General features: G+C 42.5%; 2 protein-coding genes across 2 annotated transcripts; one reads left to right on the forward strand and one right to left on the reverse strand.

Moving 5' to 3' along the window:
• The first annotated feature begins 13522 nt into the window (after positions 1–13522).
• Positions 13523–17351, forward strand: LOC131253646 (receptor-like protein kinase FERONIA). The gene is made up of 2 exons (XM_058254733.1): positions 13523–13656; positions 14128–17351. The coding sequence occupies exon 2, from the start codon at positions 14402–14404 to the stop codon at positions 17093–17095; it is 2694 nt and encodes an 897-aa protein (XP_058110716.1). The 5' UTR covers positions 13523–13656; positions 14128–14401; the 3' UTR covers positions 17096–17351.
• Positions 17352–26713: 9362 nt separating this feature from the next.
• Positions 26714–42405, reverse strand: LOC131253647 (thioredoxin H4-1). The gene is made up of 5 exons (XM_058254735.1): positions 42249–42405; positions 35580–35645; positions 32472–32594; positions 28041–28163; positions 26714–27151 (listed from the first exon to the last, which is right to left on the reverse strand). The coding sequence occupies exons 2-5, from the start codon at positions 35598–35600 to the stop codon at positions 26981–26983; spliced, it is 438 nt and encodes a 145-aa protein (XP_058110718.1). The 5' UTR covers positions 35601–35645; positions 42249–42405; the 3' UTR covers positions 26714–26980.
• Positions 42406–51264: the final 8859 nt, after the last annotated feature.

Below are 51264 nucleotides of genomic sequence, written 5' to 3' on the forward strand. Positions count from 1 at the left end.
TGGTGGTATGGGACACTATATTCGTCTTTGTCGGCTACTTGATTGGTGACGAGCCCTTTGTAGTGACCTCGAGCATACCTGGATACCGCAAGGAGGTGACGAGCCGATCTGTGGTAGTAAGGGCATGAAAGGCGTGCATTGATTGGTGACGAGCCCTTTGCTACGACCTCAACTATATGATCGTATGAGATATCTAGGATTGACGACCCTAGTATGGATCACTGTTTGGATGGTGATATGAGGAAGGTATCTTAGCTTCCCAATCCTGTTGTGTGAAATGGACTAATAACAACTTGGTAATCATATCCATGCACCGCATTTGCATGTGCTTTGTAGATGTGGCGCACTTTGAGGCGATGTCATGCGTAACGTAAGATGAAGACGCTGAGGGTGTACGCGTGAGGGCACGCATCATATTGCATTCATACTTGCATTAACAAGAGTACTTAGGATTTAATTACTTATCCTGCTTTATCATTACTGTTTGATTGAACTGATAACATGTTAACCAGTGCCTTATTGTTCCATTGAGTTGATCACTCACTCCCACGTTTCTGGGGCGGTGTTACCACCCACCAGACTCTGTCTTAGGCCCTGATGTTGCAGATGTGGATGCGACGTCTGAGGCAGAGCGGGAGCTGGATGACGACGAGGCTGCCTTCTCCTATATGCAGTTTTCAGACGGGTTCTAGCGAGCCTCGGTCTGATGCGCGGGATCTCTGGGATTGTATTTTTAGGGACTGAAATGATGTAACTTGATATTTAAATTTTGATAAATAACACTTTTACACGATCTGGTTGTATATGTTATTTAGGGATTTACACTTGTACACATTTTACTATAAGTCTTCCGCTTGCTTTATTCACTTGTCCCTGAATCATATCTGTGTTTTGGCTCAATCTATTCCATGTTTTATGTACTAATACAGTCAACATACATTCATCCTTAACTATGTTGGACTCGGATGACATAGCCGGGACGTACATGATAAAGTCGCCCATTGACGGGTGCAGGGCGCCCATAAATGATGTAAGGGTTGTCACCCAAGCGTAATTACGAAGTGGTTGCGACATCATTACAGTTTGATGTACGAGACTCATAATCTCCTTGATTGTTCATTGGTCACTACGGAGAGGCTCGTTACCCTAGCGTAAGCCAACGACACGGACACAATGTCTCATACCACCATGCCCGACTATTGAGATTCGGGAATCGTAGTCTAGGTCTATCAATGACACTAATAAATCAACTACGCAGCTACGATGAAGGACACAAACAATAAATCGAAAAATTCTACTATATTGAGCCTTTCATCAAACATGCAGGCCATGTTATGACTAACATAACAATTCATGGGCGGTAAGGTAAATCGAGTGTATAGGCGAGTAGTATAAATCATGTGCAATAAAATTAGCAAATTCAACATATTATAACAACCAATCGACCATACAGGCTTCATTACACATAGATAGCAATTCATGAAAAGTAAACGGGCCATACGAGTATGCACATGTTAGCATGCATTCATCCATTCATGACACAAATCATTAATCGTGACATAGGGTTTGATAAACGGCAACCTAGGGGTAATGGTCCACACATTGGGTTGGCATGTCGAATTCAGACTTGCTCTTAGGGACAAGGTTCTGTGGGTCGACTTACTGGCGCCCTACACCAACACGGTTAGCTCGCAAGGGGTATGTGCAATCGGCCTTGAAGGACCAAATCTCAAGAAAGGCTCAATAGTTACCTTTAATTGTCGTCGGGGCAATTCCGGTAGTGCGGCATGGTCGCAGCTACGTCATGGGCTAGTGGGGATGGGGCGAATGCTCCATTCAACCCCCTCCTATACCTCCTCCCCCTCTTCTCCTCTCTAGTCTCTCCCCTTTATTGTAGCTAAAATTTTGTATGGGAGTGATAGAGTGAGAATTAGGGGCTATTTATAGTATGAGAATGTGCGCAAATAGCCCCGATGCTCCCTTTTCCAATAAACTTTCCCTGACAGAGGTTGTTTTCAACTTACAGGGCCTTTCGGGGGCTCACTGGGTTATCTGCATAATGGGGCAGCTGTCTCGCAATGGGATCTATGTTTCATCACAACTGGGGTAGCAATTGGATGTTTTGATTACGATTGACAGTCATTGGTGATCGATCAAGGTCGTGACTATACGAATATGAGTAGGGAAATACCTTTAACTCGCACCTTGAGTTTGGTTATGATATAACGGTCGGAAAGCTACAACTTCTCGAAAGAGCAAAAAGTCTATTTCACTTAAGTTTCATGTTTCAGCTTACGGCATTCGCATATTCCAAGCACTAAGCCTCTGGCCCAATTTGAATAGTTTTAGGTACTTTCTTAGTTCACCACTTATGATGGGCATCGAGCCCAGTGAAATGGATGACATTTTATAGTTTCAGGACTAGCGGCCCACTAATGAGCGTTTTAAAGCTTGTTTGGATAATAATGACATTTATGTAATGAATTAGGTATGGAGATTTCTTGTTTGCAATTATTAGTGCATGGATTAGCTAAGTTCATAGTGCGACCCATTCGCAGTTAGTAAAAATGGTGATTCGGTCGTAATCACTTTAAACAATTGGTTCTTAGGTTAAAAGAATAATTAGGTCACTTTGATTTATTTTTAAAATTGAAATCCGACTCTTGGTTGTTTCGGTTGTAGATAGATCTTTATTTAGTTGAGGTTGTCTTGATTAGTCAGTGATAAGTTGACTATATTTGGACCATATGTGAACAAATCACGAGGCTAAACTTGATGTTTAAGTGATCGGGCGGATTCATTAGCTTTTTACGGTTGATCAATTGAATTTGAGTAGTTCTATATTGGTACCACCCACATATATGCTCACTTCGATCGTCAATGGTCAGTAAGTGACAATGTGAACTATTTATATCGAAAATTTTCAAGGATTTTTGAAAATCTAAAATAGTGAAAATTTAGGACGTTACACCTGATGTATGAGACACGTGACAAAAGATCATCAAGGCAGACTCTTTAAAACTATCGAAGTGCTTACATCAAGGGAAGTTGGGCTGAGCAAGGAGACTCGATGATCGAGCTAAAACAGTTAACCCCGCTTAGAGATAAGGCTCATCAACAGACCTCGACCTCAAACGTCGATCTTGACTCTCCTATTATGATATTGACCTCGGATGTTGATCTTAAACTTCGAATAGAAACATCCGAATAGGGGTGCAAATTTAACTGGTAGAACCGTGGAACCGGATCAGAACCGTTGGATCGGTCCGGTTTGGTCCGGTTCTAAACAGCACCGGTTCCGGTTCCGGTTCCAAAATTGCAAGAACCATTGGATACGGTTCGGTTCCAGTTTAGGGGCATGTAGAACCGACCCGAACTGTGGAACTGATCCGTTGAACTGTGGCCCAGAACCATGGATCTGAACCTTGGATCCAAACCGTTGATCCAGAACCATTCCATTTTTTATTTTTTATACCTTGCTTCCTCAACTCATTTACAGCCCTACTAATCCCATCGTTCATATATGACTATCTTTGATGAGGCCCACCAGGCCAATAATATGTGAGATTTTTAGTGTGGTGATTCAAGTGTGGGAAAAGGAGTCACTTGAACACGTGGAGCCACTTCAGCATCTCCTTTTCCCCGTCATTCATGAGATACGTGTAGGCTCAAGGGTGTCAGGCTTATGTTGGGCCAGACTCAGGCCTTATCCATCCATAATCATCACAGGCCGGGCCAAGTCAGTGTCATATCTAGATTTTACATTGCATTCTGGGCTTAGCCCATTGACAACCCTACTGTAAACCAAGTCATGCTTGGGTCCAGGATCCACTATTGTCCAAGACAAGGCCATGGCCAGGCCCATATATCTGTAGGACTTAAAGATTAGGCCCAAGCTTCACCATGTGGTAGGCCTAGATGTGCCCGTTAAAAGCTGAGATGTGAAAGGAAGACATGGCATACCAGATACATGTACTCGTCGTGGCCCCATGACATGGTGATTTTGTGGAGTCTGCATACCAGATACATGTACTCATCGTGGCCCCGTGACATGGTGTTTTTTTTTTCACCTTTTTTTCTTTTATTAAATTTTCTAAAAACCCAGAACTATGGAACCGAACCGGTTTTCACGGTCTAGTTCTGGTTCGGTTCTAGTGTGCTAATGGTTCGGTTCTAGTTCCGAAAATCCCAGAACCGTTAGGAACGGTTCGGTTCCGGTTTTACCCTAGAACCGAACCGAATCGATCCATGTGCACCCCTACATTCGGAGAGAATCTTGCGCCATGTATGAGTAGAACTGCCCAGCGAGATCCTAATAAAAAATCACGACAATCGAGGTATAATCAAAGGAATACTCGAGAATATATCCATATTCCAATATGGATCCTTCCAACGTATCTTACAGATATACTCAAATACGCAAGTCGCCTGACAACACTTATAAATACATCATCCCGCTCAAAGGGAAGGTACACACAATCATCCCAATTATAGCTACGCCTATTTTGAGTCCTTTTACCTGACTTAGGCATCAACGAGTTTCTAGCCACAACTGGCGCCCCCAATGTCTTATTGTTCTCTATTAAAGTGCAGGTACCTAGCGAATCATAAAAGAATGAACACGATTGATGAAATTTGATCCATAACACGGGTCTGATTGAGATTTAGTGTTGTACCTGTTGCATACAACTGCTGCTGTAGAGGTTCCCTATTGACAAGAAGCAGGTTGCTAAGAACCCGGGCATAAAGATAACCACGACATGACATGATTCTAAAATTAAGGCAGATCCAAAACTCGTATAGGCCATACCCACATAAAACACTAGGGATTGAACGCATGGGGTGATAGTAGAGCTGGGCATCGGTCCGAATCAGATCGGATTGGGTCCAACTCGACCCAATCCGAAGTCTAAATGGCCTGACCCGAACTCGATCTGATCCGGGACCGAGTCTAAGTCACCTGACTCGGACCGATCCGATACATGGTTGGCCTGACCCGAACCGAGTCGGATCGAATTCAGTAGGATTCAAATCGTTTGAATTTAATCCAACTGTTTTCATGTGACGTGGTCCATTTCAGCCTTTAATATACTTCTTTTTTGTGCTCACGACCTAAAATGACATGTCAAAATGGATGAACAACTTAGATAAAACATATACATCAAGGTGGGCCCCACATGGCTCTGAAAGAACTCTCCGTTACTGTATCCATGCTTTTATCGGATATGTGTTGACGTGCACTACAGAAAAGCGTAGTGAGTGCTTTTCATGCAAGTCAGTAATGACGTTAACAAGTTCTGTGGGTCTTATAATGGGGTATGTGTTATATCCAAACCGTCCATCCATTTGGTGAGCTCGTCATAAGGCTTGAGACGAAAAATAAGACAGATCTAACTATCAAGTGGACCACACGAGATGTTTAACGGTGAAAATCATTCTCTGCTGCTATTTGTAGTCCAAATGATCTTTGGATATTATTCATTTTTTGGATAATACTCTACAATGATCTCTAAAAGTATATGAACGGTGTAGATATAATAAATACATCACTGTGGGGCCCATATAACTTTAGTTTCCTTTGAACCGTTCGTACAACTCGGAGCACGAGGAGCGTCAGTCTCGTCTTCGCACGCCACGTACCCAACCAGCAGCTGCCAGCTAGCCTAGGCTACAGAAGTAGATTGCGTACTGAATAAACTCTGTGGGGTCCACAGTGATTTGCATATTTTATCTACTTCGTCCATCCATTCTAATAGATAATTTTATGGTTTCATCCCAAAAGTGAGATATATCCAAATCTCAAGTGGACCTCACCACGAGAAATAGTGTGAATTGAAATTCTACCGTTGAAAGTTTCTTGGGGCCCACAGAAGTTTTGGATCAAGCTAATATTTGTTTTTTACCTTCATCCATGTCTGCGTAATCTTATGAACATGTTAGATGACAAATAGAAATCACTGTGGGCCCTAGCAAGGTTTCAACGGTTGAAGTCATTATTCGCATTGTTTCTTATAGTGTGGTCCACTTGGGCTATGGGAATACTTCTATTTTAGACTCGACCACTAAAATGATCTTGAAAAACAGATGGATAGCGTGGATAACCCACATACATTCATAGTAGGCCCAACTGAGTTTACTCAGTATGATAAAAGCTTACTGAGTAACTTAGTATGCAATCCTATTTTCCTATTCCCTAAGCTACGACTAACTGGTGCGCGGTACTGACACTGATGGATTGCTACTCCTGTGTTCAGTGATCTGTGGGCCCCATCATAATATTAGAGGGATAAAAATCTCAGGTGGACCACACCACTGGAAAATAACAATGATTGGATATCCTTCATTAAAATCCTCCTAAGGCTCTGGATCGGGTCGGATCCATTCGAATCGGGTTTCGGATCAGATCGGTTCGGATTGCTTGATCCGAAAATCATTCGGATCTAAAATACCTAACTTGATCCGCACCGATTCAGACTGTCAGTTCGGTTCGGATCGAGTCGGATCCACCGGATCGGATCTGTTTTGCCCAGCTCTAGGTGATAGAAATTTTGTATATGAGGATATTTGTTCTTGCAAATGATTCAAGTGGTTATAACCATATGAATGGTTTGGATGGCATATAAACATCATGTTTAACTTAAGTAAGGTTTCAACCAACATTTCCATTCCCACGGTTTCATTTGTGTGGCCCAGTTAAATTTTATATCTGCCTTATTTGTAGGCTCATGTCCTATTTTGGTCTTTCAAAACATATGGTAAAAGTGGATTTGTCATGTAAATCCATGTGAGCCGCTCGGATACCTTGGCACGTGCATATTTCAGTGCCTGGGGTCACAGGCAATTCACATCCGGCTGGATATGGATATGCATGTGGCACAACGTTGCCCGAGCTCTGTAAGGCCCATCACGTGTGTTTTATCCCTACTGTTCATCTACTTTGCCAATTCATTTTAAAATATGATAATGCTGATCCAAAACTCAAGTAAGCCAAACCACTTAAAATAGTGTTGAAAACCTCTAGGAGCCACATAAGTTTTGTATCAAACTTATATTTATGTTTCGCTTCATCCATGTCTACGTGACTATATAAATAGGTTGGATGGTGATTTAAGTGGTTATAACCCACCTATAAAGTTTTCAACGGTGGGGGTTCAATCTCCACTGCCTTATCTTTGATCTGCATCATTGCATCATTTTTTTAGATCATGCGTAAAAATGATATGCCAAAACACATCCATATCATAGTAAGCCGAACAGAACTTAGGAATATTCCCTTGGCCGGTGCGGCAGGCAATCACTTCCTCATTTGAACATGTTTTTCCATTTTTTAAAGGTACATTTGACCGTACGTTGGGCCCACGGCTTATATCAGAACCACTCATTCTATGGACTATTATAATTGGCTATATGGGGCATGTTGGTTCCAACAATCTTATGGGCCCCACCATGGAATGCAAATGAGTGGTTGAAACTAAAAGGACCACTCCAAAGGATGGTTAAAGAATTTTCCATTAGCTAAATTGCAATATGAGCCGTCCACGATGGATTGCATCAGATGAATGGTTCGGATCACCAAGGTGGTTCTATTAGCGGCGGTCTGCCTGCAGGCTGCAGTTTCCAGCGGTCCGTCGGACTACTAAACCAGTCCACATCTCATCGTCTTTTATCGAAACAGTCGTTATCATGAGAGCGGCTGATTGGGTGAGGCTGGGAAACACCGACTTCCGTGAAGCCATTAACGTGGCCTCCCTTGATGTATCTTTGGTATATCCACGCCGTTCATCCGTATTATGTTAAAAAATGAAGCAGGTATAAGTCTCAGGTGGACCACAACATAGTAAACAGTGTCTATTGAACACTCATACGGCCCACCGTAATGTTTAATTTCCATCTAACCTGTTGATAGGGCCAAAAAGACCTCGATGAATGGAAAAAAAAAAATCAGATTGATTCAAAAACAATTTGGCCCACAAGAAGCTTGTAATTGCGGGCATTCATTTCCCACTCTTTCCTGTGGTGTGGTCCACCTGAGATTTAGATCTGCTTCGCTTTGGGCATCCTCCCCAAAGTAATCTGGAAAAACGGATGAACAGCATGGATTTACAATAAATACGTCGAGGTGGGCCCCACCGTCACTGCCTCACCGAAGTCGGGTGTCTCCCCGGCCTGACCGACTCCGCCATCCGTTACCGTTCGCCCAGCTGTTGCCGCGTGTTAACTTCTAGCCGTGCATGCCACCCACTGCATAACTGTAATCACATGGTCTGAGGACGTACTACGGGAATAGTGGACGCGGATTCCCTGCAATTCCTGCAGCCCAAAGCTCAGTGGGGTCCACTGTGATGCATGTGTTATATCCACTACGTCCATTCGTTTTGCCGGATCATTTTAGGGCATAGAACCTAAAATGAGTCAGATCTAAAGCTCAGGTAGACTACACCATATGAAAAAGTAGGAATTAAATGGCCACCGTTGAAGACATCCTGAGGGCTACAGAAGTTTTGGATCAAGCTGATATTTACCATTTCCCTTCATCCAGATTGGATCCACCTTACGAACGGATTGGATGGAATATCAAAATCATTGTAGAATCTAGGAACGTTTCAATGGTGGGCATCTTTATCTCCACTGTTTCCTAATGGTGTCGTCCACTTCAGCTTTGGATCAGCGATTGAATTCGTGGCCTAAAATGATTTGGAAAAACAAAGGGACGGAGTAGATACAGCACGTGTATCAGGGTGGCCCACACGGAGCTTAGGGGGTGCTGGAGGCAATCCTCGTCTGGGAGGTGGGCCACTCGCTAACGCGGAGAATCGCAACCTCGCATACAGGCTTTATCCACGCATTACACATTTAGAAGGAGTACATGCCGTGACGTACTACATGTGCTGGTCTGACATGCAGAAGCAAGATCTGAGCCGTCCATCGGATGGGTCTCATCACGTAGATGATTAGCCCAAAAATCAAGCTGGTCAGGAACAACCATGCCAACCCTCGTCAGCCATTCTTTTTTTATAGCTCCAGATGACCCGACCGAACTGGGCTGATCTTTTGAACAATCTCGATTGTGGGACCCACTTGAGGGACGGCTTGGATCTCGTACTTTTATGGAAGGACGGTGGCGTGTAGGTTGTAGATGAGCTGGTGGAACACGCGTGTGAGGTTTGAGATAGCTCCCACGCGCTGATGGCATGGGCCAAAATCTCGCTGTTTTTTTATTTTTTTATTTTTTTAAATTCCCAAAGTACCCTTGTCATTGGTGGTTGAACGAACGTATTCTACGTCGTACACGCGTTCATGGATTGTGATGGGAGCCATTCATCCGTTGCCCCTGGCTTAGATGGTCAACAGCACAAAATTCGACCAACGAGATGATCAAGGCCGTCCACGTGGACCTTCACCAGTCCACTTTGTTTTAAACAAATGCCTATAAACCACCAATCAGTGTGATATTTCGGTCGTGGCCCACCCATGTTGCCGCCCATGCAACCAAAGGTTCAGATCACCGGAAACGGCCACACGAACGGGTCCGGTGGCGAATCTCCACACAAGTACAGTGATCGGAAGATCTGTAACCGTTCATCTAGCAGTCCTCGTGTCCTAGTATGTTTTTGAAAGGACTGGAATCCTCTACAACACCTGATGTACTTAGCTCGTAAAACCCAAGCACTTTGGGACCCACCATGTTGTATGTGTGAAATCCTTTTGGACCATCAGTTCCAGTGCCCGAGGTTAGGCCTTGGGTAAAAATATCAGCCATATCCACAACTTATCTGGGCCACACCATAGGGAAAGATGGGGATATGACGCAGACCATAGGTTTGTCAGTGGCACCACCATGATGTTTTACATCTTATCAAAGCCGTTAATCAAGAGTGACTCACCATTATGAAAGGAAGTGACCAAAATCTGCCTGATCCAAAACTCAGGTGGGCCACAAAGCATGAACTCAGAGGTTTTGGTAGCAATTTTACATTGTTTCCATTGGTGTGATACATCTGAGCTTTTATTGGGCTGATAATCTTTTGTGGACAGTGATAATAAGGGTTATCACATGATGGACGGAGTAGATTTCACATATACAACATGGTGGGCCCCAAAGAGCAAATGGGTGTTGGAAGAAAAATCTTCCGTAACATCCGTTTGTTCTATACATTGGCCCACTTGATGGAAATCTCAGATCGCTTGGTCTTGGTGGGCCCAGCAAACTCATCCGATAAGAGGGCCAATTAGCAATTAAGAGACGGCGGAAAGGGTCTCTTGGTCATTCACGTTGCAAAATACAAGCAAACTTCGTACACGAGCGGTGTAGAATATACGGTTCGTATTTTATACGGACGGAGCGGTCGAGTAGTATTATTCCCGCCTGTCGTGCCGCGCTCGATGCCAGCCTGATAACATCCAGCTAGGCCGCAAGACATGTGCCTTTCATTGTGAAATTACTAAGCACTCCTTCTTATCGTATAAAATTACTACGAATATGAACTGAGAGCTGCGCTCAAGTAACGGGCTGCTGTGGGGCCCACCTATTCTATGTATCAGATATCCATCGACCCCTTCTGTCGTGATTTCATCCTTGTGTTCATCGAATACACAAAAATATGGCCGATCCAACATTTTGTTTGGCCACATCATGCGTAAAAATATAAAATCATTCTTTAGGCCTCTATATTCACGTGGTGATGTCTATCTGGATATTGAAATGGTTTTATTTTCTGTGTGTCCCTTCAAAATAGTGGGGCCCACATGATGAATGGATTAGATGGCATATAAACCACACTTTGGACCCCAAACAGTGGGGAAGATTTTTTTGCTGGGGCATCCCTTCCCAACTCAGTCGTGCAGCCAACCTAACTTTCGGTGGGCGCGGATTAGATACTGACAAGGTCAGTATCCAAATCGCTACTGAAGTGACGTCACCAAGCTTTGTGGACCCCACCATGATGCGTGTGTTGTATCCATACCGTCCATCTATTTGGAGAGATAGTTTTATGACATGAGAAAATAATGAGATAGATTTAAAGTTCAAGTGGACTCTACCATAGAAAATAGTGGGGAGAGTGACATCCACTGTTCAAAATTTCTTAGGGGCCACAGTAGTTTCCGATCAAGCTTATATATATATATTTTTTTTCACTTCATCTACCTCTATGTTAAGTTATGAATAGGTTGGATATAAAAAATACATAATGGTGGGCCTTATAAATGTTTCAACGGTGGGTGTGACTAATCCTATGGTTTTCTGTGGTGGGCCCACTTAAACTTCAGATCTATATCATTCTTTTTTATCATGCCATGAAACCATCTCAACAAATGGTTGGACGGTATGGATACAAAACACGCATCATGGTGGGCCACATAGCTTGGTGACGTCACTTCAGTAGCAATTTGGCTACTGACCCTGTCAGTATCTAATCCGCGCCCACTTTCGGTTGGGGGCGCAATTTTGGGAAGCGGATTGGGTGCGGCCGGGTCTCACCCAAGACTGTACAGCCCTTAGGGTGGGGCACACCTTCATGTATTTACTGTATATCAGCACCGTCCATCCGTTTTTACAGACCATTTTAGTTCATGAGCCCAAAAACGAAACAGATCTAACTCTCAGGTGGAATATGCTAGAAGAAACGGTGGCTACTGAATGTTCTACCATTAAAAATTTCCTAAAGCCCACCGTGACGTTTCAATAATGTTTATTTTCCATCCAAACTGTTGATAAAGTCACAAAAACCAGTATGAATGGGAAGAACCAACATCAGCTTGATCCAAAACATATGTAACCTATAAAAAGTTATAATGGTCAATCACCACCATTTCCTAAAGTATGGTCCACCTGGGAAACGTAATCTGAAAAAACGGATGAACAGCGTTGATATACTATATATACATCAAGGTGGGCCACACCATATCTAGTGACGCCGGGCCACACCTAATCCGCTCCCGAATTTTGGCCCCATGGTCTCAAAGAGAAGGGTGCATCTAATAGACGGGTGGATCTGATGCACAGTGCCCGTGGGCCCCAAAAGCACGGTAGCATATACGCGTACCTGATGAACTGAAAAGAAGCCAAAGATTAAACGGCTGGGATTGCCAGAGGATGAAGTACAGCCGGGTACCAACGAAGATAAACATGCCTGCCAAGTGAAGGATGGGATCGTCCCTGGAAATATCTCTCGGTCCATGGCATCTAACTACACGGAAGTGGATTGGCTGGTGTATCACACACCGCGACCTCCCTGGTGTGTTGACGTCACCATGGTCGGTGAGCGCCACCGTAAGGTATGTGTTATATCTAAACTGTCCATTTACTCGAATAAATATTACCGTGAGCTGACCTAGTGCTGTACGCGAGTCCAATAAGTTTGACTGGGCTTAGCCACTAGCTGACCCTAGCTTGAACTTAGTTGGGCTTCGTCCACGGGCTTGACTCGGTTCAATGAGCAGCTTGAGCCAATTAGAACCACGATCAAATCTCCGTGACATTTTCTTAAATATATAGAGTGCACCTTCAATTTTACAAGGCATGTAAAATAGCAAAACGGCACAGTACTTCAGAGATATATCATCAAACATTCAACCGGCAACATAAACATCAAGATACAAAGGTATTTCTTTTATATTCATGCCTTTCCCTGCTACTAGCCAACACTTCCTTGAGTCATTTTATCTAACATTTGGTGAGCAACATCAATAAGAAAATAACTGAGCCACCAAACTAGTTCAATTCAAGATAGGATTTGATCTAAGTCTAGTTAAGCTCAGACAAGCATGATTTTAGCTTGATAGTTTTTCAAATTCAAAAAACAGCCCAATTTAAGCTCAGCTTTGAACTGAGCCGAATCAAAGCTGTTTCGAGTCCAGTCCAGCGAGCTAACATTGCTAACTCTGTTCGCGTACCATCAGTCGTTACCGCTATTTGTGGTGTGGTATACTTTTAAGTTTTCTATATTACTCATATTTTGGATCATGCATCTCACTTACATTTCGAGCTCGAGGATCTTCGAGCCACGCACACAAAAGCAAGGAAAGTGGTGTAAGGTACACCGGCCAATCTGCTTCCCAACGCAACCATCTGCACCAAAATTTGAAGGAGGGGCAACAAATCAGTGATCCAGACCGTTGATACAAGGCCCAAGTCCCCTATCAGTGATATAGACCGTTGATCCTAGGCCTATTTTGGAAAGACCATACCTGGATAATCATCGAAAGATCATGACCACCAATTTTAGAATTGAACGCAAACCGTTCTTTCATTCCTCTTCTCAGTCATCTACATGCAGGAAAAAATTCAAGGTTTAAGCTTTTCAAGCAGAGTAAAACTTCTGGGGTCCATACAAAGTGGGCCCCACCACACCAACGTTCCAGATCACCGAGCAATGTGCTCCACTTGTAAAAATGGAGTGAGAATACCGTCCGTAAAGCATGGGTTGTAGAGAATTTCAGTCCGCAGCGAGGTTATTATCGGCATTTAAAAAGTTTTGGGTTGTTTCTGTAATTTTTGGCACATAAGAGGGAGTGATCTGTCATTTTAAATTCAACTTAGACGGGCAGTCTTTAAAGAAGGAAGCCGACGCGTTTCATTGCAGTCGCTCCTTTTTCCAATCAATCCGCAGCTCAAGCCCAAATTTTTCGTCTTCTGAATCTCTTCGGCGATATCAGGTACTCGTTCTCTCCCATTTTCTACTGATTTCTCAACTGAAATCCTCTCGAAAATCAGAAATCGGAGCAGAAATCTCTCATTTTCGTGCGTTTCCCCGTTTGGCCGTCCAAAATCCTATTTCCGCGTTTTTTTGGTCGATCTGAGGAGTTTTTTTTGCTGATTTCACTGAAACCTCGCTCAGGAAGTGGAAAATCCTGTCGTTTCTAGCCCATTTGCTGGATTTGAGCAGTTTCTGCATTGCAATATCAGCGATTAGGGTTTGGTGTTCGATCTGAGAGCAAAACCTTGTTCTCTGCTGCGAAATCTGCTCCCCCATTGCTGATTTACTGGAAATTGGGGTTTTCTTTACTGTTTGAACCCTAATCCAGGGGCTTGAAACTCTAGATCCGAGCCACGATGCATTGATCTTGTCAGTTCAAATATCGGCCGATCTGATTCTCCAGACCCGGTTTTGTTGTTTCATTCTGCAGATTTTAGGGCTTTCGGATTGAAACCTCTCTGGTTGAAAGACGAGTTCGGATCTGGAGCTGATCTTAGGATATTTAGGTGTTTGGATATCCAATCACAGCATGTGAAGATAGTTTCCTTGATGTCCCGGATTTTCCTGATTGATTTCCCAGTCAAAACCCTAGCTCTTGGATCTTAGGGTTTCATCTGAGGTTTTCAGCTGAAATTGGTTAATCTCTGGGAAAAAAAGCCCTCTTTCTGGAGTTTTCAACCCTCCTTTGCCCAGTTTCAGCCTCCATGAAGAAGGCCAACAGAAACCCTCTGCTTGCCATTTCTGCCCCTCTCTTCTTCCATTTTCTCTTCGTCCATCTAATCTCTGCGGCCACCAACAATTCAACGTATGTCCCTCCCGACCAAATCCTCCTGAACTGCGGCGCATCTTCACAGGAAACTGATACAGATGGCCGCAACTGGTTGAGCGATGTAGGGTCGAAATTTGCCCCCTCATCAACGAATACAAACCCCTTCAAAGCCAATTACCAAGACCCATCTGTCCCCACTGTCCCTTACATGACCGCCCGGATTTTCACATCTCAATTCACCTACACCTTTCCTGTTGGGGCGGGCCGCAAATTCATCCGCCTCTATTTCTACCCTGCGAATTACAGCAATTTCAATGCAGCTAACGCCGTCTTCTCTGTCAATTCCGGGCCCTACACTCTCCTAAACAACTTCAGCAGCTACCTTACATCTGAAGCCCTGAACTTTGCTTACCTCACCCGTGAATTCTCCATCAACACGGGGGCTGGATTCTTGAACTTAACCTTCATCCCATCTCCAAACATCTCAAATGCCTACGCCTTCATTAATGGTATTGAGGTTGTCTCGACCCCATACATCTTCTCTTTTGGCAATCTTGTCCTAGCCGGAGACTTGACGTCCACATTCCAGATCGATAATAGCACTGCCCTTCAGACAGTCATCCGGCTGAACGTCGGCGGCAGTGATGTCTCGCCTGTCAAGGATTCTGGCCTGTTCCGGTCCTGGTCTGATGACTCGCCATACATATTTGGTGCCGGGACTGGCGTGGCCTATGTGAAGGACCAGAACATAACCATTGCATACACCCCTGGCGTCCCATCCTACATTGCACCGTTGGATGTCTACTCAACTGCCCGATCAATGGGACCGGACAAGAGCATCAACCAAAACTACAACTTAACGTGGATGTTTCCTGTTGATGCTGGGTTCACGTACCTGGTCAGGCTCCATTTCTGCGAGATCCAATCGGAGATATTCAAGATAAACCAGAGGGTGTTTGATATCTTTATCAATAATCAGACTGCTGAAGCAGGGGCGGATGTGATTGGTTGGAGTGGCGGGGATGGGGTTCCGGTGTATAAAGATTACATTGTGATGGTTCAGAATGGAAATCCATCACCAGATCTGCTGGTTGCACTTCATCCGGATGTGTCATCTGAGACACAGTTCTATGATGCAATCTTAAATGGGCTCGAGATCTTCAAGTTAAACGACACGGTGGGCAATCTTGCAGGGCCCAATCCGACTCCCCTTCCTGAACAAAACGTGAATCCGAGCTTGGTGAACCGTTCACCTCGGTCAGGGAATTCTTCAAAGAATCGGACTCCGGTCATTATCGGAGCGGCAGCGGCGGCCGTTGTTGTAATCTCTCTCATCTGCCTTGCTTTTGTTTTCTTCCGTTGCCGGAGACAAGGAAAGGACTCTGGCACCAGCGATGGGCCATCTGGGTGGCTCCCCCTGTCATTGTATGGCAACTCCCACTCTGCGGGGTCCGCCAAGACGGGCACCACGGGTAGCTACGCATCATCACTCCCATCAAACCTCTGCCGCCACTTTTCCTTCGCTGAGATCAAAGCAGCCACAAACGACTTCGATGAGGCTCTTCTCCTCGGGGTGGGCGGATTCGGTAAGGTCTACAAGGGTGACATTGATGGTGGCACCATGAAGGTTGCCATCAAGCGTGGGAACCCGCTCTCCGAGCAGGGTGTCCATGAGTTCCAAACCGAGATCGAGATGCTCTCTAAGCTCCGCCATCGCCACCTCGTCTCCCTGATTGGCTACTGTGAGGAGAATTGTGAGATGATCCTGGTCTATGATTACATGGCCCACGGGACCCTCCGTGAGCACCTCTACAAGACCCAGAAGCCGCCACTGCCATGGAAGCAGCGGCTAGAGATCTGCATTGGTGCAGCCCGTGGCCTGCATTACCTCCATACTGGGGCCAAACACACCATCATCCACCGCGATGTCAAGACCACAAACATCCTGTTGGATGAGAAATGGGTTGCCAAGGTCTCAGATTTTGGCCTGTCGAAGACGGGCCCTACATTGGATCACACGCATGTGAGCACCGTCGTCAAGGGCAGCTTTGGGTATTTGGATCCAGAGTACTTCCGGCGGCAGCAGTTGACGGAGAAATCCGATGTCTACTCTTTTGGGGTTGTGCTGTTCGAGGCTCTGTGTGCCCGGCCTGCCTTGAATCCCACCCTGGCAAAGGAGCAGGTGAGCTTGGCAGAGTGGGCCCTGCATTGCCAGAACAAGGGTGTGCTTGATCAGATCATCGATCCCTACCTGAACGGTAAGATTGCGCCGGAGTGCTTCAAGAAATTCGCAGAGACTGCAGAGAAGTGTGTGGCTGACCAGGGCATCGACCGCCCAGCGATGGGCGATGTGCTGTGGAACCTGGAGTTTGCACTGCAGCTGCAGGAGAGCGCTGAGGAGAGCGGTGGGGTCCAGGCGGATGCTGAAACCGTTCCGCTTGTCCATGATGGCATCACAATGGGGAAGAAGCATCTCGACGATTCAATGGGATTCGGAGGGAATGTGTCCGATTCGAAGAGCTCTGCCACGACCATGAGCATTGGCGGGCGGAGCTTGGCGAGCGAGGATTCAGATGGGCTGACGCCGAGTGCTGTGTTCTCGCAGATCATGAACCCAAAGGGACGGTGAGATCAACGGTCGGATTTGGAGATATATAGGATGGAGGACAGGTAATATTCATGGTTAGATCGTGGAAAATTTGGGTTTTTTATTTTCTTTTATTCTTTTATTATGGGAGTATATGAGTTTGATGAGTTTTTATGTTGTAATGTATTTTTACACTTGTTTTACTGCATCAGACAATCTCAGTTTCTCACAGACTCAAGAAGAATGCTGTCTTTTGTAATAAGAGTGCTGGATTTTCGCGCGGCGTTTTCTGCCGTTATTTGTGGGCATTTTGGGAATATTGAAGAAAAGTGTGAGAAAGTGCAGCCCTGGAACGGTTGTAAAATCCCTATCCCGTTTGAATTCTGTGTTTAGTATTCTTGTTATTGTTTTGTATAGTGACGGAAATGACCCTCTGCCGCTAATACCGTTTTACCTGCTGAGCTTCTTAGAATTGTTACATGATTTTGACCGTCGATCCAGGCAGAGGCTGTGGGGCCCACTGTGATGTATGGGTTGTTTCCACGTTGCCCATCCATTTTTCCAGATCATTTTAGGCTATGAGCAGGCTCGAGTGGATCCGCACCACAGGAAGCAGCCCACCCTTGAAACCTTACTAAAGCCCATCGCCATGTTTATTTGTCATCCAACGTGTTCATATGGTCAGATAGACATCGATGAAGGGAAAACATAAATTTGAGCTTGATCAAAACTTCTTCGGCTCTTGAGAAGTTTTTAATGGTTGGCGTTCAATCCCCCGGTCCGAGAAGTTTTTAATGGTGGGCGTTCGATCCCCACTGTGGTCTACTTGAGCCTGGGGTCTGCCTCATTTTTGGATTCATACCCTAAAATGATAGGGAAAAGTGGATAAAATGATTGGTGGCTAGGATCTTCCCTCCAGGATTTTGGACACGACAGATGGATGGTCTGGATTACTGGACGATGGGCCCCACTGTAGGAGCTGAGAGTCCTATACTCGTTAATTGCTGTCATTTATGTTTGGTGAGGGAAAAGGGAAAAACGCGTGGCCTGTTGCCGTGTGCTGTTAGATTGGATGCGGGGTCCACCTGATTGAGGAATGGACGTGTCGTTTGTCTCACTACCAAGTGGTGTGTCAGCTCATCATGTTTGCCTGGTGTGGTTGGACGCTACCAATAGCTTGTACACATGTATCACTACTAGAGGGAGATAAAAGGAAGATGCTTGGAACGTTCTTATCAGCGGATCTGTGGAGCCCACCACGATATATACGTTATATATATATATATATATATATATATATATATATATATATATATATATATATATATATATATATACGTTATATGACGTAGAGCGGGCCGCGGACAATTTCATGGCCAAAAGGCCCGGTTGACGATAGAAGTGATCCGAGCCATCGGACATTAGATCAGGCGTATCTCGCAGTCCGGAATGAGTTATTTGATTTAAAATATATGATTTTGGGGTAAAACGAGCTATTTTAGCCAGCCAACGCTGAGTTGTGCAACCTGGAATTGTGAAAAACCCCTGAATCGAAAGTCGTTTTCCTATTTTAATTTCGTTTTTACTATAAATAGTAAGTTTTATGCCTAACGTGAAAAGAGCTTAGAATAATTAGGAGAACGGTTTGGTGAAGCTTGACACTTACTATTTTTGGCCGAAAACCTTGCGCACTAGTAGACATCACGACCATATAGTAAGTCGCGAATTCTAAGAGTTTTAGTTGTAGTTAGATTCTGATTTCTTTCCTATTGCTTGGTACCCCTATTTAAAGGGTTGTGAACTCGTTTTTATTTATTCATTAATCAATTTTGAATTTATTAGAATTTATTTCTGCTCGACCTCACATGCTTCCCTACGTCATTATACATCCATTTTAACATATCATCTTAGAGCATGAACACAAAAAGAAGGCAGATGGAATGTTCAAGTAGACCACACTACCGAAAGCGGTGGGGATTGAATTCCACAGTTAGAAACTTCCGAGGGGCACAGAAGTTTAGGATCAAGATGATATTTACCATAGATAGGCCATCTATCCATTTTTATCCATTTTGACATGTCATTTTATGGCATAAACACAAAAAGAAGGCCGATTGAATGCTCAAGTGGACCACATTCCGGGAAGCAATGTGAATTCCACCGTTGAAAACTTCCTGGGGGAATAGAAGTTTCGGATCAAGATGATAAGAAGACAGACTGAATGCTCAAGTGGACCACATTGCGGGAAGCAATGTGAATTCCACCATTGAAAACTTCCTAGGGGCATAGAAGTTTTGGATTAAGATGATATTTATGTTTTCCCTTGGTACAGGTTTACTACCTGGCTTTACGAATCGTTGGATGGCAAATAAACATCACGGTAGACTCGAGGGAGTTTTCAACTGTAGAAATTCAATCTCATTGCTTCTTGTGTTTTTGGTCTAATTGGGAGTCTTAAATTTACCTCCATTTAAAGATAATTCTATAAAATGATATGTTAAAATGGATGGACGGCATGGATTAAACATATAGATCACAGTGAGACCCACAGATCCGCAACAGAACCATCCGTAACTGGCTAGGTCTGGAGGGAGTCGTACCTAATCCTCTCTGGATACTGAGCTGGACAAGAGCTGTTTACGGGTTGGTCCGTAGAAGGAAAGGAGACAACGATACTCTGGCGGAGTGTCATGGATAATATACGGATACATATAAATTAGTTATAAATTAAATACGTTTCATACAAAATAATTAACCTGAAAATTATGGGTCTCAGGTTAGATGCATCATGAACCAAAATTTCCACTTATTTTAATAATCTGACCGTCTGATTGATGGACATTTATTTTGTGGTTAAAAATAAAAAGATCACAGGCGTCCATTGATCAACGTTTAGATTTTTTTCAATCAATATGATTTTGGTAATGCAACTTAAGACAGCGAGTTTCAAATTTTGGTCCGTTTATTTTAAAGCAGGTGAAGTTTACAATTAATGCGCTGCGTATCAAGTCTCATACTCTAAACTCTGCCAGAGTATTTAACAATCCCTGGAGGCAGATAAAATGTTGAAGTGGACCACAAAGTCAGGATTGAATGCCCACCGTTAAAAACTTATTAGGAGCTGACGGTGGGGCCTACCTTGATGTATGTCGTACGTACATATTCCCAAAAGTATATACATATCTCAAGTGGACCGTACCAGCGGAAACTGTGAGTTCATGCTATCCACGATCAGGGACTCATCCACTAAGCTGGCAAAATGGACGGCTGCGAGCTATGGGGGCTTAATGAGATGTTTTTGGGAAATCCACTCTATCAATCAGTTTTTGCAACTCATTTTACGATATGATATTAAAAATGAGCCAGAAGCAAGACTTAAATGGACCACACTACAAGAAAAAGTAGGGATGAAACGCCTACCGTCGAAACTTATACAGGGATAGAGAAGTTTTAGATCTGGCTAATATTTGTGTTTTCAGTTAATCCCAGTTAGAATGACCTTATGAACGGTTTGGATTGCAAATCCCAGCTATGAATGGGCGGGGATCCACTTGGCAGGGAAAATAACCGTTCGTAGCTGTCCATCTAGTTGGCCCCACTGTGGATGGTAGATGATACAGAACATACATGGATCAGAAAATCCTATCCATCTAATTATCGGCCTACAAAATGACGGTAGGAAACTGATATGGGTGGTGGTAGCTATTCAGTCAGAGAAAGCAATGGATGTGATCGTCTTGTAGATGCGATTCTTCGGATTTCCCACTAGATGGACGGTCCAGATTGATTATTCACCGTTCCAAACGTATTTTGCGTGAGATGCTCTACCATATCCTGTTTCTACTGTTGTACCTGTACTTGATCATCTCCCCGTTTCATGTATTTAACACCGTCTGCCAGATGAACGGCTTGGATCTTCCTAACACGTGCTAGCTTGGCAGATCCCTGAGAACTATGGTTCTTATCAGCCTCTTATTGTCTACTACCAATCTTCTTGTGTTATCTTAACCGTCCATCTTTGTTTCTCAGTGTCCTATGCTGCCCAACGGGTATGATTTCTTCTCTTTTTTTTGTGGCTATTCTCAATCCAGATAGGCTTCGAAATGAACGGTCCTGATATCGAAAATGTGGACCACGTGGTCAAGGATAGAATACCTAATACCCAAATAAACAAGTTCCTACACAACGAAACCCCACCTAATTTCATTTTTCTTTAAATAAGAAAAAAGCTCTCTCCCTCTTCCAACTGTTGCCAAATGACAACTGTCTGTCAAGGGCGGTAGATCCAACGGCTAGGATCTTTTGACTTACAGAATCCATAGATATGTCACATCATTGGTGGGTCCCACCAATAAACGACACCGTCAATCCTCATTTATTATTCGATGGGATCATTCACTAACCATCCATGAATGATACATACACGAGGAAGTTTGCTAATTACATGCGCGCGTGGATGGCCTTTCTATCTAACCGAAGTTACGCGTGCCAAATGAAGCGAGTGTGCGAGATCTGAGATTTGCATCATGTGGGACATACTCTTAGATGTTGTTGAATAAAAATATAGAACGTTTATCTCAGCTTGACCATGGCATACAAATGGACGGCCAGAAAATTGTTTCAACCGTCTAGTTAGTTTGTATCCTATGGCCCACCTGAGCACCAGAACAGCCTTATTTTTTTAATAATGAGATATAAATATGTTTTTCAACCATCTTGAAATCTCAGATTTCATACATGTGTTCCATGGACACACGTGCCTGCGTGTCGATAAGCAGGGATCTACACGCGCGTGGAATTAGGAAACCTCCACGTAATGAGATTACGAGAAAGGAAGAAGATTAGAACATGGTGGCCGCAAATGCCAAACCGACAAGAAAACTGGTCCATTAATTCAGTGAGGGGCGTCTCATGTGAGGAGGTAGAATGCGTGTTAGATATCCACGTGTTCAAAACATAGGGTAGATATCTGGTCTATTAAAAATGTAGGTTTCACCATGAAAATATTATGGACAGAAAATAATTGTTTTTAAGATAAAATGGATGGTCAAAATTGTATGAAAAAATGTGCGGTTATAAAATATTTGAAAAGAAAAAAATCAACACAGATGTATGAATTTCTTCATGAATATAGTATATTGGTTTTCTATTATTGTAATATTCATAGTCTCCACGCCTGATGAGTGGATGAGATCTTTGACACGTGCTTAAACACAGAGATATATGGCACGCGTTTCACCCTCTCACGTGAGGAGCCTTCCACTGAATTGCAATTCAAAAAAAAAAAAAAAGCGGTTGGGAGATTTCTCAGCGCGTCGCTTTATTAACAAGACAAAGACGTGCATAAGAATTCGCTCGCATAAGAATTAGTTGCTTCTTCGCGACGAACGTGCCAACCTGTACTATAAAGAGACATCGCAACCGTTCATCAGGTAGTTTACGTAGGGTGGATAATGGGCTTGGACGGTTCCTAGCCCCAAGTCCATCATGCTGGAACAGGATTTTAGCGTTTTGGCATGTGGGTCTGATTATTAATTGGGCCGGTGGAATCGGTCACTCCATTATATATAATTAACGGTCCATATTCAACATTCGATTTTTTTCCATATAAGCAGTGGACTGCTCTGAATTTTCTTCCTGGGCATGGTAATAGCGGTTCCCACCTAATGAAGGGTCCAGATTTTTTACACTTACGAGACATTGGCACGTGCAGCTCCAATTCAGTTGATAATAAAGGCTCTATTATTTGAAGCAATGAAGAGTGTAGCTTGCAAATATATAAATATATCAGGAACAAAGTGCTTTACAACGAGGCTTGCGAATATGTCCCCACACGCCATACAGGCCGTCCATCAAGTGGGCCCCACCACCTTGATGCGTTGGCAATTGGCATGGGGGTCAATCCACTCGAATCATCAATCACGCCTCGCATGCGGTCGGATGGGACGTGATGTGGGGCCCACCGTGATGTATCTGACTACATCACGCCGTCCATCTGTATTGAAAGCTCATTTTAGGGTAAGATTTAAAAAATGAAACAGATCTAAATCTCAGATGGATCACACTACAGGAAACAATGGCAATTGACGGTTAAAACCTTCTTGCAGGCTACTACAAAAGCTTTGGATGAATATGATATTTGTGTGGTTTCTTCATCTGGGTCTTTGTGAACATGTGACCTTATCAACAGGTTGGATGGCAAATAAACGTTCCGGATGGAATTCAAGAAGTTTTTAACGGTGGGGATTCAATTACAACTTTTTCTTATGGTGTGGTCCACCTAAGATTTGGGTCAGTTTCATTTTTGGGATCATGCCGTAAAATGAGCTGTCAAAATGGTTAGACGGTCTGGATTTAAGGAACATACATCACTGTTAGCCGGGGCAACAAAACAACCCTGTGGAGCCCATTGGAATGTGGAATATCAGTTGCCCCAGGTGATTTTCGGGCGGTGGCCTAAAAAATCAAGCGGATTCAAAACTCAGATGGGCCACACCACAGAAAATAGTACGGATGGAGATATCACCGTTGAAACATTACTGGGTCTATTGATAATGTTTATATGCCATCTTAACCGTTGGAGATGAAGGGAAGAAACAAATATCAGCCTGTTCCAAAATTGAGGCAGGTTCAGTAGGAGAGGATTCAGTCAAAATAAGACTTGGTTCTATCATAGGAATGTGATGTCATTTCATTGAACCGTGATGCTTCCTACCTTTTAAAAAATGGAGACTTGGGTAGTCTGTTTTGAAAATTTATTTTAATGCATGATACAAAATATAAAGCAGATCATATAGAAATTAGTGTTAATAAACCATTAAAAATTTCTTGTGCACCACAAATGTTTTGGATCAAGCTTATATTTGTGTGTGGTCTCTTCATCGAGATCCTTTTGGCCTTATCAAAATAGGTTGGATGGCAAATAAATATTTTGATGGCTACCATAAAGTTTTTAATGGTGAGGATTTAATTATTATTATATTTATTTTTTTTTGTGATATGGTCCACCAAAGATTTAGATCTACATCATTTTTGGGATTGGGCATTAAAATGAGCTTAAAAAATGGATGGACAATGTAGATGTAAGATACATACATCATAGTGGGCCGCACAGTTAAGGATTCACAACACCCTGTCCTTGTAAGTGCATAAATTAGGTGGAGCCACCTACCTATTGTCTAGATCATACTAGGATATGCTCTCAAAACGAGACATTCAAAACTCAAGTGAGCCCAAAGACAAGAAACAGTGAGAATTGAACATTGACTATTGAAACATTTAAGGGGGCACACAAGTTTCATAGCAGGTTAATATATATATATATATATATATATATATATATATATATATATATATATATATATATATATATATATATATATAATCTTTAAAAAAAAATGAAGTGGTAGATACTTATGAATTTCAACATTGCATAAAGGGTTTGAGTATCCATAAAACTAGTTATATATATACACACACACACCTTCACCTCTGCACACGTGTCATCTTAACGATCCACGTGATGTGACACCCCCTTAAAACTCTATGGGCATAAAATCAAATATGCGGCCTCCCTTGAAATTCTATAAACTCAATTTTTGATACAAAATTCTAGTGGGTCATAGCAAAGAGAAATGTAAATTAAGGAAGGAAACTATTTCCTTTTGTCACAGCCTACTAAAGTTTTATATTGGTTAAAAGTTGGGCTCATGAGGTTTCAAGGGGTACTGCATCACATGGGCCATTAAAATTCTGTGCCCATGACACCTATACAAAGGCACGCATAGGTGCTTTGCATTCGTGTGTGTGTGTGTGCGCGCGCGCGCCTGCGTGCGTGCCTTGATAGGAATGACTTTGAATGGCAAATAAATATCAAGAATGAAAGAGAGGTTTCAACCGCAGGTATTTTTTTTAATCCACATTTTATTGTTTTTGATATTGCGCAGTTTGATTGCCCACACGTTTGAAGGGGGAGCGGATTGCGTGTGACCGAGGCACATAGATATATCATTGCCTTGGGGCTTTGTGGGGCCTACAGAGATGTCTGTGATAAATTCACTCCGTCCCTCTGTTTTGAAAGACCACAGTATTACAGGATTATAAAAATCAGGCAGATCCAAAACTCATGTGGGTCATGCCCTACTAAACAACGTGGACTGAATACCCGGCGGTGAAATAAGTTTTGTAACAGGATGATATTTATTCCTACAATTCATATGAGTGGTAATAATTCTATAAACGGTTTGGATGGCATATAAATATCATGGTCAGCATGGAACATTTTATAACAATTAAAATATAACAAAGGGATTTTTCCCCTAAGCCGCCTCTCTTTTATCCTATGGTATAAAAGCACCTACTGTTTCCATATACAGACTTTCCACTGCTACGAGCATGCGACAGCTTTTGACTAAGAGAAAAGGCTCTGTCAAGTGGCAAAATGACAAATTTGACCTCTTGTCAAGTTAAGAACCACACTTTTATCCCATTCGATGTCCAAAGACTCATTTCAACGCGTTTGCATGAGGTTTTAAATGTGTTTGGTAAGCTACGGGTCATTGTTGTATACGCGGGACTAGATTCAAACCATCCATCTATTTGCCGGCTCATGGAAGGATGTATGAGACGATGGTTTGGATCTAGTCCAACATGGTCCACAGTCCATGGTCAATTCAGTGGGGAGGAAGGGATGGTGGACCCACTATTCTCTTCAAAAAATCTGGGCCATCCACCATTTTCCTCATATAAATTTACAATTTGGGCAGAAAATTGATCCATAACAGAAGCTTAGGTGGGCCATATGGCAGGTAACAATGAATATTGAACCCAGGCCTTCCAAACCATCATTGGGTCACAGAATTTTGGATCAAGGGTGGAAACCGGTGGTTAAGGAATGCCATTCTGAACCGTTGAGGAAGTCATTTCATCGGTTTAAATAGCATAAAAATATCAAATTGGACCATTCGGGCCACATCTTTTAGATCAAGCTGATATTTATGTTTTCCCTTAATCCAGGTCCATGTTACCTTAATGAACAGGTTGGATGGAAAACAAACATCATGGCGGGCCTAGAAGGTATCAGAGGTCATTGTCACCACTTCTTTCTGTGGCGTGGTCCACTCAAGCCTACAATCTGCCTACTTTATAGGCTCATTCCCTAAAATGATCTTTCCAAATGGATGGACAGTGTGGGGGAAAAACATATGCATTACGGTGGCCCCCACAGGGGACCGGGTAGTACTCAATAAACAACAACAACTTGACTATTAGCTTGACCCTAGATGAAGGGTCTGAACGGATTGGATTCTCTATATACAACATGGTGTGGCCCCACTATAATCAGCGGTGGGCATTCCCTCCCAACATGTTCCATGTGCTAATGGCCCACCTGAGTTGTAGATCCGACTGATTTTTGGGGGGCTGGTTTTTTTTTTTTCAGGTGAAGCATGATAGGTTGGATTCTGAGAACGCAACACTCACACCACATATGGCCAGTCCCACTGTAGGGTCAAGGTAGTGCTGGTAATCACTGGAGAGCACCGCAGCATCCAAACAACCTTAAAATTGAGCCACATTGGACGGCTAGTTTTTTCATATCACTGATTCTTTTGGAATGCATCTGTCCTCAAGGTGGCCCACCAGATCAACGGTTCCAACAGATGAGTAGCACACCATTTTCTCTAATCTGAACATGAGGTTTAGGAAAATCCATATGCAAGTATTACAGATTCCCAAAGACGACATCACACAACATGGATTACAAAAGCTGATTATGCACACACAAACACAAGCCAATACTACACCAATACATCGTAAAACATGGATTACAAGAGGCAAAAGCAATGAATGACCATTCACACAAGAGCACTCATATTTCACAAAAAGATTACTTCATTACCCTCGGTTGCTGGTGCAGATGAATCCGTGTTATGTGGGTGGTCCTGCTGTGAGGGGGGCTGGGACTGCTGAGTCTCCCCACAAGGTTATCTTCTTCTCAAGCTCTGGTTTGTTCGCACCCACGAGCTTATCCACCTGCTGCCCTTCTTTGAGGAAGAAGAAAGTGGGTGTTGCACGGATATCCCATGAGGAACTGAAGTCCTGCATGCACCACAACATTCATACCGTCAAGAGAAGCACAAATGTATGGCAAACATGGGGGCTGCAACAGCCTACCCGAACTGATTGACCTGACCCAAGTTCGGTCGAACCATCAAGGTCCTCAGGTTGGAAAATGCCAACCTGACTTGAATTTGAGTGGGCTCAGGTTGAGCAAATTCAGGTCAGGTTGAGGTCAGGTTGAAAATAATCACAAGTATCCAAGGTTGGGTTGGGTCAAGTGCACAAGACTCTCAGTTGGGTTCAGGTGGAGCAACTCAGGTTGGAATTTGGTTTGGATCCTTACTCTTGCTCGGGTGGTAGACTCTTAGGAGTTTCAACACCCGGTCAAGGGTTCGAGCATCCATAGGTGGTGAAATCCCACCATGGCGTGAGTGTGTTGGGGTGTGTGCGTGTGTAAAAAAAAAAGAAAAGAAAAAAAAAAGGTTGGAATTTGGGTTGGGTCCTCTTGAGAGAGGAAAGAAAGAGGCGAATCCACTAGAGTCTGATTTTTGAGATGTTAATGGGTGGAGATTAAGAGTTGGGTTGGGTTTGAATCGGAGTCATGCTCGGGTTGACCCCCAACCAGACCCAACCCACCTGAGTTGCACGCTACACAGATGCGCCATGATGACAACCCAAGCAAAACACCTCCACGGAACACATGGCTTGTGTTCATTATGATCAAGGCCGCTGATTTGCTGGGATTTTCTATTTCCACCTCTAGGTTTTCCCCTCTATCTAACCATGCCCCTTATGATTAGGAGCCACTTTCATTTGGGTCAAAAGACAAAAACAATAGGAATCATCAGCTGCAACTCAAAAGTACTGTTTTTTCAGATACAAGTAATCGAAGGGCATAAACAAGTAAGAAGCAGGACATAGTACTTACTGATAATTCATCGACGTCTATTGTTAGGAACATGAGGCTAGGGTATTTCAATGAAAGATCATTGTAAAGCGATGAAATCAATCGGCACGGACCACACCATGATGCACTGAAGTTGACCACAACCTGAAGGATGTCCCCAAAAAAAAAATATTTAAAAGAACAAAATCTCAACCATTAAGAACGGACAATCTCAGTATGTTGAGAAAGAACGGCATGCTGCTGTTGAGAAGAAGAAGATATGCTCATTGGAGTATGAGAATTGCATCTTATAAACATGCTCTCATCTCTTTGGATGAAACATGCAAAACCAGTGGATGCAAACGTTATTTCCTTTTAAAGGAGTAGAAAAGTCTCCCAACTCTTCCTCTGGCTAAATAGCAAATGCAATTATTTATTTACTGAGATGTACAGTGCTCTCAGAGCACAAGTATTACAGTGCTCCTAGTTGCATTGGGAGTTTGGGACACTAAAGCAGTTGTTGATTGATCTAGACTGTCCATTAGGTCCAACACGCATTTCATGAGATACCATGCAAATACACACTGGATCCCACAATCCTGACCATCTAAGCGATGGCCTCTAACATGGACGGTCAAGAATACTTGTACAAAATCAGGTCAAACCAACTATTCAACCTATCTATCTGATCGTTCCAATCATGGAATGCTAATGATTCTAAAGAATGACTTCTGTTTACGAAACTCTAGCCATCCTATCCATGGGTTGGAAAAAGGATGGCTACAAAAAATAAGGCTCGAGTCTTGGATGGATTTGATCATCCAATCAGCCTTACTTTTGCATAATAGCTCATTGAATATGTTCTAGACTTAAATGATGGACAGTTTTGATCGATCTACTAGACTGTCCAAGTTACCCAATGCAACAGCGAGCACTGTAACTTTTAGTGCTCTGAGAGCATTGGAGCAATTCTCATTTATTTATATATTATTTGCACTTAGGTGAGCCCATACGGTCCATACTGTAGGACTATATCATATGTTTAGTAGTTTTAAATATAAAAAAGACTATTTAGCAAATTTTATTTTCATCATTTATTTTTCAAGCCAAAGATCATGTGATTCCTTGAGTTATGACTGATTTGCAGAAGGGTTATAAGGTTGTGATGGGATGGGATGGGATTTATGGATATTTTTAATTGTTATTAATATCTAATTGGACAGTTGGAAATAGGGGTGCGCTTGAGAGGTACCGGTACCACCATATTATGGTGGTACCAAACAGATGGGTGCCCACGTGATGTATGCAAGCTATCTAATCCACAATCAGATGAGTCACCTCATATTAACTCCCAAGTGCCAAAAATCATCATGATCCAACATTCAAGTGGGCCACAAACGGAACAATCTAAGAAGGTATGCTCGCCCTTAATTTACCCAGTAGCCCACTGGAATTTCGAAACAGCCTGTTTTTGGCCTGCTCATTCATCCTGACCAGGTGAAGGGTCTGAATGGCCTCGATTTCATACATACAAGATGGTGGGGGGCCCACCCAAATCAAGAGTGGACATTTCCTCCCAATTTGTTCCCTAAAATGTGGCCACCTGATTAAAGGGTCAAGCAGATTTTAGGGCTGGGGGTACAATGCGTGACGCATCTGACGTACATGTTTGATTTTATTCATGCATCATGTGAGCCCCACATGTCCGGTAATACCGTAAGCTACGGTGATACCGGTACCACCAGAGCACATGCAACGCACGTAAAGAGACAAAGGGAGAGAGATCAGGGGAGGGAGAGGGGAAGAAAGAGTGGCTAGGTGCAGGCTACACGCATAGAGAGGAAGAGAGAAGTCCTGGATTGGTTTAAACGGTCGGCATCCCTATCCCACCATTGCTAGTGATCTAGCCCACTAGAGTTTAAATATGCCTCGGATTTGGGCTGACATCATAAAATGAGACGCCACAACTGGTGGACAGATTGGATGTCACAAAGACATTACAGAACATTTTATTGCACGGTCCACTAAGTACTTGCGTCGTGTGGGATACATGCAAAGAGTAGAGAAAAGGCTGCAGGCTACTCTTATCAAAAAATGGAAATGAAGGAAATACCATGGTTGAAGGGCCATATGCATGAATATTCTGGTCTTTCTTTTTCTTTTTTTCCTTTTTTTTTGGAATCCTCCCACGACTAACTGGGGGAGTAAAATTGGCCAAACGCAGTTTGCATTATATATGGTAACTAGTAAGATGTATAATAGTAGCCGGATCTGTTCTCAAAATGAACAGTGGTGTCAATTTATGTCAGGTTTTGGGGATGAAATCTTCTTTGATTGATCACATCATGCCTGATAAATCTATGGGTTTTCTGGATACAGAAGATACGCTTCTCTTCAACGTATGCTGATTTATTGAAAAGTATTATTCATAACAGTTTCTATCAGCAAATGAGCCAAAAAAAAAAAAAAAAAAACAGTTTCTGTCAGCAAATATGAGCTAAAGTCGAGTTTTGTTTTAAGTCAGCATGTACATATTGCAGATGAATGAGCAAAAAACACCAAATGAATGATCATGTGTACCCATGTTGAATGCATGATTAATCAACACCTGTGATCAATGGTTTATGCTCAGGTAAAAAGCAGTGGGAAATAAGTGAAGCAGGGCAGCAGAAGAAGCAAGCAAAAGTGGGGATGGCGCAGCATGCCCATGTTGCTCTCCCATTGTTGTTCAGTCCTGCCTTGTGAAGTGTTGATCAACACCATCGATCTAGTAGGTCAGGCTGTGGATGAGGGCATGGCATCCCACTGACCACATATCTTCACATGCACATGAAGGACAGTAGAAACAGCAGCAAACATTTCAGCACCCTTTTTTTGGATGTCAAGGTTCTCCAATCAATGGGATTTTTTTTTCCCACATGGGATCCACATGGGGCCAACATTAGATGAACAGTCTAGATCACCACATGGTAAATCATAATGGGAGAGTCAACAAAGCATGCTGGCAATTTTTCTGTTTCCTTTTCTTTCGAAGCATCCAGGAATGATGAGATTCTAAAACAAAAGAGGCGCCCTTCATAAAAGATTGACAAAACTATATGTCATGGGGTGCAGCAGAAAGGAAACAAGATCAAAACAAGCATGAGAAACACCCTACTTGAACATTTTCCAGAAACTTTTTATTGAACTTTGCAATAGAGATGCAAAATTTAAGCAGCCTTCCGGAACCATTTCAAGGAAAAACATCTCATTAAGGAGGGTTTTACAACAAATCATTGACCTAATGCATTCAACACGAATCTTCTGATCCTTTGTCTGGTGGTGTTCAGAAGCATAAGTTGCTAGGCCAAAAAAGGCTTCTTCAGTCAGTTGGTGAGGATTGAGTCATCCCTAAATTGTGAAAGTCTTCAGATCGAAAGGCTGTAGAGGTCGAGTCAGCAACTTCATTTCATGCCTATCCCACTCTAGATGTGAGGGGATCAAAGCAAAAAAAAAAAAAAAACTTGATTCTCTGGGCTAGGGTCATGAGAAACAAAAGGAGATCTTCTTTCTCGGTCTCTATGTGAATGAAAAGACACCTCAAAATAAAAGCAGAGAGTCAAGAGAAGTTCTTTATGTGAAGAATAATGCATGATTTGTGGAGCACGGTGCTGCAGAAGAACGGAGGAGAGATTCGTGTTGTAGGTTTCTCATTGGGGACTAAGGTTCCATTTGGATGTGAGATTCGTGTTGTAGGTTTCTCATTGGGGACTAAGGTTCCATTTGGATGTTTTAAAAAACTTGATGGTCCATTGGATAGAGTCGCCATTAACTTCCGGAAGGGAGTTATTTTAGTTCACTTGCAATTTCAAGCCAAAGGCAAGTGAGCATGTTGCCTGAATCAAATTTCTCAATTCCCAAATGGCGACATTTTTGTTGGGCACCATCTCTAACCATCAAATGCTATCTTGTGGGAGAACTGATCACCTACAAGGTTCAATCCTTGAAGATATAGGATGTTTTCAAATGCATAATTGGAAATCAAAATTCTGAAGGCATAAAAAAGGCAGAATAATATTTAAAAAATCATAATATTGTATCACTACATTGCTTTAATAATGTGGGTTAGGTTAAAAACATCCTGCTACAAGTAACCACAACATGATATTACAGGTGCAGAATATTAATGACAGTCACTTTGGGTGGGTGACCATGAAGAAAAACTAGCTCATAACAAACAGAAGCTAGCCAGCTTAATGAAATATGCAATTCCATAAAGTCCTTACAGGCCATACATTCTTCAATGAGAAGCATGGAATATGGATAGACTACTACAATTTGCAGTTTTTTAAAACAACTAGAATAATTTGCAGTTATAGCATCAAAACCAAAAGTCAGGTGTCATGATGGGATGGAAAAATCAATCTACAAAATCTATTTGGAGCATTTTCAACAAGAACTACTTTGGAAACAAAAAAATGCAAGGAAACTTACAATCTTGCCGTCCTTGCTTGCTTCCGATAACTTTGCATCCCAGTTTTCCTTGGAAGTTACAACATGCACATTTCCGCCAGTGAAATCTAGCTTGTGATCGTCATCATCATCATCAGCAGTATTCTACGAGAGTAAGATACCAGATGAATTTGTTAAGATGATGCACCCGAGTAAATGAAACGGCAATAAGCAGCCTGATAAGATATTGTACCAAACTTTAGAACTAACAGTCTCATGCATAGCTAAATGGTTTGGATAGAGGTTTGTGTGTGTGTGTGTATTGTGGGGGGGATTCAACGGTGCAAGAAATCACATGAGTCTACCCTATAGCAAAGAGAAAGGACCATTAACTTTAGGGCCTGTTTGGGTTAGTTAAAATATAGGAAATGTCATTTCCAGGAAAGTAGCATTTCTATTGTTTATTTTTGTATTTTTTTTTTAGAAACACTGTTTCCCTCTCATTTCCTGAAAATGCCCCCGTTTTGTTTCCTTGCCAAGACATGAGAAACAACATTTCCAAGAAATTGAGGGACATGATCCCTCCTTTTATAAAGTGCCCCACATGATAGTCACATGTGCAACCATCCATCTTCTACGTGTTCTACATGTGCAACCGTCCATCTTCAGGTGCCCTGCAAGTGCCAGTTTTCCACATGGGCATCATGTACCACAATCCATCTTAAAGTGTCATACATGTGGCATTGGTCACATGTGCAACATGTGTCAACACCCTTCTTTTAGTGACCCACGTTTCAACGCCCCACACACCCCAATGTGTCATGTGAAACATGTGCATCCCCCATCTTCAAACGCCCTGCACATGCAAGTGCCATATGGCCACCCACCTTTAAGAACTCCACATGCGTGACATTTGCCAATGTGCTAGATATGTAACATGTGCCACTGACCACCTTCAAGTGCCCCACATGTGCAAACGTCCATTCAAGTGCTCCACGTGTGCCGATGTGCTACATGTGCCACACGTGCGACATGTAGAACTACTCAATTTCAAGTGTGCCAACATGCCGCACACCCCGATGTGCCACATGTGCAACATGTGCCACTCTCATTTCAAGCACCCCACGTGCAAATGAACCACATGTGCAATTAGGCCACAAATGCTGCCATCCATATTCAAGCTCTACACATACGCCACATATGTCAACATGGCACATGTGCCACTAGCCCACCATCCATTTCAAGCATCCCACACGTGCCAATGTCACATGTGACAATTGACACATACCACAATCCATCGTCAAGGCACACGTGTCAACTTCGGTCTTCGAGTAAAATTTCACCCCCAAAAAAATCTTCTTTTCCAAGCAAACAAATTTAGAAAGGAAGAAAAGTTAGTCAAGAAAATCTAGTTGAAAAACAATCAATGCAAATGGCTTTTCATTTCTCACTGTTTTCTAGAAATGGTGTTTCCCCAAAAAACCATTTTCCTCAAAAAAATAAAAAAATAAAAAAATATTCCACAAATCCAAACAGACCCTTAAGGTGTGATTTTAGAGTTATAATTTACTATCGATAAATAAGAAATGATATAATTTATTAGAAGTAGATAAGGACAAGTATGCTAACAAGATCACCCGCTTACCAAGGTGGTGATGATAACTTGACGAAATGAATCAGGCATTCTTGAGCAAGTAAGAAGATGCGGTCATAACCACTTGGTGAAATGAAACGGGTACTCTTTGCAAGTGGATAGAGCAATTTTATGGCAATTAAGGTTTGTGGAAAAGGGTTATCAAATACTAGGGATGTGGCACGTGCAACACACATGGAGAGAGAGGAAGGCAGATAGGAATTCAGGAAAGAGAAAATCAGCACTAGAGTTTGGGGGAGAGAGAGAGAGAAGGCATGCCAGGCTTTTTACAGGTAAAATACAAACTGTTGGTGGGCTTTTGCTGGTGAAATGTAAGCCGTTTGACAAACAACAGCCACATTTTCAAGTTCCTAAAAAACCCCTCAACTTTACTTCAAATGTCTTACCACGTCTTTAAAATAGGTAAGATTCTCCATCTAGGCAAACTAGTTGTTAGGGGCAAAAAATGTCCAAAAGACCTATTTGCCTTTATATATAGTGGCAATGATTATAAAACAAGTGGTGGATGGGCTTCTCACAGTCTCTCGAGTACTTGGGGATTGGCATTTTGGAAGGTGATTCAAAGAGTTGACATTGGGTTAAAATAGGCGATCAGGTATTAGGTCAACAACACATCTAGGGTGAGGTTCTAGGAGGACCCTTGGTGCAGTGAGCATCAACTTCGTGTGGATTTCACCATCTTATACAGAGTGGCCCCGCTGGCAGTATCATCATTGGCAGTGCTTTGACCATATGCAAGACCACCAGGAGTTTTAGTCATTTTGGAAGGATAAGAACGGCCAAAACTTCATAAACAAAATGGGTCACCTGTACTGATGCCCCATTCTTAACTTTAACTGGAAGTTATGCTGGAAATCCCATCCTGAAGCCTAAAGGGTATGGAAGGCATCATTCAAAAAATCCAGGGAATCATTCGATGACTCTTCTTAGTTCCTATTGGATCTTGCAGAGCTCTTTGATATTTTCTTGAGGTTGGTTGTAACTAAAGGGGGATGCCTCCATTGTTGTATGATGGGAGAGGCATGTGGGGTATTACCCATAGAGATTGGCTAATTGGATTGAGGAAGTTCGGGACTTGTCCGGTACTCATTCTATTATTCTCCCATGTCCTCAGGGGTGGTAATTCTAAGATGGATGCCTAAGCATGGAAAGATGTTTCTCAACTAAGGTTGGGAGTCGGAGATAACTTCCTTAAAATTGTAATTTTATGCTCTCTTCACATTCTCGTTAACGAAATCTTTGTCTTGTTGATCAAAAAAGAAGAAAATAAAGAAAACATGGAAAAGCTTCCTAAAGTTAACACATCAGGAAAAATTAAGAACAATGGTAGACATGGTTTGTTTAAACATCTAGGTCTCAGTTTCAAGCCCCGCTTACCTATCAAGCTAAAAGGGAAAAACTAAGATGAGTAGATGAAAATAAAAATAAACAAAATATCATTGAAATATCGACATAACACCATCATTAGTTATAGTAACATGTTTTAAAAGGCTTACCGTGACAAAGCAATTGCCCATTGTAATCTAGAGTGTTGATTCTAGCAATAGCAATATTGGCTTGTTCTGAAAAATTGAAAAGATATAAGAGAGTTAGATTATATATGGATAAAACATTTATGAGATAGTGGCATTGAACTCAGATGCATGTGGTAAGAAATATTATTGCCAAATAAAGTTCTTCTGCCTTTATAGTAACCCAATCCAAAAGGTATGGTGGGTAACAACATGACTTACCAAGTGATCCAAAGAAGTTATTTGACCACATGATAAATTGTGTTTACAGTTGGCTTATTTTTTAGAGGAGAATGTGATGTAGTCAAAATTCTAGTTGGGTTGCTAAACTGGGTGATAGACCGCACAAATATCACCAACTAAAACGTATTGCAACAAATACCATTAACTAGCAATACACTTCACAGTAAAACATAATGGAGAAACAACAACACGGTGAAACACAGACCCCACAAATACACTTACAAAAAAAGAGCAATTGGAATTCCTGATGCCAAACATATGCAAGGAGGATGAGAAATCTATTGATCACCTATTTCACCATTGCAAGGCTACTCGCAATATCTAGGCCCATTTCTTTGAGCTTTTTGGAATATGTCGGGCCATTAATACATCGGTCCCTCATGTCATTGAGGTAGTATTCTTTTCACACTCATGGAAATATTATCTAAAAAAAGGTTCCATATACAATACCTCGAGGAGATTTGGAGAGAGAAACTTAAGGATTTTCAATGACAAGGTTGTGTCGGTTGGATCCTTATAATAGTCGATTTCTTCTATGGTCTTTGGGTGGGACCTTCAAAGAATGGAATTAGAGTGATCAATATGCGTCATTGTTTGACAGTTGGAAATTTTTTATGGCTGAGGATACAGAACCATGGTTCTGAATATTGATTGGGGGCATATCAGCCTGGCCAAAAGAAAAATATGATACGGGCATCCCATATTGGTATCAAACCACACAGGCCCAAGGTAATCCATATCAATAACAGTGGCCTCATTGGTCTACACTATTACAAATACGAGTATCAAGCATCAGCCGTAACAGCCGATACAGGGGCATAACGGCCCCCAATGATAGTCAACTTAATGCGGAAGCATTTTCACACCGGGCTCGAGTAGGGTGGCCTGTGGGATGCAGGGGCACACTCGGGGTGGGTGGCCCGCATAACCCATGGATTTGGGGGCCGTGTGAGGCGCGTGGCATCCATGGATTTGGGGCCCATGAGAAGGCGGAACCCATGGATTTGGGGCCCACTAGGAGGGTTCGATCGAGGACCTAACCCATGGATTCGAGGCCTGGGCTATGAGATAAATGGATTAATTCGCCATGCTCTATCAATTCAATCTTTTAGAGCAAGTGGTTAATTGTCCTGCATCAAATTGGTATCAAAGCAGGAGGTCTCGTATTCGAGACTCACCGAGGGTGATTAATGCGGGGGCATTTTCACACCGGGCTCGAGTGGGGTGGCCTATGGGATGCAGGGGCACACTCGGGGTGGGTGGCCCACATAACCCATGGATTTGGGGCCCGTGTAAGGTGGCTGACTCGTGTAAGGTGGCATCCATGGATTTGGGGCCCACGAGAGGGCAGAACCCGTGGATTTGGGGCCCACAATGAGGGTTCGGCTAAGGACCTAACCCATGGATTTGGGGCCTGAGCTATGAGATAAAGGGATTAATTCGCCATGCCCTATCAATTCGAGCTTTTAGAGCAAGTGGTTAATTGTCCTGCATCACAACTTTTGCTCCCAAAAAAATCTTTAAAAATATCCAAAAATTCTAAAATAACCTAAATATTTCAAATATATATTCATTTTTTGTCTTGAACATGTTCGTGGCGGCGTAACAGTCCACTCTTTGATGAGAGATGTATCGAGTTGTCTAATGAATTTATAAACCTAACAAACTTTAGATTGATCTCAAATTGGCCCACATTTCATGCAAGTTATAACATTCATCACACTAATGCACATCCCTAAGCATTTGACATCATTCCCCCATAGAAAATTTAAGAAAAAAATAAAATAAAATTCGGATGGATATTGTCACCAATTTAGGGAGCCATTTAGATGCCCCCAAATAGTCCTAAATTTTATGCATGGCATTAATACCACGAATGCATATCCATAAGCATTTGGCATCACTCCTCCCAAGTAAATTATGAGAAAAAATTAAATTAAATTCAGATGAATAGTGACATTGATTCAAGGGGCTACTCAAATGTGCCCAAATCGGCCAAATTCATGCAAGCTATGACACCCATTCCACTAATGCATATATGACGCAGGGACGGACGTGATGAGGTCGATCACCATCTTCCTCAAGGGGATAATTACTCCGAATCCACGGGGCTTCTCTGGACTCGTCACAGAGATTCCTCAAATCCACGAGGAGAGATAGAAATAGAAATAAATTTGAAATAAATTGATTGATAATTATTTTTTTTCAAAAAAAAAAAGAATTTACAATCCTTTAAATAGTGACATCAAACCCAGGAAGAAGTTTCAGAATCAAGCTCCAACTCAAACTCCCTAAAAGACGTGACTTACTATAAATAATAAACTTACTATTTATAGACGGTCATGATTTCTATTAGACTTCTTGGTTTTCGGACAAAAATAGAAAGTGTCCAATTTGGCCTAACCATGTTATTCTCCTAATTTTTCTAAGCCCTTTTCATGTTGGGCACGACTCCTAAAGCTCTAAGGATCAAGAGTTATGCTTGAACTAAAACTTACTACAAATAGTAAAAACGAAAATAAAAAGGATTTTCGACCGTTGATATGATGGAATCCCACAAATTCGCATATGCAACCTGACATAGCAGGGTTAGGTGGCTAAAGTAGCTTCTCCTACCCCAAAATCATATATGGTATGTCATAACTCATTCCGATTTGCAAGATATGCCTGTTTTAGGGTTGCCTCCGATCAGGCCTTCTCTGATCTATCTTGGATATGAAAGTGTCTGTGACCTGCTCTACATCAATCCCCTCCACTTCAAAAGAACTCGTCCTCGAGATCTCGTCCTGCTTCGATCCATGATACCCGGTCAAGTCTGCGACATTGAAAGTACATGAGATCTCCGTGTCATCCGAAAGATCAACAACGTAAGCGTTGTCATTGATCTTTCGGAGTATTAGTACCGGTCCAATCTTCTTATTCTTCAACTTGTTGTAGGTCCCGGTCGGAAATCTCTCCTTGCGTAGATGGACCATAACATGGACACCCACCTCAAACAACCTTTTGTTGTCGATGCTTGTCGGCTTGCTCCTTGTAATTATCGTTCGAGGCATGTAACTTGGCTTGTACATTCGCATGAATGCCCACGATTCGGTCTGTCATATGTTCTGCTGCGATACTCACACCCGGGAGCTTGGGCAAAGTGACCAAGTCAAGTGTGTGGTGACTGGTGAGGCACTCCACCATAAACAATCTAATATGGAGACTTCCATGTCGAGCGGTTCACCATATTATTGAATGCAAATTCCGCATGAGACAAGGTCAAATCTCCCTACTTCGGTTTATCACCAAAAATACATCGAAGGAGGTTTCCCAATATGCGATTCATAACTCAGTCTAGCCATCGATCTCTAATAGGCAGGCTGGTAGCCTTCTACAGCGAGAAGCTCAGCGAAGCTCGAAAGAAGTGGTCAAAATATGAGTTTGAGTTGTATGCAGCTGTTCAAGCACTGTGACATTGGAGACATTATCTGATTTAGAGAGAGTTTGTTCTATACACTGACCATCAAGCCTTAAAGTTTATTAATAGTCAGGCTAACGTGAATCGTGTGCATGCTAGATGGGTTGCGTTTTTGCAGGAATTCACGTTCATTCTGAAGCACAAGTCAAGGCAGCAAACGAGGTGGTTGATGCACTTAGCCGCCATGCATCACTACTTGTTACAATGAGCAATGAGGTGGTTGGCTTCAACTGTCTTAAGGAGCTATATGCCAAAGACGAGGACTTCGAGGATACATGGATGAGGTGTCAAGAAGGTCATTCCAGTGACCTACATATGCAAGATGGTTTCTTCTTCAAAGGGAATCGATTGTGCATTCCCCCAAAGTTCTCTGAGGGAGAAGATTATTCAAGAGCTATATGAAGGTGGCATTGGTGGGCACCTTGGGCGAGTCAAGTCGCAGGCTTTTGTGGAGCAGCGGTATTACTCACAGCAATTGGTACATGATGTGGTAAAGCAATGCAATATTGTCTTGTTTGTAAGACCTTCAAAGGGCAATGTCAAAATACGCTCGGGCCTCTACACCCCGTTACTTGTGCCTGAAGACCCTTGGGAGGATTTATCTATGGGCTTCGTGCTTAGACTCCCACGAACACAATGCGACATGAATTCGATGTTCGTGATGGTAGATCTTTTCTCAAAGATGACGCACTTTATCCCATGCAAGAAGACTCGACGCAATTTTAAATTTATTTTTTTTAGTCACTCATCTCCTCATGTTTTTTCATTTAAATTACGGAAGAAGGTTAAAAACTCATTTTATGCTAGATCTAGACCTATTTTGGGATCAAAACAACAAATCAGAGCGAAGTGGACTATTATGCAAAAATCATAAAAAATGGTAAACCTTCATTTTCTTTTTTATATTTTCATCTTCTTTTTATTGTATTTCAATGTAATGGGCCCTAGTTCACCAAACCATGTTTGATTTGCGTTTAATTAGGGATGACCTTTAACAAGTCAAACCAACAAACAACATTCATATCAAAGAATGGTGCGATACACCATCCGATACATGGTCAAAACACACACACACACACACACACACACACACACACACACACAAAGTCATATTCTTGAATATCTCATTTTTCCTACATTTCTAGTATTTTTCCATATTTTTCTGCTTAAAAAAATCTGGCCGATATGGCCCGGTTACCAATACGCAACGCTATATCGTATCATTTTTTCCATTAGGCCGATACGCCAACCAATACCAACATTCAAAACCATGCCTTTTTCTTTCTTGTTTGTTGTTTTGTGCCTATTCTTTAATAAAATTTGTCATCATTCAAAAAAAAAAAAAAAATCAAAATTGTTACTCGCAGGCCACAGCAAATACCAAGTAAGCCATCGTTAGTTATTTACCATATTTTACATGCAGTTACAGCTAACTAAACAAGCCCTTTGATAAATGGTGTCCTTGGGACCATAGGAAAGTTAATATGAGAATTGAGAAGTTTCCAATTGCACCAATATCAGACATTTGATTTTACTTTTCACTAGGAAAAAAAAAAAAAAAAAAGGTCAAAGTCTTGAGCACCGAAATTCACAAGTTGACTTAAATTGATTACTCGTTGCCTCACAGCTTTCACCCAAGCTTGATGAGTTTTAGGTCTCGACTTTTTGCATTAGCATCAGAAGAACCATAAAGCTAGGCTAACCTACATATAGACAAGTTTGCAGACTCTGCTCATTTATCAGCGATTAGAAACCCAAGTGTTTTGTGTTAAATTTAGCGGTGGAGATGAGCATGACATCATTATACTTAATGATGGCATTCCAAATTCAACAACTGATAGAAGGCAGTACAGATTGCCCGATCAATGTGATTTTTGGTGGGCTACACTCATTAACAATGGGCCCACGGTTTGGTGTGTGTGTGTGTGTGTGAGTGATCCAGGGTTCAAACCCTGGCAGTGACACCTTTTTTTTAATATAAAAAATAAATTTTAAAAAAAAAAAAAACAAACAAACAACGGGCCCACAATTTGGATGGATGGGATTGCCAGCAAGTATATTATATGGTTCTGTGAATGGATGACACGGGTCTGCACAGTTTTAAAAAGCGGTGGTGAACAAACACTTACAAACCCATATTTCTTTTCGTAAATATACCAGTGGTAGATAAGCATGACATCATTATACTCTATGCTTGACAGTCCAAATCCAACAGCTCATATTAGGCAGTTCAGATTGCCCGATCAATGTGATTTTCAGGCTACACTCCATTACAACAGGCCCCCAGTTTGTGTGCTATGTACAGTGAACATAAACCTTAGTCCAGCCTCTTTTTGACACTCATGCAAACTGTTATCTGTTCAACATTACAAACAGCACAAATTGACAACAACAACAACAACAACAACAGCAACAACAAAAGATGATGGCAGAAATTCATACAAATTTCTCAATATACAAGTAGACAATCGACTCTAATACAAACTTTGCCTACATGCTTAGATCAGAGTCTTACCAAAACCTAATTCCAAACAATATCGATTCAAAATTCATGGAACTGACACTCCCAAGCATGAATCGGCTACGCCCCACACATTCTAAGAAAATTTCTGCCAGAATCTACCAAACAGCTCATGAATTTCTCTTCCAACTGGTGAAATTCCAATCAAAACTAACCTAAATTGCAGAAATCAACACACAAAACCAAGAAAAAAAAACACATAAAATCAAAGAGAAACGTGAAATAGGAATTCGATTAATGGAAAACCTAAGGCGAAAAATCATCACAAAACCCTCCAAAATTAAAGAAAAGAAATGCAGAAAAATGAGAAAAACTATCTCCGATTGAGACGTTTATTCGGATCGGATCCTTTCCGGCATCAATCTGCCTAACGCGAAAAAACATCAGAAAAACGCTCCAAATTTAACGAAAAAATTTGGGAGAAAAATACCTCCGATTGGGATCTTTATTCCGATCCGATCCTTTCCAGCGTTATTCTGCTATTCACGCCTTGAATTTCCATCAAGCGAGGAAATTCAAGGACGAGAAGGTGCAAAGGATAAAAGAAAACCCTATAACGTACGGCTTTTGAGAAATGCTTCATAGGCCGAGGCTTGAAGTTGAAAATTCAGATTTCATCTGACGTAAACACCCTGGCCTGTGAAGACGAAATGCCTGTGCCCTAGACACGAGCTATGTGGGGCCCACATATGTATCTGTGACAAATCTACTCCGTCCATACTTTTTTCAAGATCACAATGGGACATATATTCAAAAATCATGCAACGCGGATTGAATCTCCACCGTTGGAAACCATCTGGGGGCCCACAGAAGTTCCGTATCAAGATTATATTTGTGAATAAAAATCCTATGAACGGTTTTGATTTCATATAAACATCACGGTCGGCTCCAGAATGGTTTCAATGATGGACGCCTGCGTTCTTACTGTTTTGTGTGGTCTGGCCCACTTGAGTTTTTAATCTTCCTGATTTTTTAAATCCGGTTCTATCATGATCTTTATAAACTGATGGACAGAGTAGATTTGTCAAGATCATCTCTGTGGGTCCCATATAGCATCCTGCCACAGTAACTTCATGCCAACAGTTGCGAGGAGGAGTTATTTATACTCTGGTTGTAGGACGTTTGATACGCCGGTAAGGTATACGTAGCATATATTAACTAAAAATATAAAAAGAAATAAGCTATATTCCAAAACTTGTTTAACAATCCTAACCTCTGAATCATGTACATTTGTTTGTTGAAATAAGACCATTAGATTATCTTTATTTTAACTGTCCAATAATTGTCCACCCACATTATAATCTGATCATCAAACCAGCGTTAGTTTTTGTACAATATTCATCTAGACTGTTAAAAATAATTCTAACAGTTTAATTGAAATTATTTACATAAAAATTTTAATTTTTTTTATGCAATTTCTATGTGTCTGCTCATCATCTATCGTGCTCTGCCAGAGTATCAAATATTTTCTCGGTGGAGAAATATTGGCTGACGAAAATAACCCTCTAAACCGCGCCCGTGACTTCGCGCCGCCGTACGTGGAAGGGTGTTTTAGTCAATGCGGGAATGGTTGGATAGTTGTCGCTACGTTGGCGGGAGACGGATCGTTGGGTAAGGTTTGGTAGAATACATCCGGACGATGATGTGTCGGTACAATAGTCGTTGGATCTGGACCATAGGTCATGTTTGGTGATCTAAACCGTTCATTTGATAGTCCTAGTAGTGGATAATGGATATACATCATAAAACCCTTGTATTTTATTATTTTTGCACATAGAACGTATAATTCTTTTTTTTAATATGGACGGTTTCCTTGACCGTTGTTTTGTGGGCCATGGATCAGAAGTTTGGAATCAGCTTTTGAAAGTTTTTGAGGTAGGGACCTTAATGTTCTATCTCACCGTCAAATAGCTTGTAAATCTTAACATGATCCGGATCCAACGGCTATAATCCCACGTGTCTAGTGGCCGTGCATCAAATTGTATAGCCAGAAAATCTCCTGTTGTTCCAGAAGCACGGCGGCTACGGACGTGGATAAGGTAGGGAGGCCCTCACCCCCCGGCTGTTGACTGGCTACGTCTCTGAGGGCCACCGTGGTTTATTGATTTTATCCACGCCGTCCATGCATTTTTTTCATGTCATTTTACATGACGGATCCAAAAATGAAGGAGATTCAGTGCTTAATTGGACCACGAAATAGAGATTAAATCTTACCATTGAAAACTTCTTGAGTTGGACGGAATTTTTAGATCAAGCTGATATTTATGTTTTTCCATCATCCAGGTCTCTGTGAACTTATGAACAGGTTGGATGAAAAATAAACATCACTGTAGGCCCCAGAAAGTTTCAACGGTAGGCGTCATTAGCACCACTGCTTCCTGTGGTGTGGCCCACTTGAACTGTAGCTTTACCTCATTTGTTATTTCATAAACTAAAATGAGATGGAAAAATGCATGGATGTTATGGAAAAAATCCATACATCACGGTGGCTCTCAGAACCGTAGCCTATCCCGAGCTCGGACTTGAAACCAATGGTGCAGTGAGGTAGCATAATATTCTCAGGGCGTACGCTTCAGAGATGCCGAACACATGCTTCGGCTAAAAAACGCCCGGTCCAGTATTTGACCACGGCCCGACGCGGTTTGGCTGGTGACGCAACAACCTGGCGTCAAAGGCCTGTGGGCCCCACCCTGCTGTCAAGGAAGCACACGGCAAGAAAGCAGTGTTTAACTTAGATTGCTAGGGGTAAAAATGAACTGGTAAAAAAAACGAGAGGATGAACACCAGGCTCTCCCATGGCCGTTTCCGAAGTCCTGCCCAGTATGATAAGATGAAAAAGAAGATCATCCGAGATGTCGTTTGTTTCATTAATGAAGGGAGATCAGTCTCTTAATGCTCGGATGCGAACAGGTCAATAATCCAATCAAGACGATCAACTATAGATGACCAAAGGGCCCAGCTCAAGGAGCTCTTCCTTAAGATGGCCGTGAAGATTAGCTCAACTGGTCGACGTTGACCTCCTAACATATATTTTTAGAGTTCGATCACGGCCCACTAGAGGGTCCAAGTCAAAAAACTCCTCCTCAGCACGGTTGTATAGGTTAGCTTGAATGCTCGGCCTTAGTCTCGATCTTCCACTACGTGATTTCAGATCTCGACTACTTAACTTATCTTCACTGGAGATCTCACGAAACAGTTGAGAAACGTACACTAAATGCATGCCCGTGATTAAGTGATTAAGGGGCGTTTCTATCCACATGGGGGGACGACGAGGCTAGTTTGCCCAAGGAGGGTCTTTAAATTTAGCAGCATCTGGGACCAGGTCTTGAGAAGCTCCTTCCTCGAAGTCGTTCAGGTCGAGCTCGGGATACTTTCCCTTTGCGCCTTCGAGACACTTCTCATAGCCGCAATTATAGTAGGTCTTGACCTCATTTGCCTGTTCCTTTAAGGCATTATATTTCTCTACCGATGCGACCCTGATCGACGGGATGGATGCCTTGACCTCGGCCAACTTGACAGTCGAGGTGGCCTCAACCTCAGCCAGCTTGACCGTTGAAGTGGCCTTTACCTCTGTAAGCTCGGCTGCTAGCCTTGCGGCCCCTGGCCTCTGAAGTGACGAGGCGCGACCTCGTCCCCTTCAACTCTGTTGCTAACAAGCCCTCCTCTTGAGCCTCTTCCAGCTCGATCTTCAGAGCAGCCTGTTCCTCCCCAGACTTCTCAAAAGCCTATAGGAAGGCTTCAACCCCGACCGTCTTCTCATGAAGAGCGGCCTCAACCTCTTCACACTCCCTACAAACTTGCCCCTATAATTTGCAAGCAGCCAAGAGAGCAAGGATGAGCTGAAACATATAAGAATGTATTAGAAAGCTTTGACAATTCACCAAAGAGAGCTCATGGATGAAGTGAAGAAGATTACCTTATAGCAGTAGGCAGCAACGTCCCCCGGGAGAGTCATCGGGTGGGTATTTACCATCTCGACGATCTAGTTCTCCGAGAAGTGCCAAGTTGTCCACCTGGCGAGACTATTCATATGATATCTGAGAGGCAAAGGACTCGACTCCTCAGCCTCACCTGCCCGCTGGCCAGAGGTATCACCCTCCTCAGCCTGCGCCTGGGTTATGAGGGGTGGAAGCTCCCTTGGGGGAGGAACTTTGTGGGCTAGGGGAGACTCCCCTAAATTTACCACCTCTATAGTGGGAGACTGAGGAACTGGCAAAGAAGGAGCCCCCGGAGCCCCTTCACCAGCTATGCCCTGCGACGGCCGCCCCGCATCAAGCCATTCGCCGATGGCCCCGCCTCGTCCCTGCAGTCGAAGAGGCCACCAACCTCATCGGAGGTATGACAACCCTCTTTTTCTTTGTCTTCTTCCGGGCCATCTCAGCCTTAGACGAAGGTTAGCACCTCTTTGAGCTGTTGTCAACCATTTCTGCACCACAAAATACTTCCAGTTAGCAAGGATTATAAGGGGAATCATAATCTGAACATGTGGTTGCAGTCTACTATGTACCTGAAAGGGCAGGTCGGAAGAGTCCGGACTAGCGTAGAAGGTTGAGTGTGACCAGCACACTCCAAGACCTGTGAGCGGTGTTCGTCGCCCTTTCTCTATTCACCTAGCGAAGCTTGAGGTCATAAAGAAGGGGCAGAGTTCGAGAAAACCCTATAAAAATCATCAGTGGTGAGCGAATGTGACTACAAAAGCATGAGGAAAATTCTTTAAGTCCGATAGGCCGACAATATCCAACATGGAGTGGCGAATTTGGTGGGAATCCGAATCCGCAACTGGGCCAGTTCAGTAACTGGAGCCTCTCATTCTCTGGGTGCCCATAACCATTTATCATTCCAATTTTGGTTGGAGGTCGGGTTATTAGTGATAAGGGCCTAGCCCTTGTTCGTACACGTCAAAAAATAGTACCAGCTCAGGTGTTTCGGGTTAGCCTGTAGATGATACAAATGCATGAATGCTTCGGTCGTTAGCTCTTCATTCCCGAGCTGGAACCAGGGGATGTATGTTCCCAGCAGAGCTCTCCATGCGTTCGGAATGATCTGGCTCAAGGCCAGCCGCAAGCGAGAAGTGATCTCTCACACGATTCGACGAAGGGCGAGGTGAAGGCTACATTGCAAGGCAACCAAGTAGATGGCCACCTCGCCCTCGCGAGGATTGCTAAAGACTTCTCTAGGCTTGGGAGCTTGGAGTCCTACTGAGTCCAGAATACGGTACTCAGATCTGATCCGAGCCAAGTCAGTCCCCTTCAACCTCAACCCAACATGACCAAAATCGATATGATGTTAGACCAAATTCTGGGCCGCCACTATTTCTACTGAAGCAGATTCCATCGTCTGGCTGTGACTCAGCGACATCGAAGATGGATAATTAGAGGGTGCCCCAAATGGGGAATCTATGTTTTCCAGATCGAAATCTCCCTAGAAAGCTTTAAATTCAAGCCCCTCATCCAAGATATCGGACATATTAGGTTAATAAGTAAAAGAAAATGGAAGAAATGAGGGAGGAAGAAGGGTGGAAGCCCGTCATAGTGAAGAGTTATGACTTACCGAAAATCGCCTGGTTTGGGAAGTCTGAAAGAGAGGCAGCAGAGAATGGGATCAAATGACTAGGCTGCTAGGGTTTCTCCCCTTTTTATAGGGACTTCGACTGCGGGTAGTTATTGCTCTCATTTAATGCCTCAGCCGCGGAGATGTTATGACGCACGTTACTTTCTCATTTGTGGTTTCGACCCGATCTCCGAGGCCGAGCCATGTGCTTGTGCATTATTGGTTGAAACTTAAGCAACGTTGTGCCAGCGCACGCCTCCTCAAGTGTGCCACCTCGATCATTACGGGTCTCTTTCGATTTCCATGTCCACAATCCCATCTTATTTCTTACAATGATAATGATTCGACCCAATCTCCCGGGTGATAGGCATTGCAAGTCGGTCCCCACCAACTTACTTCTTGAACTTATGGGACAAGTTTGGAAGCAATGGGGCTACCGTTATGGGTAAAAAGAGACCGACCAAGGATGATCTGCATGAGGGAAACTACAGTGCCCTTAGAGGGACAATTCAGCTCTGACAGTCAAAGCTGAGCCCTAGGCATGACCTGACACTCTGATTATCATTAAAGAGATCCGACCTCTCGATGAGCTCAGACCAATCGATGAACTACTACGGTGGTTAGTATGCATCGCGGTCAACCTCAACTGTGACCCGATATCCACCTTAGGAAGGCCTCGGACTTTCGACCCGAAGGTCGGTTTTGTCTGGTTGGGCTCAACCATCTAGTGCAGCCTCCCTCCCCCCCGAATTCCAACCTGTTGATCTCATCGCTAAGGTTGTTCCAAGATTCGTGCTAAGGATCTCGGAAGACAACTACTTGCCAGATATGAGAGTTTTCTTTCTTAGGAGGCCATCCCATGGTTATCAGAGAAAGGTACGCACTTGTAACACCTTGGTTCTCAAAACCCGAGGATAATCGCTCCTTATTGAGAACCCGAGCATTACATAATGAAGTGGAGTATCATAAATCTAATTAATGGTAATTCTCATGATACAAAGTAATGTAACTACTGCATAAGCTAAGGATATCATGAGCAACCACAAGCAATTCAATACAAGTAAGCGAAAGCAGAATGAAATCCCTCAGCTGAGGAATTTTTATTACAATTCAAACAAAACACAAAGTCTAAAGTACGAAAGTATGTAAATCCTAAAATCTCGGTTAAGCTTCAATGACTCAACTACACTAGCATAGAGTCCTTCCTCTTCAACATTTCTGGAATCCCTACTGAGGGGTCTCCTTCCATCATCACACCTGCATCTATTTAGTGCAACCGCATGATGGGGTGAGTGATAAATTCAGTGAGTACTTTCCTCAAAGCTTACATGCATATTATGGTATTCCAAATTAGTTTCAATCAACTTAGAAATTCATAATAAAAGCAAAGTAATATGAATACATGCATGAATATATGAATGTATATCTAAAGTCACAGATTTGGGGATGCACATCCAACTATCAAAAGAAAAGGTCATCCGCGGTAGACTAGCTACCTGGAAAAGATCATGTAGGTGAGTGCACCCAAGGATATATAACCTCATGAAAAAATATTCAGAATACACCAGAGGAGGTTCTAAACCTGGAAAAGCCTCATGTAAAGAGTGAACGGCCTATAGTGGTGCAAATGCACATATTCTGAGGGTTTAACTCAAGTAATAGAACTCTTAGTAAACCTAGCAGAATGTGGCTTACATTGAGCACTCGGTAAAAGTCATGCGTCATACGTGGATGTTATGCACCATAGTATCCATGTACATTCCTTAGACTTGACAATATTGCTCTTCAGATTGTAAATGTAATCAAATATTAAGATTCTTAGCAAAAGATTAAACATCCAACCATGAGTTCAACATGGGTCTCTATAATTTCTCTAAGCTCAAATAAGGGCCCACAAATGCAGCATGTTAATATCAAGTATGATTAAAATATTTATAATTTCATACTACAATTCTTACAAAGGATGACATTCCACACATATTCATCATTATACAATTTATAAGACAATATGAAATGGAATTTCATGGTTCATGTCATCACTAGTAGAAATATACATATAATCAAACAATTACTAATGTGACATAGAGAATATAAGACTAAATTCTATACACATAGTTAATAAATATAGGAATAAAGTAGTGGGAATTAAAGCACTACCTCATGATCATCAACACAAAATAGTAATGAAAGGAATGAATTAATATTCACATTATTCTAAAAAATTTGACATTTTATATTTAAACTAAAATGGAAACTAGTGAATGTAAAAAGCAATGGGGGTAATTCCTCACCTTTCAAGAGTCGATTTGGCTTACTATGTTGTTGGAATCGTTTGCACATGTTCAAGAATCCAATCCCTCCATACTTTAAGCATTTGTACAACTAGGTCGTAACACCATTCACTGAGTTCAACCCTAAGGATTTGTTATTTTTGAATATGGATCTATGACTTAGAGGAGGTGATTCGAATTCCAATATACGAATAACATAGTTGAATGAATGCTATATTGAAGTTTAAGCTAGAATTCTAAAATCAACTTACTTGGGTGAGTCATGGTGTGACTCGACTTTGAATTAAAACGAGTGAACTCTCCAAATCGGCTTTAACTCACTTCAACTTAGATTCAACTCGAGCTCGGCTAGGTTCCATTGTGGCTTAATTCTCGGCTCTTTCTGCAATAATGTTGGACCCACGCCTGGCCCGACTCATATGTGACACAGTGGGTCGACTCACTGAGTCAATTCATCTTGACTCTCTCTTCTTCTCTCTTTCCTTTTCTTTTCTTTCTTCTTCTCCCTTTCCTTCCTTCTCCTGCTTTTATGTTGTTAATGTCTAGCAGCCGGACTTGACGATCTCGACCCATCTCGCTGTGATTTGAGCCGAGTCGAATGACTCAGTTGTGGCAATAAACGAACAGCCCTCTCTCTTCTTCTTCTTCTCCTTTCCTTTTTTCCTTTCTTCTCCTGTTCTCACTCTCTCTGGACTACAGAGAGCCTGCTCCTGCCCGAATCAACTGGTTTCGAGTTGAAACCCAGCTAGCTCAAACTCGGTGAGTCGAGTACATTGACTCAATTCCGCTGAGTCAGGCCCAATAGCAACCTGACACCCATCTCTCCCTCCATCTTCTTCTTTCTTCTTCTTTTCTTTCTTATGGAGAACGCTCGGCAGTTCTAGATGACTCTTACCAGCAAGTCAGGAAGCCGACTCATACTCGAACTGAGTCGAGCTCTTCTGAACTCAGAGCTCCTTCACCTTATCCTTGTCTTTCGATTTCTCTAATGCTTTCTTCTTTTTCTTCATTTTCCTTTCTTATTCCCTTCTCTAGAACTCTTGAATGAGTCTGGGTTAGCAACGATCAACACCATTGTAAGACCTTATACCGAGTATCCATTTTGTTCCCATAGGTCTCGCGATCCTATCGATCGAATTCCGGTGACCCGCGACTTGTGGATAACGTTTGCAGTCATCCTTAAGTCGCGTTATGTAGACTCGACCTGGATCGACTTGAAACATATGCCATTGCGACCGCATTGGCGCCGCGGTTCCAATGTCGCGTCTCATGCATAAATCCGGCGTGTGCATCTTGACTTATTAATCCGAGCATTTCTTGGCCATGCATCATGTGGTGGGACCCACTGCTAGCTTGCATAATTTTCAAGGTGGGCCCCACCTAGCAACATTTTCCTAGAAAGCCTATGCCTAGCTTAGAGAGAAATGATTACCTAGATATACACTCTCCTCTCTCTCTCCCTCTCTCTCTCTCTCTCTCTCCTTCTTATTCTTCCATTCCTCCTTTCCTCCATAGCCAAAACGTTCAAGCTTCCCTCTCTACTCCAACCCCTTCTTCCCCATTTTCCCTTCTATCTAACCTTTAGAATCCCATTTACACACTTGA

The sequence above is a fragment of the Magnolia sinica genome, chromosome 8 (assembly GCF_029962835.1).
Source record: "Magnolia sinica isolate HGM2019 chromosome 8, MsV1, whole genome shotgun sequence".
Taxonomy (NCBI): Eukaryota; Viridiplantae; Streptophyta; class Magnoliopsida; order Magnoliales; family Magnoliaceae; genus Magnolia; species Magnolia sinica.

Bases quoted from the DNA above. Each gene is read 5' to 3' on its own strand.
- LOC131253647 (XM_058254735.1), bottom strand. From the start codon at position 35,600: ATGGGCAATTGCTTTGTCACG. The intron at 32,595-35,579 runs GTAAGCCTTTTA...TTACTCTCGTAG, and splicing joins TGGGCAATTGCTTTGTCACG to AATACTGCTGATGATGATGA. The intron at 27,152-28,040 runs GTAAGTACTATG...TGGTGCATGCAG, and splicing joins TAGACGTCGATGAATTATCA to GACTTCAGTTCCTCATGGGA.
- LOC131253646 (XM_058254733.1), top strand. From the start codon at position 14,402: ATGAAGAAGGCCAACAGAAACCCTCTGCTTGCCATTTCTGCCCCTCTC.